Genomic DNA, 61,854 nt, shown 5'->3' with positions numbered 1-61,854 from the left:
TCTGCTCCCCGTGCCTGCTGGCAGCCAGGCGAGGCAAGAAAACAAAACAACAGCTGCCAAAAGGCCACCCTGAAGGAAGCGAGTGCAAGTCCTTGCGTGGCCTTTTGGGGTGAGGGACCCCAGCACATTATCCTGTGCATTATCCTGTTTGTGTGGTGGTCATGTCTCTTGCCTCAAGGACACTGCACACTATGTTGATGCTGAGGTTCAGGTTAGAACAGAAGCCATTACCCCAAACTCCAAGGCCGGGTTCTGTGTGCAGTGCAGGGTGAACACCATGTACAGCTGGGTCTGTTGTGCTGCCCATATGATGCTCAAATTATCAAGGCTTAAGCCAACTGCTCACAAGGAGCTTCTCCAGACTTCTCCAGACCTCACAGCCATGGCATCCTATGTCCCTGCCATTCCTGGCAGTGTGACCAAGTTCTGACCAAGCAATGAGCAGTGCCATAAACAGGGGTGAAGATCCCTAAAATACCTCTGCTTTTGCTGATGTCAGTGGAGAGCTGCATTTCCCTCCAGGGCAGTCTCAGCTGCTCCTGACCTCAATACAAAGAGCTGACATGTCTCAGCTGTCCTTTACCATGTCTGAGTGCCACAAATGACAAGCACCTACTTCTACATCATCATCTGAGATCAATGGGAACCCTCAGTGAACACTGCAGACACAGAAACCCAGGGGCAAAATGGCCCAGTCAAGGAAGTAGCTTCTGCTGCTGCAGCAGTGGGGCAAAACAGGCTGGTTTGGGGACCTGCCTTTTCCCCTGGGACAGTCAGAGGAGAAAACAGAACCCTATAAATGTTCCAAGATTTATGGCATTATTAATATGCATGTACATTTAATTATTCTCAGCACTGTGGCCAGGAAGGGCTGCAGTAACACCACAGCTGTCCCCAGTAAAAAGCTGTCAAAACCCCTGATTTTCTCTAAAGTGCAGTGTCAATCCCAAAACTGGCATTGCCTTCTGATGAGGTCTGTGCCTACGTCAAGGTATGGGCAATCCTTCTGGACCATCATCCAGGCACCAGGGATTCCAATACCCAGAGGTTTGTTTTGGGAAGGAGAGGAGCCAGAGAAAGTTCCTAGTCTCCTGCTCTAGTGAGCAGGGTGTGCTGGATGCATGACATTTTGGGAGTCCTGCAGGACTTCAGGACACACTGAATCCTGTTCACACCAACACCCCCAACCTGGGTGGCTGCAGGACACCAATCTTGCTCTCTGCAGCCATTGGTGGCACATGCAGCAGCTTGACAGAATACTTCAGACAGTGAGTGTATCCTGCATCCATGTTCAACAGGAAGGACATCTGGAGAAACCAGCCTCATTACTCACTCAGCAATTTGTACACCACACCTAGAGTTAATCTCTTTATTCTTTAAAATCCTAGAAGACCTGGTGGGATGGTCTAATTCTGGGCTCTCTTGTGCTCTGGCTGGTGCCATCTCTGAAACTGCTCAGCACAGTGGGCACATGAAGTGTACCCAGGTTGGCTCTGTGGTTTCTGCTTCATGGATCTGTCAGCTCTTGCTAACCTCAGGCTGCCCCTGAAGGAGCAGTCCCTGGGGTGGACAGCAGCTTCCTTCAGGAAAGCCTGGAAGCTGAAGGAATCAAGAGGATATAAAAGGGGCTTTTCTGCATTGCCCTGCTGTGGCTGCATTGCACAGGGGCTCAGCTGACTGTCCTTAAGCACAGCCTCCAGCTGCCTACTTGGAGCCCTCGCCCTCCACTTGGGCCAAAGTGTGCTGGAGATTTTTCTGGGGCCAAGGAAGGAAAGCAGGGCAATGACCTCTCAGTTTTGTGCTTGTGACAGTGAAATAGTCCCTTTCTCTAATTGTGTGCTGCAAGGCCTTTCAGTTTTGGCACAAAGAGCCATCCCTGACAGCAATCTGCCATCTCCCTGCTCCAGGACATCACTCAGCAGCTGGCACAAAGTTTTGCCCCATATTCTATCAGTAAGTCTCTGTCTCTCTGCCTTACACAAAGACTGAAGGAAAGAATCTGATTCTTCAAAAAATGCAAACTTGCCTGCCCCAAGAAGCATTCCTGGCATCCCTTCATCAGCCCTTCCACCAGCAGGAACTGCTTTGGTTTGAAATCCTCTCTCCTTTTCCTTTTGCACTCTGTGAAACTCCTCCAGAGCCACTCAGTCCCATGCTGCCACTTTTCCCAAGTGCACTTCACCCAGCCTTATCCTGGCTCCTCTCCATTTTTTGCATGACCGCTATCGAGTCAACAGATGGCACTCGGGAACTGCTGGGAGGATCTGGGAGGCAGCTGCCAGAAGCCCACTGAAGGAGCTGAAGTCTGGATACTGTGGGAGGCTGTTTCTATATTATGTGTCAGGACTGCAGATAAGGCACAGGGCTGAGTCTCAAGGCACGGCTGTGTGCAGCAATGTGCTGCCCGAGGCTCCTGAGCTGAACTAGCAATCCTTCTCCAGGCCTTGGATAGAGGGAGGGATGGGAACACAGTGTATCAAAGAAGAGTTCCCGGAGGCCTGGAGGCATACTTCCTACCAAACACACAATAAGGCAATTCCTCTTGCCTCCCTTGCCTCCCCCAGCTCTCATCCTTCAGGCAGCTGCACTGCAGGATTAAAAAGGGGTTGAGGTGTTTCCTCCAGCCAGAAGAAAGGTAGCATTCCTTAGACTGGGAAGAGGCACCAGGAAAAACTTGGTGGTTTTAAATGGTTTTTTAAAACCTTAAATGGGCTTTAGCTGGAGAGACTCATGGGGATCAAAGGGCTGCCGAGACATTTGTTTTGAAATGGATCAATATACAATTAAAATTAAAACTACCAAAGACAGTTAAAGGATGTAATGGCAGTTTGGTCCTGCTTAAAAGCAGTAAGGATCATAGCTGCCTGTTGGTACTTCCACAGGGATACCAATCATGGCACAGCACAGAAACATCTCGGGATGTGCAGAGCAGCCCTCTTCCCATTTGGAACAAGACATCCCCTCTTTTCCCCTTCCCTGTGCATCATCACAGCCTGCAGGGTCCTGCCTCAAGTCCTGTGGGTGAGTTCTGTGCATACCCGTGTTTAATGCCACCTTGAAAAACCATGATCTTGTCAGCTCTCCCAATATTTTCTGCTCCTGAAAACTTGTCATTTCAGTTTAAGACCTCTGAAGTGGTCATAGGCTGAGCAAATGAAAAATTAACCTGTCCACTTTTCCCACTTGCGGACACACTTAGCAGGGACAATACAGGTTTGCTGACCTTGTTCACTACCCAGCCTTCAGATGTAGGACACAGGACCCAGCCTTGGGAGGGTGTGAGGATGTGGAAAGTGGCCAGGACAGCCAGTCAGGCAGGTTTTTTCATCTTTTATGGAAATGTAGTCCTTGGGGAAAGCATGGAATGCTGCAGACAGCAACTTGTTTGCCCTGTCATCAGCAGGGGCCGAGGGAGGTTCCCCATTCCAGCCCATGGCTTCAGCCCGGATCTAGGAGGACATGGACAGTCCAGTGGCCCGGGCTCACAAGCTGCAAATGAGCAGCCAGGAGCCAGGTTGCTCTTGACGTGGTCACATGCGCTTTTTTAAACTCCAAAAAGTCACAATTATTCCACGTATGGCTGCTTTGGGGCTACACAAATGGTAGTGACCCACTTTGAATCTGATGCAAGAAGAAAAAAGTGGCAAATTCGGTGCCTCTCATCCCAGCCAAACTCTATTAAAGCCTAACAAACCAGCTCATTTCCCTTTGCCAGCAGAACTCAAAAGCAAGCTCCAGAGACCAACCTTGGCTCCAGGGTCTGAACTGGACTGAAGAATCTCCATGGGCTCCAGCGGCGCCGCTTCACACGGATGCTGCATGGATTCCAACTGGGCTCAGCAGGAAGACTGGCTTTTCTTGTGCACAGGGTCAAGGGGTGCAGCTGACTGGGAGCACAAACACAGGAAGGACCAGCCTGCACGAGGCTCTGAGGCGCCTGGGAAGGGAGGAGATGAAAAGGGGAGTCAAGGTGGCAATTAAATATTAAAGGACTAGTTCAACAATAATTAGTACTTGAGTGAAGGGAAGGGGTGGAGGTGCATGTGGTGCCTGGAAAATAGAAAAGATATTTCCAACAATGTTAGAGTGAATATAAAAGCAAATCTTTACTTGAAAGCTTGCAAGTACACTATATGACAAAAATCACACATGGTATAGTAATTCTACAATTTTTATAAGGTTAGCCAATTAGTATACTTATCATATACTGTCCACTTAAAAGGTTAGTTGGTTAGGTAAGAATTCCTGGGGTGCCCACTGGAAGCAGTCCAGAGCTTTCTTTTGCCTCACTTTTATTATATCTGGTCCAGATTTTGGTTGGAAAACAGAACATCCTTGTAGTTAGTTCTCTTCTTGAAATAAGACTACACAATATTTAGGTTTATAAAGTTATCCTACTGTTCCTAAATGTAGGGAAGAAAGAGAGGAAAACTACTAGAAGCTACAGCCATGTTTTAGCAATCTACAAAGCTACAAATATATTAAAAATATAAAAAGCAAAAAATCTTAGGCATCACATGAAGCACTTGCAGACTTGCTGGGCTGTGCCTGGCTGCTGAGCGCTTCACTCAAATGGCAGAAAACTTCTGAAAGTGCAAATAATCCCTGCTCCAACAGGACAGAAATCACAATTCAATAGGGTGATACCTTTCTCTGGGCAAACATTTTGGGTCCCTGAGTGAGATCCTGAACCAGGCAATTCTCCTTTGGGAATGTGGATATTTTGTTGGCCCTTCTGACCTGATCTCTGCAGCAAGGCTGAGGTGTTGCCCAGGCCTAGGGACACTGTGCAGTCCAAACACATGGGATTAGTGTGGGCTACAATGCAGGGTTTAGAATTGGGTTTGTAAAAAGGAAAAGTTCAATTTCTTTTCTCCCTGGAATATTTTGTTCCCTTCAGTACCTTCAGAAGGAATTGATTAAAAACACTTCCTTTGCCTGTTGTTGTTGAAACCTTTTGATGAGAAAGGTTTGGAACAAACATTTAAAGATGCCTTTTTCTGGAAGCACCAGATGAAATACTTGGAGCATTTCTGAAGCTCAGTCACTAACCAAAAAAAAAAAAGCAGAAACATTTCAACAAATATAAGTGTAAGCTTTCCACTCTGCTCATGTATCTGCTCTTGAGCCAAAAGAATTGGTTTTCATCCCCCCAAGGCTCTGATCCTCCTGAAATGAGCCATTTTGGCCAATTTCCTCGGCAAAATGTCAACTGGGCCATCTCTGGATGACACTGACACCCTGGCACTGGTGCCTTTGGGACCTTGTTTAGGCTGTGAAGGTATTGTAACAGGCACAGTTAGTCAAGGTGTGTCACATACGCCAGTGCCTTCTCTGGCCTTCTCCAGGCTGAAAATTTATGTCCCAAATGTCATAGGAAGAATATTTATGTACAAAGGATGAATTAGTCTGGGATATCTCAGGATGCTCGGAGGGAACTGGCTCGCTGTCAGTCACGCTTGGAAATGGTGTGAACATATGGGCGGCTTCAGAGTGAATGTGGCTACGCTCCCAGCACACAGCACTGGGGAAAATGGGACAATATTGCCACAGTGAGACTTCCCCTGCCAAGACAAAGTAGAATTGGGTCTCCATGGGCCTCCTGCCCCTTCATACACACTGCAAATTCAGCACATCTCTTATTTGCTTCAGTTTGCAATGTACCAGTGCCCAGAAACATAACTGCCATATGCCTGCAACCTTCTCAGCCCTGGTATTGGGTCAACAACTATTCAGAGGTTTCCAGCACTGCAGAAGGCTCGCAGAAGCCTGAGAAAGAGGGAAGGGCCCTGCATGGATCTCTCCTTTCTGTGCAGCATGTGGGCTGTGCTCCAGCACACACCCTGGGCAGAAATGATGACTGACAATCAAAAACAACCTGGAGCCTGATTCCTGAGCCTCTTTCAACCTCATGCCTTAAAATGGTGTGTACTGGAGAGGATGTTTCTTGCCAACACAGACAACTGCACAAATTTTGGAAGGTGATGGCTCTTCCAAGCCCATCCCAGTACAGAGTGGTCACAAACAGCACTGAACAAATAGGCACTAAATCTTATTCTTTAGTTATACTCCTAAGAACTCAAAATTTTGTTGCACCTATGAACAAGGAAAAGGTCATAATGGACCAGTAGCAAGGAGAAAAATGGTGTGCTCTGTGTGTGCAAACATCTGCAGAGACACACGTCCTTCTGTGCACAATGACATTGCTTGTGCTGTGCTGCTGGGACAGCAGCAAATCAAATTTGCTGTGTAGAGGAGACCCAGCATCTGTCTGGGCCTTTCTCTTCAGGCACCCAGCACCAATGGCTTTGGTGTAAAATGTAAACATTCAGACAAACAGCTCTGTCTCAGGTCCTGGCACCGAAACCATGACTAAAGCACTTTGTATCTCTAAATTAACCCCTCCTGAAGTTTCAGGAGGTGGGCAGCTACAGTCACCTGTAAAATAAGCTCTGCACAGTGAAGTGACTGGAGCTCAGTTGGCTAATGCAGTGCTGCCCCCACCAGAGAGCTGTTCTCTGGCTAAGGAAGCAATTTCAGTGGCTGAGACAATGGGAGGTTTATGCAGCAGGAGCAGCCAGGACTGCTGCTGTACCCATGGAAATCTTCCAGCATGGGAGGTGTCTGGCACACTGTCTCTGGCTTTGAGCAGCAGAAGTACCCTGGCTATTTCATTGCTCCAGTGAGCAGTGACAAACCAGGGTTCATAAGCTGGCTGCAGATCCACGAGCCCTTGCACATTGCCTGGAAACCAGCAGTCTGCTGCAATCCGAGGCAGCTGCGCAATGATCCCGATCCCCAGCCTTGCTTTGGCCACGATAAGGGCTTGGGTGTCCATGAAACTCATGACATGAGTGGTTTTGCACTGTGCAAAACATCATGCTGGTGTCACCACTGCAAGCTGTCAACTTTGAGGATGGTTTCCCTGAGATTCAGGGTAGCATTGCCTGCAGAAAGAGAGGCAGGCACACACCCCAATCCAAAGAGACTGCTCTGGACCACTTGGCCTCCATCCTGCTGACCTACTCATCGTGGTTTGCCAGTCACTGTGAAAGAAAGAGTTCCTCTGGATGAAGGATGTTCACATCTTGATGGAATTGTCTTGTGGGAAGCATTTATGCTCCTAGTTCCTAAAATAGTTTGGGAACCCCATTTACTTGTCCTTCCTGCTCGGCCTTAGGTTGTTTTTGTAAGGAGAGGAAATCTTGGGATCAGCACATGCCTCCCCTAGAATGACAGAGATCTGCCCCACCAGTCTCAAACTGGCCAAGCACAGGGAGGTCAAAGAGTGGCAATATTCCAAATGACAACATATTAAGGAGACCATCAGCTTCTGGCTGATGGGAGAGGCAGCTCCTCCTCTGCTGCAGTGCAGGGGCAAGAGCCAAGCAGGTTTGAAGTAAGGGACTCCTGGATTCCCAGATTTGGCCATCACAGCCAGTCCCCCCCAGGCCTGGCAGTGCAGCAGCAGCCCCAAGAGGGACATGGGCAACGCTGTTGCCTGCCTTGGGCAGTGCTTTGCAGACAGCTGGGAGCACAAGCCCTGCTGTAGCCCCTGGCTAAGGGCAATGAAAAATAATTAATCCATGTGTTGAATACCTTGCAGCAGTAAGAGGAAACCTGCCAAGCTGTGGGAGTGAGGAAGCGTGATCACCCCCACTTACCAGACAAGGAGTTCGCACCTCAGGCTGAGCCAAATTAAAGCTGTAAGATGTGCCTGTCTCTCAGAAGCAGTGGGATGTTTGTAATCCAGCTGATTCCCACCATCCTTGCAGCTCCCATGACTCTATTAATATCATTACTGTTGCAAGAATTATTATTTAGCATTGGGAAGAATGAAAAGGAAATATCACCTATGTCCTTGTCACCACATTAATGCCAGCCGATCTTTTCAACAGGTACCAGGTTTCAGTCTTTCCTGCTGGGCCACACCAACACAAGCTGCTCTGGAGCTGCTTCTTGCAGTGGATCTGATCCTACCAGGCAAGTGACATTTCTGTGGCTAAGGCTCAGAACAGCAGGTTTTTCCCCTGCGGTCCTGCCCAGAAGAGAGCACCACACAGGGCCAGCGGCGCTGCCCACAGCCTGTCCTCAAAACTCCCTCCTGCCGAGTTCAGAGAGGTGTCAGCCTTCGGTGGGAGAGTCACCCACCCTGGCATTAGGAAAAGCTTTTTGTTCTTTAAACTGCCTCAGGCATTTAAGTCATTAAGGCAGGAAGGGCTTACTCTAAGCAGCTAGAGGATTAGTGGAAGTTATAAGATACTCTCCGCTCTAATACTTTCCCTTTTTGCTTCAGCTGTTCTGTGTGTGAAGCAAAAAGGATGCCACCCTCACGAGAAAGAAGGTCACTGCCACTGTGAGGTCCACAGACATGGCTCTGAGGAAGGAGAAGGTCACAGACATCCCCACAGCCATACAAAGAATGATGACAAGGCAGAGAAGGTCGCTGTCATTCCCATGGCCATACACACAACCATGAGAAAGCCCCAAACTCTTCCTACACGAGTCATTGGCATAGTTATTGGTATGAGAGCAGCTACAGAAGAAACAGCCACGTTCCAGCAGCTCTGTGGGAAGCTGTCCCCATGTACAAAGAGACACATGTGGCTACTACCCAGCTCAGAGCAATGTCATGGTATGGATAGACAAGGACCGAAGAATCCTGCAAGGCGGTGGTCATGCCTCACTTCCTTGTGTTCTCCATGCTTCCAAACCAGTTGTTTCAAACCTACCATCTATTTAAAAAAATCATTTACCTATTTAATGCTTCCAAAAGCCAACAATTGAAAAGGCTGCTCTGCACCTGCCACACAGGCCCAGGAGCACTTCTGGGCGCATTCCCAGCCCGAGCTAAGCAGGAGCACAACTGCCGGCATGAGGGAATTTTTGCCCAAAGGATGCCCGGTGCCCCGTGCTCCTGTTCCGCACCTTCAGCTCAGCCCATCCCCGGCAGCCAGCCTGGTCCCGGGGCTCACAGTTGCCCCCGCAGCTCTCCTGGTGCCGGCGGCTGCGCCCCCGTGCCCCCCCCGCCCCCCTCCCACCTCCGCCCCGCGCCGGGCCCGCCTCCGCCTCCGCGGCCGCGCAAGCGCCGCGCCGAGCCGGGCAGAGCCCAGCCGGGCAAAGCCGAGCCGAGCCGAGCCGGGCCAGGTAGAGCGGTGCCGAATCGGGCAGAGCCGCGCCGCACCGAGTCGAGCCGAGCCGGGCAGAGCCGGGACGCGCCGGGGCGCTGCCGCCACCATCGCTCCGGAGTGTTCAGCACCGCGGGCACGGACAGCGCCCGCCGCCGCCGGCCATGGAGACCGCGCCCGTCCCGCCGCCCCGGGAGCCGCGGCCCGAGGGGACGCGCCGCGGTCGCGACCCCGCCTCGCCCAGGTAGGAGCTGCGGGATCGGGACAGGGGCGCGGAGCCGGTGCCCCGGCGGGTGGTAACTGCCGCCCTGCCGCCACCCCCCGTTCTGTGTGTGGAAGTGATCGGTGTCACCGGGTTTTCCTGGGACCAGGGCCCCCCCAGTCCCGCTGAGGTGTGTCCCGTCCTCCCAGCCGGGGTGCAGACAGAGCTGCCTGCCCAGCTGCCCACCGGCGATTCGGGCTCTGGCGATGTGCGCTGCCCAGCCGGGGTCCTGGTTGCTCCTGCCCTGGGGCCAAGAACACCATGCACAGCTAGTCGTGCCAGGGGGGCTTCCTGGTTTGGCCTCCCGGCAGATTTCGGTCCTGCAACATGGTGTGCTCTCCCTTCTGCAGCAACGGGAGAGCTATTGTTGGGAAGCTCAGCATGTTTCAGACAGAGCCTTATTGCACTCAGCAGTGGGCAAACATGGGTTTCAGTCCAAAGATCTCCTCCATAAACCCCCACATCCCTCATCCCCCTGAGCCATATGCTCCCTTACCTGGTGTCTTAAGCCAGGTTAGCAGCCACAATCATGAGCATTTTCTGGAAACATCATCAAGCCCGTAATCATGGGCAAGGAGCCATCCCATATTCACAAATACATTGGCATTTGTTAGACCAAGGCACCAGACCTCAGCTCTTCAGATTCTGCTTGACAGAGCACACCCCGAGGTCAGCAGCACACAAATCCTTTCTGAAAGCCCACGGGTTCCATTTCTGTCTGGTACAGGATATTCACACTGAGGGAGCCCCACCCGCCCGGGAGCACTGACAGGGCACTCACTGCTCATCAGACAGCTCTGATGTCCCCGGCCAGAGGCTGCTGTGCCTGTGGGTATCAGTCTTCAGCAACTCTCACACAGTTCAGCTCTGATTTAGACCTCATGCATTCAATAGGTGCCAAGCTGTTGCTGGAGCCATTTTCTCTGCTTGTCTGAGTACTCCTTGGCCATTCAGACAGGTCTTGAAATGAGCACTGCAGCCTGCAAGAGGTAAGTTAGAGAGAGTTAAGCCACCTGACACAGGTGTATTTAGAACTTCACCCTTGCTGCTCAACCAGTCTTAGCTCTGGGATCTCCACCTTCTGCCCTAGTCAAGGCTCTTCATCATCAATGCTCACCTCATCAGCAAAAAAACACAGATGTCAGAAAACACCACCTTCCTCCTGGCCTCTTTCTGCCTGGGACACCAAGGTGGGGATTTTCTTTTCCTTCCCCTTTCCATTTCACTCCTTTTTTTCCTTCAAGACAAGGCTTAGCAAACCTGATTTTCCCAGTGCAGACAGAGCTGTTCTGGCACTGAAGGCTGGGTGGGAACCTTGAGCCCTCCATGTCTGGCTCTATCCCAGCACAAACACCTGTACCCACAGCAGCAGCAGCAGCTGCCTGGCGTAAAGGTAAGGCTGTTTGCACGAGTCAGTGGAAAGGATTATAAAACTAAACTTTTCCTGGCAGACTATGTGGGAAGCAGAGTTTTGCAGTCTCATTAATTTTTCATGATGATTTAACATACTCAGGAGTCTCACTAACAAAAAAACTGTAGGTCTTCTCAAGGGTACGCAGGATCCTGCTGCTAGACTGAAAAAGCAAAACAAAAGAACTCCGCAGGAACTGTTCAGTGCACAAGGATTTGCCGCAGCCAGAGGAGGAGATGGATTGCTGAGGAGTGCCTGTCTCTCCCTGTCAGGGAGACAGGGAGCTAGATAACGAGGTGACAGTGAAACGCAACGAACCCTTCCCTAATCCCAGGGAAAGGGCATTCTTATCTCCTTAGAAAATACAAGGAAAAAAGCTCTTTTTCTCAAGAGCTCCATTGCAGTTTTGCTGGTGGTATGTTCAAAGAGAAATTTAAATTCCATTATAAAAGCACATTCTTAAAAAGTCATTTACAGCTCTCCAGGAAAAAGCTATTAGTCTAGATGGAAGCTGACCTGTAGCACATGGATTTACTCCAGAAAGAATTCATATTTCTTTTTCATTGGGGAACACTTCTACAGTTGATATGCAAACAAAACTCTGCTAGAGGAAGGAAAAAAGGGAAAAGAGAAACAAACTAGCTTATTTTTTAATGACTGAAAATTTGTGGCACTTAGTGTCTAATTGAGCAAAGGTTCTTGATGAAAAAGGGCTCTGGTTGTAGGCAAGGTACAAACTTCTGCCATTTTTTTCCTTGTTTTTGTTCCCCCTTGAGATTCCTCTGGCAACAGGAGAAGTTGTAGTTTGAGTCAGGCATCAGACAGCTCCATTCACTCGGTAGGTGTTTCCCATCTTTCATATGCAAAGTGCTTCTTTCTTGATCCTCTCTTTAGTATGCAAAGGGGGAAATGATCTATTAAAAAAAAAGCAAAAAAAAAAAAAGCAGTGCTTACAGAAATGGGTTTGGTGATGTGTGTGGAATTAGGCAAAAAGAGAAAGGAGCCATTCCTGCAAAAGGCTGAATATTTTGGCCCATTACCCTCTCAGAATCTCATGTGCTCTCCTGCTGCTGTGGCTTGGGGGAGACAGCAAGACCAGGGAGAGCCAAAAACTGGAGTCGCTTGGGAAAAGGAAGGCGACCGTATGCTATTGTTTCCCTGCCTGCAAAGCTTCCTCCACCCCGGCTTGGCTCTGCGTGCTGCAGGACGAAACCATGCTGAGGGGAATGTGCTGGGAGCAGGAAGCCAACATGGCATGTTCCCAGTAAACCACCCTGCTAGGGCCGGGTGAGCAGCTAAAGCCTAAAGCCAGGTCCTGCAGCCATTCTCTGTGGGGCAGAAGGATGCTGGTCTCTGAAAAAGGGAGATAATCCCTGCCAGGGGGTGGACTGACAGCATACAGCCCTTGGCTCCTGCCACAGACACTGTATCCCACCACTGCTCCACATCCCTGCAGACCTGGAATGGCAGAAAACTGTCTCCTTAGAAATCCTGACCCTCTCTTTCCCGTTTCCTTGTGGGAAGAAGCTCCAGTCCTTTTGCTGGGTCCCCCACATACTGTGGGGTGTTTGTGCCCTGGTACTCATCTCAGAGAAGCACTGCTGCACTCAGAATGGCTTGGGCAGGTCCACAAATTGGATTATTATTCTGTCTAGACATCTCAGGGCAAGAGAGAGACAGGGAAGCAAACAGTGAGAGCAACGCAGCTCACTGGTGTGGGTAACAGGAGCAGTTAACCCTAGTCCATCCCTTCCCTTACACCCCTTCTTTTCTCCTTTCCCAGCATCTCTCTGGTTGCATCCAGCTGAGCCTGGAAAAGAAAATAGAGTCTGTCAGCTGGCTCTGTAGGCTTTTCTGCAGCCGAGACACCCTTTCTGCCCATTAAATCCCAAAGATATCAAATATCTGACACAGTGAGAGTGCAAATGAATCTTTAAAATAGAGTCAGTGTCAGCGTGGCAAGCAGAGTCCAGTGTGGTGCTCTGCCCTCTTCTCCTCATGCCTGACAGCAAACAGACATCAAAAATCCCCAGAAATATTTTTCTAACATAGTTCAGGGTTCTGAGGGCCCAGAAAAGTAATAGTGACATGGTTTCAGTCAAAGAAGGAGCAGCCTACATGTCTGGTGCAGACCTCAGCAGACCAAAGGTTAAGCTCACCAGCACTGCAGCTAATTGGGAGAGCAGCAAGTGGAGACTCGAACTCTGCTGAGCTGCCAGCAGTGATTATCCAAACCCATCATTATTTGCAAGCTCCAGGTTTCCCTGGAGATTGTGGATAGCCAAGGTCACATCATCATGGAGTTGGAAAGGGATGAGCATAAGGGAACTCATATCCAGAGGGTGATTGACAGAGCTGTAATTGTTTAGTCTGAGAAAGAGATAATGGAGAGAAGTCACAAGTGAATGATCCAAACTTGCCAAAGTTATTCCAGAATCTGAAGTCACTGAGCAGGTCAGGGATTGAGTTAGGAAACGACATGCGGAGGAAGAGCAGAACTTGACAGCATTTCACAGCAAAGATGGTAAACAAGGAGAGTGTGATTTTGTGTGAAATATTAGACTCAACGTTACCAACGTATGTGCAGAAAACCCGGAGGCAATCTGCAATATCCAAGAGTTTGGCATCTGCTTTCCCCACCAGGAGGTTTTGTAGCCGAGGGGTTTGTGGAAGAAGAATTTGTCATTGCATGGTCTCCTGCCTCTCCCTGACCACGTTCAAAGTGTAGTTTGTAAAAGCTCTTTTGTTCTGTCCAGTGTCACATATTCACCCTCAGATGAGGCAGACAGGCTAATTATGTCATGAAAAGCCTCTGTTCCTAGATTAGTGTGCAGATACAGTAGTTTAAAGGGATAAGAATTTTGCTTTTTCTTTGAAAAAAAAAATTCTGAAATACAGTACAGGTGTAGGAACACCAAAACACAAGATGTCAGTGCAGCAATGTCTTGATGAATTATTATGCACTGTAGGAGAACATCACCTATTTAAAACGTGCAGCTAGGGAAAATAATGGGATCAAGGTCGAGGAAAAAGAGTAACTTAGAGGCAACAAAAAGGGAGTCAGAAAAGGTCTAGACCTTGTCAAAGCATAACACTACCATGACCTCAGCTCTCTGATGAATTTCCCCACAGTACAAAACTACAAAGCACAAACAAGTCACTGGACACGTGGGAAGTGCGGGATGATTTACACTTAAAGCTTGAGAGTGTGGCTTGAGGGACCCTCCAGGTCAGCTGTCCCAAACAACATCTGCCCCTGCAGCTCACCAGCACTGTAGGGGACATGGTGGTTTAGCATCCTCCCATCAGGTTGCCACTATAATTAGTAGAGAAGTGCAATGACTAATTGAAGGTGTAATTTTATGTGTTGGCTGCCACAGACCCTGATCTTTCTCTGGTCTGTCTGCAGTGCTCCTGCCCTGTGCTGCACCTGAATCCCTCCCAGTGCAGGGATGGCTCTGATGGGGCTGTAAGAACCCCAAACAAGATTTCAGATTGCATCTCCTGAGTAGCTTTGCTGGCTCTGCATTTGTAATCTCATATGTGACAAGTATGGAATCTCCTGTTGTGAACTACCTTTACACAGAGCCCTAACACAAATCACATGCTTGAAAGGCCGGGTAATCCTGTCACTAATCCACCTGGGACAGGACATCAAGGACTTCAAGCCTATTGTTGATGTCATTTGACAAGTTCTGTGGGTGACTAGGATATCACTGTCACAGTTCAGGAGCTTCTGCTTTGCCAGCAGCTCTCCCTCTTGCTGTATTGAACCAGCTCAAGTCTTACCAGTACCTTGATTGCAGCTTAGAGGCAAATGAGCACTGGAACTGCTGGGGACAACCTTATCTCAACCTTATGTCACTGAGGTGAGATAAGGTGTGTGCAGACACCTGTCTGCTGGTTTGCTGGCACCTGCTTCAGCACAGACACAACTTCTTTCCACCTACTTTGCATTTGCACATCAATTATGGTTTCTGAAGTCAGGACCCAGGAATGTGCTGTGTCTGTAACTGCTGCAGCTTTCTTTGGGCTTAGAAACTAAATGTGTCATTGGATGGTGGTAAATCAGGCAAGATTTCTCTGTTACTGGTCCTGGACTGCTACAGTGTGCAAGTGAAGCTACATGTGATGCCTGTGCCATGAGTGTCCACATGGGCACTGATTTAACTGCTACCACAAACATGACTCTGCTGAAATGATTTTAATGAAACAAGCCCATTTTGTACAATCATGAAATCTAGTTTATCAGTGTTGATAAACTCAGCTGGTGTTGGAAAGTACACAGCACAGACTGCCAAGGCCAATATGTCCTGCTTTCTGGAAAAAATAGCAATTTTCAAGCAATACTGAGCTAACAGTATTCTCCAGATTCTTTTGTCTTTAATAAACTCATGCCAGTTAACTTTGGGTGCAATTCCAGAGACATGTAATCACTAAAATTCTGCCTTTTTCCAAGGCTGTGAGAAAAATAAATGAGAGGGACTCTACAAAATATAAAAAACATCCTTTCCCCAACTTTTTACCTTCATTTTTTTCCCATATCACACCAGGTACCTTAGGCTAAATTTCATCTCACTGCAGTATTGCTCCAACATTCATAATTCTTTGATGACTTGAGACACTTTGTGATTCTGGCTGGCCTGAACTGTTTGTCCTTTTTAATCCTGGATGCCAGGCACTGCAGTAAGACACATAATTCAGCTGTAAGGGACCATGGCACGTGCTTTGAACAAGGACCAGAAACTGCTGGTGTTTGCATCTCTTGGGATAGTAATTCCTAAAGCATTTTTTGGGGTCAGAAAGACCTCAGTCTATTGTGTGTGAAGGGGTTTTTGGTGTCACACATACTAAGCAATCCTTCAAAGTATTATTCAAACTTTCTCCCAGCTAGCAAAACCTCTCAGGCTCCATAAATCAAGAACTATAGGAATGAAATAATGTTTTACATTCCTGGGAGAGAAGAAAGTGTATCCTGCAGACACTCAGTACATGGGAACTGGAGTCTGCAAATGTTTCGTCTAAGTAAATTCAGCAGCCAGAGGACAGTCAAGTTTCAAAGGATCTGTAGAGATCCCAGTCTATCCCCTTCCTACAAGATAAGACCAATAAAATTTATTGCTGTCATCCATGTATGTCTAAAAAAGTTCCTGAAGAGCCCAGTGGAGCATGCAGGACATCAGAGCCTTTAAGGAATGTGCCAGGCTGGAGGCTGAAGGCCCTGTTAGATGTCACAGCCCTCAGGTTCACTGCTCAGCTGTGTCAGTGCCAGGGATGACTCACTCTCCTGCTGACCCAACATGGAGCAGTGCCAGTCCTCCTGCAGAGCAATCACGCTAATTAATCCTCCCAAGGAGTGCAGATAATTGAGTGGCTTCTTCACATGCAGATTCCTTTGGTTTCTGTTTGTCCAGACCTCTGTAATTTCTCTGGGTCCTGAGTTAGGACATCCCTGCCACAGTGAAATATTCAGGAGAATTTTTGGGCAGGATATTACCCAATTTTTCAAACTTTTGGAGCAACACACACAAAGGATGGATTAGAGGATTTGGGATCCCTGAATGAGTCATAGATGTCTTTATAAAAAGCATAATCCAGTTCAGCCCTTAGGCAGACTCCTGCTACAGGATACAGTGGGCGAGGTTTGACATTTGTGTTATGTGGGAGGTCTGTGAGCATCTCCAGATCTTGGGATGCAACTCCCCAGTGCAGCCTTTCAACCTCTCCAGTTTTACCTTTCTCTTCATTTCTCTCATAGGGAAAAGCAAAATGCAGGACCTTGTCAGACCTGCCTTGCCATGCCAGAGATTGGGAATGCTGAGCTCAGCTACAGTGGCACTTCCTGGGAAAAAATCTGCCCAGTCCATCACTGCCCCATTCCTGCATCCCCTGGGCTGGGAGAAGACAACCTGCCCTCCTCCAGCCACACACTTGGGCCAGTCTCCACCCAGTCCAATGGCCAGGTGCCATCAAGCTCACAGGACTCACAGCAGCACCACCCGTATTACCCCTGCAACCAGGAGGAGTCCCGAGGCAGCTACGGCCTGCCCTCGCTCCCTGGGCATGGCGAGGGGCCCGTGCTGTGTTCCCACCTTTCCAGTGGTGATCTTGTGCCAGCTTCCCAGCACGAGGCCTCGGAAGCGCCCTGGAAGCAGTGGTCGCCCGGGCAGCGGCGGCCGGTGCAACATCATGTGGTCACAGTCAGGTAAGAGGCACAGGGAGGGAGGGCGGCTCCAAAGAGCATCTTCCAGACTCGGTGGGGGGAAGTGGGAGGGATGAGCAGGGTCTGAGCTGTGATGGATGAAACATGGGTTTGCTCTTCAGCTCGGGGCAGCAGCTGCTCCAAAACACAGCTCTCTACCTCTGTGTGGGTGTACAGAGAGCTGCCATTCCCATGCCAGGGAGAGGTGGGATTTCCTTCTCAAGGGAGTGGCTGGATAAAGCCAAGGTCACTCAGTCACTCCTAGCAGCTGTAAATAGACCCATCTTCCTTTACCTTTGTATTTTCTCTCTTTGCCCTCCAAGCCACCCAGCTGCCAGTCCTTTATCTTGGCAGAGTTCTCAGTGGTGGGAACAGAGTTCATTCTTTTCCTGCCCCCACAGAAGCTGCTGCCAGTGCTGTAAGGAGTGGCAGCAGAGGGTAATAAGCGCTGGCTACAGCTGAGCAGTGAGAGATACAAAAGGCGGGAACATTATTTGGCTTTCCAGGTTGGGCAGTAACCAGTGTATGAATTCTTTGTTGTCCATGACAGAATCCATTTGTGTGCAGTGGCTGGGTAACAACAGCCTGAGCTACAACCTCTGCTCCTTCCAGCCAGCACCATCCTTCCTCCTGAATGTGCCTTTTAGGGTCCACTCTTGGCACAAGAGATCATGATCCCTTCACTGCTGTAGCCATAGCCACTGAATCCATATAAAAGATGGCACAGGATTCCTTTCTTGGCTGTGTACAGCACTGCTGTGTTAGGCACAAAAGCCCTTTACAGTCTCATTTTTCCAGCCATTTACACAGGATTGAATTTGCTTGTGTTTGTGTAGAGGAACTGCAGTCAAAGAAGCCTGGGTCCTTTTTCTGAATTGTTTTCCTGGATCCTTTTTCTGGATCCTTTTTCACTCATATGCTATCAACAAAATTGCCAACCACGTCCTCTGTAACAGGTTATTTAAGTAGGAAGCACAGCTGGATTGTAAATCCCTGGCAGTGTGCAGCACCAGCAGTCAGAAAAGTGATAACATAATAATGCCAGAATGAGGTTTTTAATCCAAGCAAATCTGCTTGAAGAGCTATTGTGAGGGAATTAGCACAGGATGGGCAGTGTACTGCTGGAGAGAGACCTCGCTTTGATAATCTGGGGAGGCTTTTGCTGTGCTCCTCTCTGTCCCAAATCTACAGAGCATTAGTGTGACAAGCAAAACACAGAATCATTTCTTACATGAGCCACCCGGAGTGACTCTGCCATGGGGAGCTCTCCTCCACTGCTTTTCCATTTCTCCCACTCATAACAAGGCTAGGAAGGATGAGCTGCCTCAAGGTCCCCAGTTGGCTGCTGCAAGGAGGGGGGACCATCTGCCCAACACAGATATTGGAGTGCAGCAGGACCTTCTCCCAGTTCAAGCAGGAGTGTAGGAGGGTGAGAGGAGGAGGGAGCACTGGCTGAGCAGAGCCTGGCACAGCTGCAGAAGGAGGTGGGAGCAGTTATCTGGAAGCTGTGACCAAGCCAAGGCCGTGCCAGACTGGGCCATGTTTCAAGGGGATGTTTCAGTGCAGAAAGAGACAGCAGAACAAAAAGTCCTGGAGATATCTGACCCAACAAGATGTAGCTTTTCTGACAGGATGCTGATGGAAGGCTTGTCCTCAGGGATTCATTAACAAACTTTGGATCCCCTGGGGAAGGCTTCTTTATTTCCCCTCTTAGAGCCCTTCAAGTAGGAGTGACAAATGCTCCTCTGTGAAGAAAATCCAAATAAAATATTTTTAGCAGCTCCACTGGCTTTCTCCTCTTATAGCCCAAAAAGACAGTCTTTGGAGGGACCCAAGAAATAAATGAGTCACCTTTTTGGTGAGCTGAGCTAAACAGAAAATAAAAACTACCTATAGCTGTTGCTAGCCCAGCTAATGAGATTTGAAAAAGAGGTTTGCTTTTGTCAAGAAACACTTTAGGAAGTGCAGGAAAAGCACTTAAACCAGACAGATTTTAATGGATGAGATCTGCAATGGGATTTCTACAGGACTGCATTGCTAATGTCCAGTACTCTATGGAGGGCTTTCTGAGGGAGACAAAATGAGGAGTGACTACATGGCTTCCCATCCTGTTTGGTTAAAATGGGAGAGGAAAAGGCTCTATTATTCATTAAAATAATTCACACAGTGGCAAAACTGTGTCAGCACTGGTTCACCTTGGTGCTTACAACACTGCAAGGGTTAACCTGCTCAGGGATCAGCCCAGCACTGGAGGAAAATAATAAATGAACACATCTTTTTTCCTTTCTGTCTGCAGACATGACAAAGCTTTCAGGATGCCAAAAAGGTATGTTTAACAGCAAAAGCTTCCTGTCTTTGTACCCTGTGATCAGTGCTCTCCTGTCCTGCTATTAGGAGAAGCAGAGTGCTGCTGCTGGTGACATCCCAGCAGGCCCAGCTCCAGAGGCGAGGTCAGCGCTCCTGGGGCTTTTCACTCTTTGGAAAAATCTCCATTTGCTTGTGAGCTCTATTTAACCTGCATTAATGAATAGTAACACTGTCTCAGTAGCTGTTCTTGGGCAGGTGCGGATCAGCCCAGCACTGGAGGAAAATAATAAATGAACACATCTTTTTTCCTTTCTGTCTGCAGACATGACAAAGCTTTCAGGATGCCAAAAAGGTATGTTTAACAGCAAAAGCTTCCTGTCTTTGTACCCTGTGATCAGTGCTCTCCTGTCCTGCTATTAGGAGAAGCAGAGTGCTGCTGCTGGTGACATCCCAGCAGGCCCAGCTCCAGAGGCGAGGTCAGCGCTCCTGGGGCTTTTCACTCTTTGGAAAAATCTCCATTTGCTTGTGAGCTCTATTTAACCTGCATTAATGAATAGTAACACTGTGTGTCAGTAGCTGTTCTTGGGCAGGTGTCTGGCTCTGATCCATACAGCTTTATACATATATATAATAATTCTACATGTGTCTGTGTGTGTGTGTGTATGTGTATATATATATATGTGTGTGTGTGTGTGTGTAAGATTAATCCAGTTTGTCCTGTCAGAGGAGCAATGAGGAAAAGAGCCCATCCATTAAATAAACTCATCTTTTCAAAAGACAGAAAATTTTAAACACATTTATTAAAATTAAAATAATTTGATTGCTTTGTACTCTGTTTAAAATCAGACTTTTGTAAATTGCTTCTGGATGGTTTGGATAGGCACCTTCTGTCATCAGAGACTGCAGTGATTTTTTTTGTTCTTTTTTTTCCTGGTAATTTGACATGGAAATATCCAAAATAGCCTCCAGAAATTAGGTACTCTACTGAGTAAAGAGCAGTTTTGTTCATTTTCATAGTAAAGACTTTGTCTATGAAAACAAACTTGATAAGGCAATTGTAAATTGAAAAAAAAAAAGGCAATATTAAAAAAAGTCAAAAGTCATGTGAAAAGCAGTTTGAAGTGCTTGTGATGACTTCGAATTATGCAATAGCTGTGGTGGAGTCCCAGGCAAAAGGGGAGAAAGAACAGGCAAGGAGAAACATTCCATCTCAAATAAAGTTCATAACTATTTCACTTCCCTTCACAAAGACTTGTCAGCTATTTTTGAACAAAGAATTTCTTATATTTCAGAAGTACATCAGAACACAAAAGAACTAACCTGCCAAACCAGAGCAGGAACCTATTCTGCTATCTTACATCTCAACTGATATTTCTGAGGAAGACAAAAATCTTGACACAGTAAAACTTGCACTGGTAAAAAATGTGGGAGAGTAACTTTCATAGATCATGATATATGGGAGACAGTTTGTTCCAAAGGGAAAACAGAACTTGGATAGAAAATTTTACACAAGCTCCTTAAGAACAAAAGTAACTGGCAAATAGTACTTGGGCCAGAGTAAGCTGCTTCCGTGGAAGGGTTTTGATGTCATCAAAATGTTGTGATACATCATTAAAATTGAATGTATTCCAGTGAAGATGTATGGAATTAGAACAGTGTCTAAATACACTAATTTTGACCAGTGGCAGTGGGCTTGCTGGGCTCAGTTACTTTCAGGGACTCATCAAAATTATCCAAAGATTTCTCAGGGTCCTGTTTGGAAATCTGTAGCCTAAACTGTTGCAGCCACCAGCTGACATTGCACAATGTGGGGGAAATTAAGAGGCTCTTTCTAAATGCAATCTTTGAACTTAAATGTTTAAAGCTTCATTTTGCTCGAGGACACAAGAGTCTGGCTTTTATTATTTCTGATTGAAAAAGCTGGAAAATGCAGAGAGGCAAAATGTAATTACCCGAGTTAATTGGAGCTGCCTGCAAATATCCAGTTAGAGGTGTAATATCTTCATTAATAGCTGCACTAGAGCCTCCAAGCTTCACAGTAAATAACTGTGCAAACCAGAGACCCTGATTTTTTCCTTCCTGTTACTCACAGCTCATTGGCTCAGCAGCAGGTTTTGTGCTCAGAGCAGCAGCATCTCACCAGCTGCACTTTTTCTCCTCCTGTTGACTGCAGTTACTCGCAGCTGATCGCGGAGTGGCCGCTGGCCGTGCTGGCGCTGTGCTCCGTGGCGGCGGCAATCTGCACCGTGGCTGGGCTGCTGGCTGGGAATCTGCCTGACTTCTCAGAACCCCTCATGGTAAGTCCCTACAGCTGAGGGATCAATAGGAACGTAAGGAAAATCCACACTCTACCAGTGACATCATCTCTCCAAGATGAGCAGAATGTGCTGTCCTGCAAAGATGCCCCTCACACAGGGAGAACACAGCCCATGCTCATCCCTCAGCCGTGCTGTGCACTCCCACCAGTGCCCTCACTCCAGTGCCAACACAAACTGGGATTGCTCCCTTTGCTCCATTTCCAAGGCTGGAAGGCTGGGATTGCCCACAATGAATAGCTAGGCTCGGCAGATACTGGATAGAGGAGCTGGCTTTGGCTCCTACAGTCTGTGCATGAGGCTTTTGGAGAGCACACCCTGTTCTGAGCACTGTGCACATGGAATGCTTTCCATGAGGAATGCCACATTCCCTAAAATCATCCCTGCCTCTGGCTCATGAAGGAATCTTGAGGAAATAAGAATACACTAGAGTTTGTCCACAAAAAGGAAAATTAGTGCCATTTCTGTAAGGAACTACTACACTTAAAAAGGAGGATAAATTCTTAGGAGATCAGGGAGAGAGAATTGTAGCCATTGCTGATGGGAAGGGAAAGAGAAGGGGAAAGGGAAAGGGAAAGGGAAAGGGAAAGGGAAAGGGAAAAGGTTCATATTTTTTCTCTTATCTCTGGGATGCAGTATTTCAGGGAATGTTCAATTTGTGTATCTCTCCAAGATGCAGTAATAGTCTCATACAGTTTCTATGTGTTGGAGGAAGCCTAAGGACAGCTGAGCTGAAGTGGAGCTGTGACAAAGCCCTTTTCCTTGGTGCAGGGTTTCGAGCCACGGGACACTGACATTGGCAGGAAGCTCATTGTGTGGAGGAATATCGAGAGCCATACGGGCTACAAGAAGACCCTTTCCCTTTCTCCCTATGCCAAGAAGAAAAGGTATTTGAGCTTGGTTTGGGGGGTTTGAAGAACATGTTGGTTGTAAAGTCACATATTCAATAGTCCAAAATATCTATGCAAATTCCATACATCCTATGCTTAAAAGCAACCAAAGCACTGGAGGGTTTGAAGTCCTTGTGCCTGTAATGGATTTAGGCTCCCTATTGCTGTGTCTGGAACCAGAGCCGTGTCAGAGAATGTAACTCCCAGCCAGACATTCTCTTGTTAATAATCATAGTCATTAACAATAATCTGCCCTCTTGCTAGCTACGATGACCTTGGCATTGGCAGAGGACAGAAGGCTGCTCAGGGAGAACAAGCAGCGAGGACACGGAGAATGGTGGAAACCATCTATGGAGCAGATGGATTCTTCTGTGGTCCCCCAGGTGACTGAAATCTTGATGAGGCAGTAAATACTGCACACCCAGAACTCAACTGACAGAACTGTCAGAGCTCAGGTCACAGGGAATACTCTGAATTTGCTCTAAGCAAGCAGGGTGTGCAGTTCCACCTGTGAGAGCTCTGACAGTGCCCTCCCAGCACTCCACACCTCAGTGGTCAGAAAAGGCTGGTTCAGAAATTCTGAAGAGTTGTTTCTCCTTCTTAACTCTTTGCCATATTTCTTGTTTTCTCTTTAGAAATATATCTTGAAAGCACACATTAAAGGACCAACATTTTCAGCATTTACCCATATCAAAAATGAATACTCTGAAAAAACAGCCCACTTGCTGTCTGCTCCCTCTCCTTTGTCTGGTCCCTCTCCCTCCCTGTTCCTTCCTTCTTTTCTTCTTGAAAAATATACATGGCAGTAAAATCTGGAGAGAAAAACAGAAAACTCCAAAACCCCCCAAATTTGTCCCAAAATGAGCACTAGTAAGTAGAAAGAAGAGGAACAGCATTAAAATATTTTTGTTCTCTTCCCTGCCTTCTGTTCACCTCTGAAACAAGTCACACACCAAACCTGCAGGTCCTTGGGGGTTTTTGGCTGAGCTCAAGCTCCTCCCTTGCTCCAGGGATGCAGAAGCAGATGCCAGCAGTCACTAAAGGCAAGCTGACATTTGATTTTGAAAATGCCCTGAAGCTGCTGACCAATTTCAAGGGGCAGGGGTGAGGTCACACAAGGCACATGCTCACTACTGTCTTGTGACCTGCTTCCCTCCAGGCAGCCCACCAGAGCAGCCCTATGGACAGAGATATATATTTCTTTTTTCTGTGAAGACAGAGTCTACTCCAAACAGCCTGGCTGATTCACCTTCATTACCTAATCCTTTTATGATTTTTCTTCTTTATTTCAGAAAAGAGCTATTCCCAGCTAGTATTTATGTCCACAACTGCTGGGAGCTTATGGAACTTGCAAGCAATTCAGTCCATGTGTCAAATGGAACAAGACAAGGTCAGTGATGGCAGGAAAAACACATGTACAGGCTGTCTCTTTTCTGCCTGCTGCAATCTTTGATGTCTTGCTGACAGGGTGCCACACAAAAAACAGCTATGCAACAGGTTTCATCTGAAGGATTTCAAAACATTTCACCTACTTGGCAATATAGGGATGATCCCACCTGCCAGTTGCAAATTAAACAAGAATAAATGGAGACTGAACAGGAGCTGGTCCAGAAGCCAAAGGTGTCCATCAGAAGCTGCTGAGGATTTTGGGCAGCAGAATGTAATTACAGAAACTGAGCTACCAGCTTGGAGACTGGTGGCAAGTTTTAAAAGTGGGAAGTTTAACTGGATGACCTGTATTTGCTATAGGAGCCAAAATTTTAAATCTGCAATTACAAAATATAAATAATGGACAGGGTTTAACTTTTGCAAAAGGCTACCAACTTTCCAAAACTTTGGTGTTTGGGATTTGTCCCTGGGAGGATGGCCAGGCATGGGTGGTACACCTTGGATAAAGGTAGAAAAAATCCAAGAAAAAAAAAAGCGGGGCGGGGGTGGTACACTTGGGAAAAAGGGAAAAAAAAGAAAAAAAGGAGAGGAGAGGAGAGGAGAGGAGAGGAGAGGAGAGGAGAGGATTACTGCGGTGAGTAAGGAACACTGAGGCTGCAAGAGGGGGTCTGACCTGATGCCCCCTCATGTTTTTCAGATACGTTCCCATGTGCATTTTAGAGACCTCTGCCAGCGCACTGAAGCCAACGAATGCTGCCCGAGCTGGTCCCTGGGGAACTACATTGCTGTCCTGTACAACAGGTCTTCGTGTCTGGAGATAACTCAAGGAGACATCTCCCACACCCTGGCCCTGCTCCGTGCCTGTGCTCCAGACTACCACCGAGGTGTCCTCACTCCATCCTGCATAGGCCCTGAAGCTGCCAGACAGAAACACTCTCAGTGTGCCCAAGTCCCAGAAAAATGTACCCGCTTCAATGCCATCTACCAGCTGCTTCACTTCCTGGTTGACAGGGACTTTCTCAGTCCCCAGACAATGGAGTACCAAGTGCCCTCTCTCAAATACAGCCTGCTTTTCCTGCCTACAAGAAAAGGTGCATCTATGATGGGGATCTACTTAGACAACCTTGAAACCTGGGATCTGTTTGATAACTACACATCTATCACTGGAATGGACCTGGGCCTTAAACAGAAACTATTCCAGCACTACCTTTTACTTGATACTAAGTATCCAGTCCTGGCAATATTAGCTATTTTTCTATGTGTTTCTTTTTATTTACGCTCAGTGTTTATTACCTTGATGGTCCTGCTCGCTGTTGTCAGTTCTTTGATGATTTCCTATTTCTTGTACAAGGTGGCCTTCAGATTCACCTATTTCCCCTTTGTAAACCTGACATCAATCATCATTCTCAGCAGCATTTGTGCCAACCACACTTTTGTCTTCTTCGACCTGTGGAACATCAGCAAGAGCCAGAACCCTTCCGCTGGGCTTGCTCAGTGGGTGAGTCAAACCATGCACCATTTTGCCTATCTCATGCTGGCCTCGTGCTTCACAACTGGTGCTGCCTTCTACGCCAGCTACATCAGCAACATCACAGCCATCCGCTGCTTCGCTGTCTACATGGGCACCTCGGTGCTGGTGAACCTGGTTTTCATGATGACCTGGCTGCCCTCTTCAGCCGTGCTCTACGAGCGCTACATCGCGACAACCTGCATTTACAAGCCAGAAGCCTACTGGAACAACAGCGGCCACAAGAGAGTCGCTCTCTCTGTCCATTACATCCTCCGGGCTCTCCAGAACACGCTGTCTGAAACCTCCAAGTTGCTCTTTGAAAAGCTTCTGCCTTGTGGGGTCATCAAGTTTCGGTACATCTGGATCTGCTGGTTTGCTGCCTTAGCCATAGGAGGTGCCTACATTTCCTGTTCCAACCCCAAACTCAAACTCCCGACTCTGGAAACATCATCTGTCCAAGTGTTCAGGCTGAGCCATCCCTTTGAGAGGTACGATTCCGAGTACTGCCACCAGTTCATGTTTGAGAGGCTGGAGCACGGAGAAGGGCAGCGTATGCCTGTCACCATAGTCTGGGGCATTCTGCCCGTGGATAATGGGGACCATTTCAATCCAAAAAGCAACGGCACCCTAGTGACAGACACTACCTTCACTATCCAAAACCCTGATGCCCAGAAGTGGCTCCTTGAATTCTGCCAAAAAGTGAAGAACAAAACTTTCTATTACCCTGATGCAGAACAGAAATCTACTGTGTGCTTCATGGAGGAGTTCCTCAGGTGGATGAACAGTCGCCAGTGCTCCCAGCGAGACCACAGCTTCAACCTTTGCTGTAACCAGTTCTCCTTCCCTTACAGAAGCGAAGTCTTCCTGCACTGCATCAAAATGATGCTGCTGGAAGAGGGCAGGGAAGGGGCAGAAACATATGATCTGGGCCTCAGGTTTGATGGGGAGGGAAATGTCGCTGCCTTAGTGCTACAGTTTCAAACTGTCTATCACTACACCTTCAACTACAGCAGAGCCAAACAATTCTATGAGGAAATCAGCCTCTGGATAACAGAGGAAATGAAAACTGCCCCTGTGGGGCTTCAGAACGGATGGTTTACCAGTAAACTAGAGCTGTTCAACCTCCAGCACAGTCTCAGCACAGAAACCATGGTAGTCATGGGGCTCTCCATAGCCATTTCCTTTGTGGTGCTGCTGCTCACGACCTGGAATGTTCTCCTTAGTGTTTTCTCCGTTACTGCCATTGCAGGCACCGTCCTGGTAACCACTGGCCTTTTGGTCCTCTTGGAGTGGCAGCTCAACGCAGTGGAGTCTCTCTTCATTTCAGCTGCAGTAGGTCTCTCTGTTGACTTCACTGTCAACTACTGCATCTCCTATCACCTGTGTCCCCATTCCGACCGCCTGAGCCGAGTGGCCTTTTCCCTGAAGCAGATGAGCTGTGCCACAGCCATGGCAGCTTCTGCTCTCTTCTCTGCTGGGGTCATTATGTTGCCTGCCACGGTCCTGGCGTACAGGAAGCTGGGGATATTCATTATGATGATCAATTGTATCAGCTGTGGGTTTGCCAGCCTCTTCTTCCAGTCGCTCTGCTGCTTCTTCGGCCCGGAGAAGAATTGCGGGCAGATCCTTTGGCCTTGTGCCCACACCATGAAAGACTACTCTGATGACTCTGGGCCAAACGGAAACTTTGCCTGTGGGGGCAGCGAGAAGCAAAACCGGTTGCGGAAGGTCCAGGAGTCTAACACTGCAAATGAGCAATACGAGCTCCAACCCTTATCCAGGAAACTCAGTGACAGTTTTGACAACAGCACTTCCACAAGCAAGCTGTCCAACCGGCCCTCTGTGCTCTCTGAAGACATACAAGTTGAAGACAACAGATGCCCTCGAGTGGGAATGCACCCCTCCCTAGAAAGAGAGAGACAGAGTCTGCAGGACACTCTTGGAGACCAGCAGGTCAGCCTGTGCCAGTGTCCTGCCTTGCAAACTTCCTCTCCTTACAAGCACAGCACCTCAGAAACAGAAATTCACAGGGAGAGACTCTGTCGAGATTGTCGCTGTCGGAAGTATGGTCTGAAAGCATGGGATGGGTCTGGGCTGGATGACATCCAGCCAGCAGGTGTGAAAGAAGAAGGGCAGCTCAATAAATCCCAGTGCTCCAGTGACACTGCCCAGCAGCAGTCAGATTATACCTCAGACCACAGCCCTCTCCCTGCTGCTGACATCTACAAAATTCACAGATGCCTTTGTTCTCTTGGCAGCTCTTTTGATATGCTCAACATCTCCAGCGAGACGTCAATCAGCGATTTTGAGCAAGGCCTGAAGCTCGCTGAATCAGCCAGTTCCTGTCCTGATGCCTTAGAGCTGTCTGACTCCTTCGGTAACGCGGAGCGAGGTTACCTGAACGGGAAGAGAGATACCCTGCGGCTGGACCTGAGGGAGACTGTCTTTGATGTCTCTCCAGCTGCATCACAGCAGAACAGCTCCTCGTGGAAAAATCGCTTTGGATTGGGGAACGAAGGGCCGGTCGTGCTGCCCAACAGCCAGCCAGACATGCCTGATGTTTGGATCAAACGATCCAGTGCACAAAGTTCCGGTTACAACAGCTGAGACCTCACAAAGCTGCTGCTAGGGAAAGGGGAAGCCTGGATGTCCTCAGAGCTGTAAATATCAATTTTTTTCCTCCCACCTCTACTAGAGCTGAGACTGAGACTATTTCTTAGTATTTCAGCTGTGCAAAACGTGTGTTTTCACAGGAATCAGCAGATCTGATGCCAGTGAGAGGATGTGAAAGCCATCGTGAGGGACTACAAGCCCTTTGACTTCCAGTGTCTGGTGCCATGTTCACAGCTGTTCAAAGGACTTACCAAATCAACCTGGTTTGTCATTTCCTACAAGGTGATGAGGTTTTGTTTGCTTGAGATGAATGAGGCAAAGCTCCCCAGGTATTTAACAACAGAGAAAGAGAGCTCATGTTTAAAAAAAAAAAAAATTCCAAAACTGAATTACTTTAAATCTAAGTATCAAGTGAAGTGTATTGTGAATAAAAAAAATAAAGTATTTAATTTTCTATTTTATGCAAAGTCCAGATCTACAGACCCCAACAAAGTAGCTCAGATATTATAAAAAGTCCCGTCAAGACTTTTGAGTTGACATAGCCTCTTCTGACCATGGAAGAGGCTGCAGAATCCAGCCCAAATCTATTTTCAGTAACAAATTCTGTTTGTTTTATCTGAATGAATTCTAATACTGCCAAAGATTTTCAGTGTGAATTTCCCCCTTGAGGGATTGAGTCCTTGTCCCCCCACAGACTCAGGTGCTTCGTTGTGTCTTCTTTACAGAGTGTTTCCCACTCAAGGCATTCCCCTCAAACATGTAACTTTTTAAAATTCACTTATCTGGTGAACCTTGAATTTTAGGGGTTTCCCCCCCTCCACCAGAAACAAACAGGAAAACAAACATTTATTTACCCTTATTTGTTGAAAAATAAAACATTCTCTCTACAAGTTGACGTACAATAAATGCTTATAAAAACCTTTCCTAAAATCTGTGTGATGCTTCATTGTTACCAAGGGCACTATGGTTAGTCATCTTTTAAGTGCCCAACATCTTTTCCAAAGGGAAGTATACATCTTTAAAATGCTTATTCTTCTGACATCCATGAGTTATCCCTGTGCTGTGGGAGACAGACAGCAACTCCCTGATATCCATTAGGGACATGGATTTTTAAAGCTAATACCAGGGTTTGAAACATGTCAAACATGTCAGTTGTGTGGTTCTGTATTTTTCATGTTTCAGTTTTGGGGTTTTATCCTGAAATTGTTATCGTGAATGTTCAGGTGGGTATTTAGGCAGCCAAAGCCACCCTGAGGCCGGAACTGCAGCATCCTCCTCAAGAAGCTGCTCCCCTTTGGTATCAGGAGAGACTGTCCACGCATTAAGAAAATCATATTAGCAAACACTGCAAAAATCTTTAAGTCGGGAAAGACTTTATACATATGCCTCATTTCACCTTGCAGCACTAGAGGACAATTTTAGTACCTTACACACCAGCAGCACCGGCACCCTCACAGCTTTTGACTCCTACACTCCGGACAGACGGCCACAAACCACTTGATCTTCACGCCTCGAGTGCCCGACCCACAGCGTGAGGCAGTTAGGGGCAGTGGGGAGCAGTGAAGGAAGGAAAGAAGGAGGGAACGAAGGAAGGAAAGAAGGAAGGGCGCTCCGCCTTTCCCTGAGGGCTGGAGCCTCGCGCGCAGCCGTTGCCCCGTAATGGCGGCCAACGGCTCCCCCGAGGGACGGGGCGCGCGAGGCAGGAACGGCGCGAGCGAGGAACGGCGCAGGCGCCCTCGCCCTCAATCCCCGCCCGCGCGCGCCTCCCCGCCCCGGTCCCTCGCTGCCCACGCCGCGCCCCCGCGCATGCGCGGGCCCGCCCAACCGTCCCGGCGCGGCGCGGTTTGAAGCCGTGAGGGGAGCGCGGCCGCCATGGACGGGCGGCTCTCCCGCATCCCCGTGCACTCCCGGTTCCACCGCCCCGAGCCGTCCGCAGGTGAGTGCGGGGCATGGACGGGCACCCGGGGGGCACGGCTGGCGGGGTTAGGCCCAGGGGTGCCGGCGTTAGGGAGCTCCATCGCTGCCTGGCTACGTGGTGGCTGTTCCAAAATCTAATTAGAAGTTTTATTCCGCTGTTCGGTCCCTGTTTAGGATTTAGGTTAACGCTCAGCCTGCTGTGTGTACCCTCCACCGGCTGAAGGCAGCGGCCTTTTGATGCGAAAGATGCTTCATTCACAGTCTCTTACTTTTCTAAATCTTTTCATGCTTACAGCACTTTACAGCATTTTATAAAAGGGAGGCACCCAGGATTAGCGTTAAAAACACGGGAGCTGGGCTGTATCGGCGGAAACTGCGCGTTGCTCTTTTGTGAATGTGTTCATGGATGTGTCATTTGAAAAATACTTAACGTGAGGGAGAAAAAGCAACTTCCTAAACCCACTGAGTGAACAAAGCTTTATATACTTAAACAGTTGTCATTTAAGAGAAATAAACTCGACATAACAAGCTAGTCTTCTATGTTATTTTAGTAGCTATTCACTCGTAGCAAAATATGGAGGTCTCTTAACAGAGTTTCATGTGGGCTGTGTTTGTTTTGCTTTCAGTATTAAACAACAACCTTGTGGAATGATGTCTGCTTGCTGTTGAGACCTTCTTTATTGTGTATTGTCATTTCAAACTCTCATTAGTGCTAGCCTGGTGATTGTATTTTAACACTATCTACACCTGACCTATTTGTGGCTTGTTCTGGACCCTTGGTCCCGGGTAAAACTTGAGGACTGCTCTTAGTTACTTAGTTACTTCTACTTTGAAGTCTCCATTCCAGCTAGATATAACTGCTTTACCTCAAATTAAAGGCTTAAGAGGCCTTAAAGGAGGTTACTTCTAGTCTGTGGTGTTTTCACAGTTGTCTTTTCCTTGCAGAATTGCAAATGAATTTTCCTTCAAAGAGAAAATGTGTCAGCAAAACATCAGAGCCAGAGCTCAGCGTGGTTCCCAATCTTCACTTTGCCTCAAACGTTCCAGCAGACAGTGTCTTGAAGCCTGCAAACCAAGGGTAAATCAAAGCAGAATATTGATGGATTTATTTGGCAGATGTCCTAAAGATGGCTCATTTTGTACATTTTGTCAAACTAGCAGGCTTGGTGATCTGCAAGAACATAGTAGTCTTCTAGTAATTGTATTTTATCTCTCTTTTAAGGCTGCCTAAGTTTGACAAGAAAGTGGAGCCGGTTTCAAAGAAGACAGTGGCCAGACGGTATGTGCCTCCATCTCTGTTAGCTGTCCTTGTGCTGTGCTGCTCTCCTGTGATGAGCTCTCACCCAGGTGCAGCTTTCTTGCCAGGTTTGCTAATTAAATCTGTTGGTCAGAAACAAAAGCAAACGCTTAAAAAAGGGCAAAGGGAAATTAGGAGGTGAGCAACACTGGTATTTTTGCCCCTGAGTCTTTGCTCTTTAACTCCACAGCCCTCTCAGCAGATACCAACTAGAAGCAGAGCTGAAAACCAAGAATCAGTTGGTGGAAACACTCAAACAACAACTAGCAAGAAGAGAGGTAAGGATAGGAGAGAAAAATAAGTAATTGAGTCATATCTGTATTCTTATCCATACAGGGTCATGTTAAGGATTGTGGTTTTTTTCCTTGTCTTCATCAGAATGTCTTTGTATTCTTCTGCGAGTTGTTTTCCCATCTGCTCGTCTCTGGGGAGGCCAAACTGGGAATGTTTTGTCTGGTTCTGGGCTCCTGGTACAAAAGAGATATGGATGTACTGGATATAGGCCAAGAAAGAGCCACAGAGATAGTTAAGGGACTGGAAGAAAAGCTGAGAGAGCTTGGTACTGGTCAGGGACTTCTGTTTCAAACAGATCTGATTTTTTGGAATCGGGTTTAGAGTCAGAATTGGCACTTTTATTCCCTGGCTCTCAGAGATGTCTCTAGGACATGCTTAGTGCCACTTCTGTCATGTACAGGAGGCCCACCTGTAAAATCTCAGTTATTTTCCAGTTCTCAATCTGTGGGATGATCAATCCTCTCATTTCACAGCTTGATTTTCTTAAGAGCCTCTGAGACATTTCCTATGAAATGTTCCCAAAGCTTCTGACACTATCAGCCAGATCACCCTAATCCACATGCTTATTGATCCTCTTGGAGAATTGCATTCAGCTTGGGAGGTTGATCAGCTTATCCAATTGCCTGGTAATATCTGGACTGTGCAGGGAATAATGCTGTGGCTTAAAGACATAAGACACCCGTTTCTTCACAGTGTTTATTTGCTCCTCAGTGCGTGTATTGCTTACATAAATGAGAGGGAGCACCAGAAAATATAGAGTTGTCTAAAAGGAATTCGTCCATGATCAAATTTTTCTAGTAATTGCTCTGGTGTGTGGATGTAATAAATGTATTAATCCTGCCAAAAAGCAGGAGCAAGGACCTGCAACAGCCTCATTTGCTGTGGTGGTAGAGACAGGAGGGAGGGTCTGATTCTTGGTGCCAAGTGCAGTATTGTGAAGTTGTTACTGTCAGTATTACTAAGGGGAAGAAAATCTCCTTGCGAACTTGTCTCACTTACAACCTGTGTTAACCAGGGCACCCTTAAGTTAAGGGAGTTAAAGAAGGAGAACGAGAGCCTGGTCCATGAAGTTGAGAAGCTCAAGGAAATTCAGGAGACCTGCATGACGATTTTAGAAAGCAGAAACATCAATCCTGGTAAGGAGTTTGCACTTTGCTTACATCCTGGTACTCCTCCTCCACAATGTTTTTTGGGTTTTTTTTCTTGTGTTGTGACTGTTCATAAGAAATTTGGTCTGTGCTTCCTTTTTTAAGGAATACTGCTGGAATTCCAGGGTTTGGGGGAGTTTTTTGTGGCTTAAGAGAAAGAACTGCTTCCTGTAGTAGCTCCTGGCCTGGATAAACTAACTTAGTATTTCTTGCTGTAGAAAGTAACTTTGAAAAGCTGTTTGTTCTCAGAGTTATGTGTATATTAGAGGTTCTCTAATGCACCTCCTGAATTACTTGCAGGTAGCCACATGGAGGAGGAAAAAGAGATGCGTGCTTGCCGGGAAAAGACAACAGTAAGAAAAGCTTGAAATGGGCTCTGGGGGGTCTGTGTGCCCCCACCCTTCCCTCCTGATGCTGAAACAGCTGGGACTCACACTTATTTGCATCATATTAAAAGTCATTTTCCTTTTGACTCTTCAGATGCTAACTAAGAAGGCCACAGAAGAATTGATGCTATTTTGTCACAGAGCTGCAAAAGAGAAGGACATGCTTGAGGTAGGACTGGCTCAACCAGGCAGGGAGCACCAGCCCCTCAGGGAGGTTATTTTGCTCCTCCCAGTTCTCCTTTCCTCCACATGAGCCAGATGAAAACCTGCAGTACTCTTCTTTTAATAGAAACACATTTGTTGAGGAAACTTACTCCCCTTTTAAATAGAGGATCCACCAGCCTGGTTGTTATTCTGGAAGGCAGAGCTTTCAATTTAAATTGGAAACTGTTGCAGAGCAGTGACCCTGGGTAATCTCTGGGGAAACTAAGTGTGCAAGCACAAGTGGCTTCAGTAATTACCAAAATACAGACCAAAATAGTCATTAAATTTCAGTTGAACAGTTCTTGATAAAAAGCTCAAGAGCTAAAATATAATTGTTACAGGAGACTTCCTAAATTTTGGCCATAGATTTCCACAAGTAACCAAGGTAAAAGAAATCCCAAACTTAACTTAGTTTAGGAGGAAGAGCTCAGATGCTTTAGGACTTGGCTTTTCTGTTCCTTACTCTGGTGTTTGTAAAACGTGGTGTGCACTGACTTCTCCACAGACAGCCATGGCCAAGTGGAGATCAGCACAAGAGGAGAACCAGCATGCCCTGGAGAAGCACTCCGACTTCCAAGCTCAAATTAAGGAATGGAAAACCATGCTTGAAGGGCTGGAGAAGCTCCTGGCAATGTGAGGCACGAGGATGGACTGGGATTTTTGCTGTTTCACCCCTAGCTCAGTGGCCCCTGCTTGTCAAGCCCAGTTCCTGTGTTTGGCGATCCAAAGGCCGAGCTGGTGGCTGCTCCCCGGCGGGGCAGGGACGGGCGGGGGGCTGAGGCAGCAGCGATGCCCGGTCAGCCTCCGCGGCAGCGACCGGCCCGGCCCGGCCTGCGGCCTCGCCACGGAGCGCCGCAATGCCTGGGGGAACGGGCCGGCCTCCGCCTTGGGCCTGCTGGATAGGCGATACTCGTCAGAAACGTGATCGTCAAAAGAGCACCTGGCGGGGCCGCGGCACGTCCTCCCGAAAGAAGGGTTGCAGCTCTCCCAGCTTGTTCTCCTGCCCAGTAGGGCGCTTAAAGATTTAGGATAATTCCTGGGACTCATTGCAGGTTACGGCTTTCCTGCAATGGGACACGCAGGGGCAGCACATCTCTGTTCTGGTGACTAGTGACAGGAACCCAGGGAAGGGCAAGAGCTGGGTTGGGGGAGATTGAGGCTGGGTATTGGGAGAAGACTTTCTCCAGATAGTGGTCAGGCACTGAAACAGCTCCCCAGGGAATCATCACAGCCCTAAAGCTACCAGAGCTCAAGGAGGATTTGGACAGTGCCCTCAGGCACAGGGTGAGATTGTTGGGGTTTCTGTGCAGGACTGGGAGTTGGACTTTTTACCAAAAACCTCTGAAAATGCTGGGAAAAATAAGACTTTTACCCTGTCTTTAGTGTTAGTGAGTGTGGCATTAGTTTATTCTTGACCAAGAGGTGTTTGTGTGGCTGACAAAGTTCTGACCTCCATGCCAACCCAAGACACAAAACTTTTTCACTTACACATTTTTAGCAAACAAATTAAAGCTTGTTGGTTCTAAGTTGCATCATTCTCTTTATTAATTAGTGTTTTGTCCTCTATTGGTTATTGATTTCTCACTCTTCGTGCTAATCTGGCCCACTTTCTGTAGTCCTTTTATAATTTTTTTCTCAAATGGGGAGTTTCCAGCTTTCTAGGCTTCAATCTCGTCTGTGTCTTCTGGTTAATCCCACATGTCTTCAAAGGGTCATAAATTTAAGATTCCAATTAATTTTAAGATCCCATGTGTCCAATCTTCAACTCCCTCAGGCTTTGTTTATTGGAGCTTCTCAGGATTAGTTTTAGCAAACTTAAGGTTTCAGTGATTTAATGATCAAAGTATCAATAAGTGTCTGTGAAAAAGAAACTTAACTGGCTGCAGCTGGACATGCTTACAGTTAATTAACACAGCTAATGAAACATTAGTTAGGAAGGTTAAACCATTTGCAACAGACTGATGATCCTTGTGGGTCCCTTCCAGCTCGGAATGTTCTATGATCCTTAGTTTTGCTGTGTTCTTGTGTGTGCAGCAGCAGCCAAGCACTGACCATTCCAGATGTATTCCCTTCTGCCCCAGGGCTTGCAGTGAAGGGCAGTGTCTGCCCAGGGCTGTTCCACACAGGCTCCTGCCAGTGAGACACTGTAGCTACAGGCTCACTTTGAGACAATTCTGATAGTGCAAGCATAGGGGTGTGCAAAATAAACTTACTTGTTCTTCTTTGTTGCTGCAGAATTATTCCTTGCCGTGTTTATGTTCATGGCCTTATCAGCTCAAACTGACATTTCTTTGTACTTCTATATACAGAAGACATAAAAGGTGTAAAATGTTCCTCTTATTCCTATCTGTCTGATGGAAAAGGTAAAAAGAAAAAACCCATCAGAAATAATCTTTAGCAATATTACTGAAACTGAATTTAAAACAATATGTTATAAACAAGCTTAGGGTATCAGGGCTCCCTGTCTGAGTCCATCCTCAATCTCTAATTGATTAAGACTTTTTTTTTATTATGGTTTTAAGCTTGTCTTAATTCATTTTAAGCTCTTTTCTCAAGTGCAAGGCAGTCAGCTTTGTCACAGTGGAAAATATCTAATGTCTTTTGAGGTTCTTTTTAGGTTTATAAATCTAGGAATGGGGAGAAAGCTTATTTGCTAGTACTGGAATCCAGGGTCTGTGTGACTGGAAATTTAACATATCTGCTCAGTTGTAAAAAAGAGGATGCTTAGGTTTTGGGGGTCACAGACAAATAGAGGAGTGTGGGCATATTCTGGTTTGTTCTTCCTGCCCCTTATAAAGATTCTGGTTTAACAGCTCAGGGTTTCAGTCTCTAAAACTGTTGCTTCATCAGAATTAATGTGTGTGACTAAAAAAACAAAAAGAAAAAAAAAAAAATTGGTAAACTCTACCATAAGATCAGGACCAAGTTTTTAAATATTAAAAACATTTAAGATACTGTATATATTTTGTTAGTATGCTTATAGACTTCTGTAGCATATATGTAAGAGTATAAAATCTAGAAAAATATCTTGGGATTTTAACACTTGGATCAATGAACATTCCTGGCTCTATCAAATTTCCCCACTGTAGAAGGTAATAAGGTAGGTAATGTAGTTCTAGTTTGACACACAAACACATTTTAATTAGTATCCCTGCTTATTGCAGGCACCTGCACACAATCAAGTGATGCTGTAAGCAGCTATGAGATGGGGTTAGCACATTATAAACTCAGTTCATCAGCTTCCAAAGTTCTCTGCCCAAAAATGTGCCTGAAACCCCAGTGCAGGCAGGAGTTCAGGAGCATTCCCTCATGTCTGGGTACAATTAAGGTTAAATGCTGAGAGGGACTAAAGTACATGAGGTCCTTTTTAAAAGACTAAAGCAATGACCCTCTTATGTGGTATTTCAGCCAGTAACCTGAACCATGGATTTCCTTATGGTCTTGTGCTTCTGGGTCTGGGATGCTGGAGTGGCCTGGTGAGGGAATGTTGGCAGGACCAAGGGAAGATGACAATATATTGCTGAGATATAATGGATGTGTTTTTCCTCCCCTCTTTTCCCAGCTTAGACAGACCATGACAAAGTTCTGCCAAGAGCATTTGGCTCCAAAGGCCCAACAGATTGACCAGGAAAATGAATTCAAAGGCATGCGGGCAAGTATTTCATGTGTGGTTCTGAAAGCCCTCTGGGCTTTGATCTCTGCATTAGTCCAGACAATCCCAAGCCACACCACAGGAACATGTGCATTAACTTTTCAAACTTAAAAGCCACAGAGAAAACCTTTTTTTGATTTCCTGTTTTAGCATTTGTTACCAACTTTCAGCAACCTGGGGCAGAACCCAGTGATAATATTCATAATAAAGATGGATAATGGTCTCCTTTGGATTCTTATCATGGGATTCCTGCCTGCCTGTTCTGATTCCTTCCCCAATGTGTGCTTTGTATACTCCTGACTCAGTCCCTTTCTTGGACATTAATTTCCTCTTCAGATTTGCTGTGAAAACATTGTGTACAAATGCTGAAACTTGCCTTTCTAATAAACCAAACAAATCCTGTGCCACAGGGTGCTTTGATTGATGGAAATGAGAGATCTGACTATTGGTTTTTATAAGCTCCACAAGACTCAAAAAGCTCTAAACATCTGCCAGCATTTCCTAGAGCTCTGATGCTGACATTTCCAGGGATGTATGTGTAGCTTTGAAGGGAAGTGTATAAATTTAGCCTGGCATTCCAGATGTCATCCAGAGCTATTGTATGATACTTTTTGAAGTCTCTGATTATTATTGCCGGACACCAGGGCCACGTGAGGAGCACTCACCTCTGTGTCCATGACATAGCAGAGGAAAGGAGCAGTAGGGAGATGCCCCACCAGGACACGTGTGGGCCTCCTTGGTTACAACATCCTTTGCTACTGCATTTTGTCATGGCTGTAGCATTCCCATTGTTTTAATCTCCCCCTAGGATGCTTCATTTAGTTGCCAGCTCCTGTTTTACTGGAAGAGTTTTAAAGTGCCATCTCATAGCTTCATATTTCCAGGGTTTTGGTAATGCATAGTTTATACTATTACACAAAAAATTTTCATTGGAGTGGACAAAAAGTTAAATCTTAGGAGGTGTCTTTCCAGAATTAAATTTGGCATTTGAATTTTCACTGACTTCCACAAACTACTCCCATGTGTAGCATAACTAGTGTCCTTAAATCTGTGTGGTTTCTCAGTTCCAAGGATGGAGCTGCACTGTGGGAGGAACAGGAATTAGGGTTGTATTTGCTTCATTCTCATGATATCTTGCAGATAAATGGATGTGTCCAGTGATCTGCCTGGGGGAACTTGTTATGCTGATGCCCAGACTGCCACTGCCAATCAGTTTGGGCTGATTGCTTGTTCTGTATTCATAGGACTTTTGGAAGAAACTTGGAGAATTAGGAGTTCTGGGAATCACAGCCCCTGGTAAGTCTCTTCTGGTCTTTTGCCTTCTGATGGGTGATTCTTCAAACAAATGAGAGACTACTTAAACTCTCACTTTGCAGTTTACAACAGCCTTGTCTGTGATGTGGCATCCATTTTGTCCTGTCTTTGTGTTTTAAAAAACTCTTTCCCAACTGTTTTTCTTCTTCTCTGACTTTGGATCCTTTTTCATTGTTAGACACAATGCCTTTCACAATTTAAAAGCACTGCTCAGAAATGGTTTCTCCAGATGTAACATATGTAGCTCAAACGTATTTGTGCCTTTCTAATCTGAAGCAAGTTTTGAAGAATGAGAGCTAGAGATAAAAGTATCCCAGAACAAACATCCATCTATAATGGGAGAAGTTAAAGGGTATAAAATAATGCCCTGAAAAGCTGTGATAACTAATGGGGAGTGACCACAGCCAACCAGTCGGAAAAAAATCAGGGCAAATCTTATTCAGCCTTGTGCAGGTTAGTGAAAAGTGTTGTGATGAGTGGTACAGATGAGTGTGATGGTGCTGAATGCACCAAGGCAGGGTAATGAGGAGAAGCCCTTAGTGGAGAAAGGCGGCTGATGGGGCCTTTCTTTCCCCCTGGAAAAGTCTGTTTTCTAGATGTGGCTGTGCAAAGGCTCTGCAGAATCCAGCTGAATAGCAATGTGTCAGAATAATGCCTCTGCCTCGCTTTCAGTGCTGAAAGACTCTGCATTTCTGCTTTCTCTCTCTCCTCTTCCCCATTTACTGCTGCTCCTGTTTTTCCTCACTCTTACCTTCTTTCTTCTTTGATGTTGTGCCTGAGGCTTACAGCAGTTTCCCACACTCTAAATAAGCCATCCCCTCACAAGTCCTGTCCTTCTTGATTTCCTCAAAGGTTTACCTCTCAAACCCTCCTATGCCCAGGATTTTTCACTTTATTTTGGATTTGCGTGTTTCTTTATTGATGTTGGTTTTTTTGGAGGGATAGTGGGATTTAGGATCGTGTGGAATCTTAGGAGGGTGTACACAATTAAATGGCATGTTTGGGTGCCAGTGCATTAAGTCTATTAAGGGAACATTTTGAATAACAGTGCTGTTTGTTTTCTTCCTGAAACTAAGATAACTGTGGTGTTTGTAACTTTCTATTTGTTTTATAAAGTGCAAAGTGAAGAAATGTAAATATGTAGTTTCCATGGAATGATAATACAGGCATATCATATACAAAGAGTAGCTTTGAAAGCACAGCATCACTTGAAATCACACCATGGTTTGTGTTATATGAGGAGGTGTCTGGCAGGATCTTTTTGCTGTTCCTCTTGCAGTGCAAAGCAATCCTGGATTTGTGCTGCTCACTGTTACCTCACCTTTCTTGAGGCAAAAGCACCAAACCCAACCATTATATAGGAATTAATAAAAAACTTTCTTGCTTTGGCATACATAAGAAATTGTTAAGCCCATCTTTTATGATACTGACAGCAAACCCCTAAACTTGGGTTTGTGCTAGGGAGAGATTTTAGAGAATAAAGGGCCCTGCAGATAAAAGCAGGAGTAGAAATGAGGGACATGGGAGGAAAGGCTGTGTGTGATGCCAGTGGCTGTGGTGTTAATTTGAGGAATTTGGGACAGCAGCCCCTTGGAGCTGTGCCCTTTGGTCACTCTGAGCACAGAGATTTGCTCTTACTTTGTTGCTCTTGCTTGCAGCCTCCACACCGATGACGAGTAAGTGCTCCCAGTTTATCTCCCCAGCTGCTTCTTGGTGTTCATGTCCTGTTGTAGGGCTTCTCTTAGCAGTACAACCACTTGCTTCCTACCTGGAGAACAAAGCTTTTAGGTTGGGAGGTGGCTGTGTGTGTGTGTATATAAATGTGTTTAGAGGCACATGTGTGTATATTTATGTAGGCTGTTGGCTCCTCAAGGCCATTACGCATTTCTCAGCCTTCTCTTTTTACCTTCCACTCCCTGTTCTACTGTGTGATTTTAATCTTCACTATTAGTTTTAGGCTCAACTCCTTGTGCCTAGCTGGGCTCCCAGTGCTGCTCTGTCTTGCTTCATCCTCTCTTGAAATCTGTGTGCTTGTCACTGACAAATTACATTTATGGACCATTCTTGTCTCAGCTGGCCACTCATCAAAATTCTGCTGTCCTGCATATTTGTAGGCTTAGAAAAGTTCTTAGTGCCACATTTTTGAGCAGTTTGAGAATTCCTCACTTGTTTAGGGGCAAACGTACATGGATTTTTCAAACCTTGCCTGTGTCCTTTGTTCTCACCTTAAGGAGGTTGCAACTTGGTGATTTAATTGTTGTGATAATACTAAGGTTAATAAGAAGGGCTCATTATTACTCAATGTCAGTAGCATGTTCAAGAAGTGTCCTTGTGCATGTTCTACATATAAACTATGTTATACAGTTATGGATTATGCTGAAGACAAAATATTCCTGTGACTTTAAGATGAGAAAAATGAAATTCAGAGAGGATGGGGAAAGCCAGAAGTGCCCAGCTCAGGGATAGCAACAGTCAAACCCAGAAACATTCTCAGTGTCTTGGATTTCATTGGAGACTGAGCCCAGCCCTGGGATCTTGTCCACCTGGTGGGTAACATGAGCTTTTTCCTCTCTTCCCAGCGGAATATGGTGGATCTGCCCTGGGATACCTGGACCACGTGCTGGTGATGGAGGAGATCTCGCGTGCCTCAGCGTCCGTGGGGCTCAGCTACGGGGCCCACTCCAACCTGTGCATCAACCAGCTCGTGCGCAACGGCAACGAGGCCCAGAAGCACAAGTACCTGCCCAAGGTAGGTGGCTGGAGGAGGGGCAACACTGGAAAGCATTTGGGTCCTGGCTGCAAAGATGACATCCTAAGCACCAGCAGATTTCAGTGACCAAACCTTTGGAAATACTGAACATGCCAAACTTGCCCGTCTGGAGCTGTGTTACTAAGGGAGATTTTGAGGTGGTACTGGAGAATATTCTTTCCAATTCCCAAATCACTCTGAGATATCTGAATGAAAGTCACTGCTTTCCCATTTTATATTCTCCATTTCTCACTGCCCAACTGCTGGGTTTGGCTGTTAATTAACTACATGTGAAACTTCATCACTTGGGGCATTGATGTTGCAACTCAGAAGTGCATTAATTAGATTTCTGTTTTAAAATGCATATAAAAACAATGAGCACATTGAATCCCAGCTACTGAGATTATCAGTGAAATTATCAGCACAAGAAACTTGATTTAAACAACGTGCAAAGTACATCGTCACTTCCTCACAGCACTGTGCAGCTTGTAAACGTGTAACCCCGAATTGTCCTCCTTCCTCAGGTGTATTTTCATGCTTCATTCTCTGCCTTTCAATGAGATGTGAAGTCGCTTCAGCTCTGACTTGTTTTGGCTCCTGACAGAGCACTTAAATGTGCTTAACTAGATTTGAGCACTTCATTGGGACTTCTGTAGCAATGCACTGATGGATTGAATTGGTTAAACACATCTTAAGCATTAAGTCTTCTTTTTAAAAAAAGTAGAGATCAAAAGGAGGAGAAGATGGATGGAAGTACACAGGGAGGGAAAAAAAAGCAAGGAGAAAAGGGCAGGATGAAATAACAGTGAAGCAGAAGCAACAGCTCTGCCAGAGCCTGGTGTGAGCAGGCACAGGAGGAGGGTCCATCTGCTGTTGTGGGGTGAGTGTGGGGGGACTGGGCCAGGAGAACATTGCAGAGAACTTTCCCATCCCTCTTCACCCCCTCGTTGGCCTTTTGTGTTCACCAGCTCCTGTTTGTGTAAAAGGGCAGCAGAAAGCCCAGGCAGGAGCCGGGGACAGGCATATGGCTGCCTGCATGGTTCCTTGGCACCTTCCTCATGTGTTGTGCAAGCAGGGCTGTGCTTGTGTGGCTCAGACAGAGCTGAGTCACCCTTCTCATCCCTCTGGGACTTGGTTCTGTTCCTTCGCGCAGCGCAAGGGAGCTCCTTGCTCAGGCTGTGCCGGGAGCAGCAGCTCCCTGAGTTCTTGCAGAGAGCAGTGACTGTGGAGGTTTGGTGCAGGAAAACAGGTCAGGAGGCTAAAGAGGGAACACAAACAATGCTCCTGGTCTTCATCTTTTGCTAATATTTGTCCTTTCTTCCAGCTAATCAGCGGGGAGCACATTGGAGCCTTAGCCATGAGCGAGCCAAATGCTGGCTCTGATGTTGTGTCCATGAAGCTGAAAGCAGACAAGAAAGGTAAAGCCTGTCCTGTGCTGCCCAGGGAGGTGGTGAAGAAACACATGAACACATCCCTGGAGGTGTTCAAAGAATATTTGGCCATGGCACTCATGCTCTGGTCTGGTTCACAAGGTGGTGATGGACCAAAGGTTGAACTCAATGATCTTGGAGGTCTTTTCCAACCTAAGTGATTCTGGGAAGCCTGTTAGGGAATAAATAGAGTGGGAATACCAGTGTTGCCGTCATGAGCTAACAGATTTCATCTCCTGGCTTCCAGGAGACTTCTTTGTTTTGAATGGGAACAAATTCTGGATCACCAACGGGCCGGATGCGGATGTTCTCATCGTCTACGCTAAAACTGACATGAACGCTGTCCCGGCCTCCCAAGGCATAACCGCCTTCATCGTGGAGAGGGTAGGTTCAGTCATGCCCACAGGGGTTTAAAGCAGAATCCTTCATCTTCACTGCCTCATTTGGAAGTCAGCTGGTTTTCTTTCCATGTCTGCCAGCCTCTTCCTCAAAGACAAACTACTTTCAGCCTTTCAGGCAGGAAAGGAGCATTTAATAAAACAAAATCTGAGTAAACCTTCTGATGGACATAACTTCATTATTAGAACAGTTCAGTTACTGGCAGAGCTTCCAACCCTTGCTGTAGGAAAGCCTGTGTTGGCAGCTGTCCAAATAACTTATTTATTTGCTGTTTATGTGCATTAGAAAATGGGTGCACAGGGTTCATATGTGTGTGTTTCTCTGTCCATCTGCTTTCTCTGCATTTGCACTTAGACCTGGTCTTGTTCATAGGTCACTTTATCTCCCTCCTGCCACCCTACACATGTTCCTGTGGTCAGGGGAATTTCACAGATCGCTCATGATTTTTTTTTAAGTCTGTTGGAACTGAGACATGAAGTGTATTTTTCCTGCCTTGACTTTGCAGGGAATGCCAGGTTTCAGGACAGCCCAGAAGCTGGATAAGCTGGGAATGAGAGGGTCTAATACCTGTGAATTGATCTTTGAAGACTGCAAGGTCCCCGGTGAGCTGGGTTCAAATCATGGTGGTTTCCTGTGTTCTTGATCTGATAAATTGGATCACTAATTACATGCATGTTCAGCCTGTGACCTGGAGGGCTTTGCAGATGTTTATCTCCTCTCTGGCAGCCTCTGAGGGAGCTGATGGAACTGGAAAAGTGCAATCTGCTGGCTTGCAGGGAGGGAGCAGTCGTTTGTCAGGTCACTGCTCTTTCACCCTCATGGACCTAGTTCTTAACCACTGCTTCTCCAAAGCCTTGCTGAAGCTTCCCAAGAAACTTGTTTCCATTAGTGCTCCTGTCTTGTATGGAGGCGAGCTACTTTGCCCTAAAGTTTTTTCACTGGAGGCTTTCCAACAGGCTTTTGTAGCATTTCTGAGTTCTTTTGGGGCCAGGGCCTGAAAATGGACATCCTTTCCCCTGTTAATTAGTACAACGGAGGACTCTGTAATAGCAGCATTTGTTATTCCAGTGGCAATTTTCGTTGATAGAAAAATTCCAGCCTTTCTAGAGCAAATGGAGAAGATGTCTTATTGTAAAAAACCCTGATTGCACATTTGCAGAGCAAGGAGCTATCCTGCTCCCCTTTCAAAACCTAAAGTGAAAGAGTTTCAGCTGAAACCTAACATTTCTAACTGTGTTGGATCCCTCCACCCTGAAATCATAAAGGCCAGTGCCCCGGTGCTCTAATCATGTCCCAGGAGTCATCCACAGGGAACAGCATGTTCTTGTGGAAAGAGGATGATGACATAGAGAAGCACATCACTGCAGTGTTGGAAGTTAGTGCACTTGGCACTCTGGCTATTAATGCTCCTGCTAACTTTTGGCTTTGGAAGCTGAAACAGTTTTTTTCCAGGAATTTTTTTAGGCTATTCAGTATTTTTCATAGAATCCCAGGATGATTTGGGCTGGAAGGAACCTTAAGCTCATCCAGTCCCACCCCCTGCCACGGGCAGGGACACCTTCCACTGGCCCAGGTTGCTCCAAACCCCGGTGAACACAGGCCCTCAGTGAGCAGCTTGTCTGAGTTTTGCACATAAATAAATCACTTTTCCTTTGTTCTTTGCAGCTGAAAATGTCTTGGGGACACTGAGCAAAGGAGTCTATGTTCTAATGAGTGGATTGGACCTGGAGAGGCTCGTGCTGTCCGGGGGTCCCCTGGGGTAAGGGATTGTCATCTTTTGTAGGTTGTAAGGCCAGAAGGGTCCTCGGTGATCACCAAGGTGGGTGGGGATCCCTGGGGGCCTGCAGCTCTTGGTAGGATGGATCCTGGATGGAGAACTGGGGTACTGGGGCAGCAGAAGAGAAGAGGCTGGATCAGATGTGGGAAGGAAGAAAGGTGCAAGGAGATCCTGTGGCTGCTGGGTGTCCCAGTCAAAACCAGCACAGAACTCCAGCACCAGCACAGCTGCTTGACTGGATGCTCCTGAAGGTCCTCAGGGCCCTCTCAGCAGGCACTGCTCACTCAAATGTGTTCTGCCTCATCCTTGAGCTCTCAGCTCCTCATGCAGTGGTTTTCCAATTTGAAAGCATCTCTGTGGAGCCCCCTGTGACAGGCAAGGGATAGGAGAAGCAATGCCAGAAGGAATGTTTGCAAATCTGCCTGCCAGTGTCTACTGACCCTCCAGAGCAGGCTTTGGAAATTATCAGTCTTGATAAAAAAATTTCCAGAGATACAAATCTGCTTCAGTCCCCAGTTGCTGGCTTGTGTATCCCTGTGTTATTACTCAGGGAATAACCAGCTCATTTGTGTTACCAATTCCTTAGAATCTAACACACTATCCAGAGACTCACAAACTGGTTTGTTCTTCATTTATTCAATCCTTAAGCTCCCCAGTAATTATTGGCACCCCACAGTCCTTTTGTCCTCCCGAGTTGTCTCTCTGGGCTGATCCTCTTGTGGAAAGATCAACTTCCACAAAGCATGAGGAGGATTTTTCCCCTCCTTGTTCTTACCTGTGGGGTTTTTTATGGTATTGGCTGATACTCCTTGAGTTGAGGGCCTCTGGAGCTAAGAGGAGCACAAACTGTTCTAGCTGTGGTTGTGAGAAAGCTCCTCAAGTCTCAGTCTCCTGAATTAAAAGGTCAGACCTTCCCACAGGATGTCCCAAATGAGCACTGGGGAGAAATATGGCACCTTTGGATTTTATTCTTGGCCTTGCTTGAGTGGAGCTGTAGGAGGACAGCAAGATATCACTTCAGCTATGAGAACCTTTTTGCCTTGGGTAACATTTCCGAAGTTAAATCATTATTAATTAATATTTCTGCTGTTTCCCTTTTCCTTCTGCTCTTCTTAGGCTCATGCAAGCTGTTCTTGACCACGCAATTCCATACCTGCATGTCAGAGAAGCATTTGGACAGAAAATTGGTCACTTCCAGGTGAGGCAGAAAAGGAATTGGGACTTTTTATCCTCTTTTCTCTTTAAAACTGAGAAGACTGAGAGCTTTGTTGTGGAGGCATTGCATGGAGAAGGTCACCTGCTGTTTATGCTGGGGCTGCATGATGTGATAATGAGCAGCTTGGGCTAGTGGAAGCTTCCTGCTCATGGCAAGGAGATGGAATTGGATGAACTTTAAGGTCTCTTCCAACTCAAGGAATCCTGGGATTCTGTGATGTGGTGAGAAGGTGGAAAGACCTCTGAGCCTGCTCCCCTGAGATCGCTGTTGGTGGGTGAGGGACTGTGGTCGGTATCTATGGGTCTGTGGCTTAACAGAACCTCCAAGTCCCTCATGTCTCCTGGGTCCATATTTCCTCCCTTGTCTAGTTTCTCTCAGGTATTTTGGGGCATGGCTGGTTCCCCTCACTCGTGTTAATTAACGTCCCTTTTCTTTGGGCCGTGCAGCTCATGCAGGGCAAGATGGCAGATATGTACACACGGCTCATGGCCTGCCGGCAGTACGTCTACAATGTGGCCAAAGCCTGTGACCAGGGCCACTTCAACGCCAAGGTGAGCTCAACTCCTACTTGAGCTGTGTGTCCTGGGGCAATTCCTCCAGTCCCAGAGCCTCAGCTGGGGGGAGCCTCTGTATGAGTCCCCACAGCCCAAAGGGTCTTTTTTTCACACCCAAAGTCCCTTTTTTTCACTCACAAATTAAAAGCAAGCCTCCTTTTACAAGGCAAAAAATTTAGCAGCATCAGTAGCTGTTTATTGGAAGCCCAGACAGATGTCCTGATGGTTGTAAGGGCTGTAGCAGTTGCTAGAGGAGTTGTCACCTCCACATGTCACCACGCCTCTGTTAGAGGAGGATGTTGAGTGTTTAACAGTGGGAGCACAGATCTCTGCATCCCAAAGCAAATCATGTTGGCTTCCTGGGGGATTGATGGGCTTTTGTGAGAGAGCCATCTTCTTTGGTGCACTTTTTATTTTTTTCCTTCTTTTATTTTCACGTGGCCTTTACAGACCTGCCGTGAGTGTTCTGTAGTAACAGAGACACTACTGGAGCTCCCTGTCCCTGTGCTTTGTGCTCAAGTAGTTCAGGCTTCTTAGCAGGTGTCTGTAGAGTGATAGCAGCGTGAGGGCAGCACAGGGACTGGAGACAGGCAGGCGACACCTTTCCTGACTGTCCCTTTGTGACTGTCCCATAGGACTGTGCCGGAGTGATCCTGTACTCAGCAGAGTGTGCGACGCAGGTGGCCCTGGATGGAATCCAGTGCCTGGGTGAGTCACTGATGGCTGGACAGAGCCAAGCACAGTGCAGGAACATTTCCCTCTGCTGTCCCACCCTGAAATCAGGGACAAGGAGTGACTTGTGGCTGTTTTTGTGTGGCAGGTGGGAACGGTTACATCAATGACTACCCCATGGGGCGCTTCCTGCGCGACGCCAAGCTCTACGAGATCGGGGCGGGCACCAGCGAGGTGCGCAGGCTCGTCATCGGCAGGGCCTTCAACGCCACCTTCAAGTAGCACTGCCAGTCCAGAGGCAGCACCATGACCACCACGAGGCCTTGACCGTGAGGCTGGAGCGCACAACTCGGCTTCTTCCTGCCTGCCATTCCAGCTTTGTCACTCTGCCTGCTCTGGGAACAGCTGCTGCTGGACTGGGCTTGGACAAAATGAATCAGAGGGTACATGGAAGAAGAAGAAGTGTTTTTTCTCTTTTGTGATCATCCTGATTCATGGTGTTCATGAGCTGTTGATTCCCAATTTTGCAAGGCAGATGTTCATCCCCCCCACCAGGCAGGCTGGCAAGGGGTGTGCAGCCACTCCTGCACCCAGGAAGTCAACCCAAACCCACCAAAATGGACAATGAGGGAACAACTTTGTTCTTACCAAAAAGAAGCGTGCCATTAAACAGTTAGAAATTACCATATTGCCATTGGAAGGTGAAACTTCCTGCTGTGACCTTCCAGTGGGATAAATACCTTCCATCCTGGGAACTCGACACCAACCACATTGTGGGGTTGCTGTCATGAACGCTTAAAGTCATCTGTGCACAAACAGTGTTTTAGGTGCTGATTCCTAAAACCTCCTTAAATCCCATGTGTGTTGCTTTGCAGAATTCCTTTCCTATTTGCAGCATTCTGGCTGTTTCTGGAATTATTTGGGTGCAGGCCCAAGTCCTCGCTGTGCTGACTGCTCCCACCAGGTCATTCTCTCAGAGTTGTCTCCACCCATCACTCTGGGGACAAGTTAACACATCAGAGCTGTATTGTGACTTCTGTGAATGAAGCAGGCAGAAAGAGCTGACTTCTTTGGGGTTTGGTTCCCTCTGAGGGTTGTTGTTTTGGCCAAGCCTGTCCGCACACTCCAACTCTGGGCAGCTGAGCAATGTGTTTGTGAGTGATCTCAGTGCATCTTGTATCCAGCAAATGGGGGCTTTATCCAGCTTTTTAAAGGAAATTGCTCAGCATCCTGCCAGCCTTTAAGTGTGAATCACTAATTCAAATGAGCTGCTGGAAATGTGATTGAACAGTTAATTAAACAGTTGCCATGTAGGCAGCTCCCAGCAGTTTTAACAAAACTCACCTTCAACTGTGTGTATTTTTTTGGTTTTAGTTGACTCCTGTCTATACCAGGTGACAGTAGACTAACACAGAATTGTTAAATGTCACAGACTGAAGACAGTTCACTTTTCTGAATTGCCAGGTAGGTCACCAAGAGTTTATATAAGTCACAAAGAGCCAAAAAGAGCTCCTGAAGTCCTGGTGGTAGCAGCACCTTCCTCCAAAGCTTCGTATTTATTCAGCCTCAGTGGGTGGCTGTCCCTCAGGAAGTGTCCCAGGGCTTAATTTTCAGCCTAAATCTCTGGATAGAAGGTGGACAGAGGTGCTTTGTCAGGAATATTTTGTTGAGCTGCATCTGAAAATGCTGTGGAAGTGAATCTTGAGGTGCACTTCATGCAGGAAATACTCAGTGCATTGCTGCTCATGGAGGTAAGAATTTAGTTATGTGAGCAGACATTTATGTTTTGTCACAAAATTATTCCTGGATCGCTGTTAAGATCCATTCCTGCCAGAGGAACTTTTCTAGGGAGTGTCAGAGCCTTGACAGGATGGTGTGAGATTCAGATTGTTAAAAAGAGGTTTTCTAAGGTAGAAGGAACCAGAGATTTTTAAACTTGTCCTTCAGCACTGGAGAGGTCTGGTTTTAATACACATAATAAATAATGCCTTCACTTTCCAGGCTGATCAGCACCTTGGAGTTGAAGGTAAAATGAATCAATATCTAACAAAACTTTGGACAGGGGCAGGGACAGATTCATAAATCCTCAGCAGGATTGTGTTATTCAAATCTCGCTGCCTTGGGAAGGGATGGGAGAGCTTTTTTGGGAAAAAGAGGGTTAATCTTTATACTGTACAAATAAAATAAGCTTTTGCTGTGGCCTGTGCTCTTGGGAGGGCCCAGCAGAGGGGAGATGCAGGCTCTGCTACCCACCAAAGCACATCCAGGCTGGCAGCAGCAGCAGATACGGTGTTGCTTTCCCTGCCTGTCCTCCTGTCTTCCCAACCACAGCTTTTCCCCATAATTCTAATTTAAAAGAAATACATTTACAGAGATCATGCAGGCTGTGCTTTAGCTCCTCTGGAGAGCAGCAGAGCTAACAGGGAAAACACAGGGGGCTGTGCTGCTGGATATCATTCGAATGGTTTCTGCTGTGGATATGTGATGGAAATTGTCCTGGCCTGACAGCCTTTGCCTGGTGGCAGGGCTGGATGTGCTGCATCTTCCCTGTTTTTCAAGATCCTTGCCGTGTTTGCAGCTGGCTGGCCACTGAGCAGAGAAGGCATGGAGAGCAGTGGGGGGAATTATTCATGAAAATATGCAGTGGGTTGACCCTGGCTGGATGCCAGGCACCCACCAAAGCTTATCACTGCCCTCCACAGCTGGACAGGGAGAGAGAATATAACAAAGGTTCATGGCTTGAGATAAGGATTGGAGAGATCCGTCGCCCAAAACTGTCAGGCAAAACTGACTTGAATTAGAGATGTTAATTGAATTTATTACTAACAAAATCAGAGCACGATAATGAGAGGTAAAAAAACCTCAAAAACATCTTCCCCCCCACCCTTCCCTCCTTCCCTACTCTAACTCCTCCCCCCACAGCAGCGCAGGGAGACGGAAATGGTGGTTACAGTCAGTTCATCACAAGTTGTTTCTGCTGCCGCTCAGGGAGAGGAGTCCTTCCCGTGCTCCAGCATGGGGTCCCTCCCACGGGAGACAGCTCTCCATGAACTTCTAGAATGTGAGTCCATCCCATGGGCAGCAGCTCTCCATGTACTGCTGCATTGTGGGGCATTCTTCCCCAGGGTCAGTCCTTCAGACTCGGCCTGCTCCAAGGTGGATCCCCCACAGGTTCACAAGTCCTACCAGGAAACCTGCTCCAGCATGGGCTTCTCTCTCCTTGGGTCTGCAGGTCCCTGGACAGGCATGGCTTTCCTACAGGTTCACAGCCTTCTTTCAGGCATCCCCCTGCTCCACAGGCTGCAGGTGGATCTCTACACACCCATGGCCCTCCATGGGCTGCAGGGGACCACCTGCTGCACCACGCTCTGTACCACAGGCTGTAGGGGAATCTCAGCTTGCCCCTGGAGCAGCTCCTGCCCCTCCTTCTGCACCACACCTTGCTGTCTGCAGGGCTGTTCCTCTCACATATTCTCACCCTACTCCTCTCTAGACCCAGTTCTATCTGCCTAATAAGTTTCTTTTTCTTCTTCTTAAATCTGTCATCCCAGAGGTGTCACCACCATTCCTGACTAGCTCAGCCTTGGCCAGCAGCATGTCCATCTTGGAGCAGCCTGGAATGGGCTCTGCTGGACATGGGGAAACCTCCTGGCAGCTTCTCACAGAAGCTACCCCTGTAGCCCTCTGGCTACCAAAACCCAGCCATGCAAACCCAGTACAAGGTAGCAGAGAGTTTATTTCAGCAGTGTGGGATTTGGAATGAGGTTCAGTTAGTGACAGGAAGAGAAGGGCGTAGCCTCAAGCTGCACCGGGGAAGTTCAGGTGGAATATAAAGAAGAATTTCTTCACAGAGGGAGTGGTCAGGCAGTGAAAGGGGCTGTCCAGGTAGGTGGTGGAGTCCCCATCCCTGGAGGTGTCCAAGGAATGACTGGATGTGGCACTCAGTGCTCTGGGTTGGGTGACAAGGTGGGGGTTGGACACAGGTTGGACTCAGTGATCAGCTGTGGTAGATCAAAACACTGTTTGATCCAGTGTTTCTGGATCAAACACTGGCAGTGTCCCAGCTCAGTGCGAGTGTGGGCTTGCACTGAGCTGGGACACTGCCAGTGTTTGATCCAGAAACTCAAGGGAAAAGTGGAAATGCAGTGGGGAAGATGGGCTTGGACATCTCTCGTGTTCTGCCTCATGCTTCTCAGGGCAGCAGGGACCACATCTCCCTCCCGTTTTGGACAGAGCTTGAGTTTAAACAGAGGCTGTGTTTGGGAGGCTGCCCATGGCATGAGGGACCAGTTTGCTTTATGCACACACAAGGGACATGGTGTTAAAATCTGTTTGTGAGGTAAAACTGCTGCAGAGGGTCTGTGGGGCCAGCTGGGCTCACAGCCCGTTTGCCCTGGGAGCCATGGCCCCGTCATGGGGCTGAGCTGTGGTTAAAGCAAATCTTGCCTTGTCAAGCGAGGTCAAACCACACCAAGAGGTACAGGATGTGGGAGAGGAACTCGTGTTTGCACAGCACCTCAGGCAAGGCAGTGGCTCTCCCAGTCCTCCACAGGGACCTGGCTGCAGTGGTTTACCTCCCAAAAAAGATGTCCTGAGTCCTGCTGGGGCTGCCAGGCGGGATTCCCAGCCTACTGCTTTGCCGTGGGAGCACTGTCTCCCTCTCAGCAGCTCCTTGGAGAGCTCCTCTGTCCTCTGCTCTGTCCCACCTGCTTTCAGGGCAGCGGGCAGTGTGTGTGCTTGTGCATATGTGTGACAGAGGATGTGGTTTTTTGCCTGTGGAGCTGGTCCATGAGTGGAAGGGAGGCTTTGGTAACCTGTGGGAAGGATGATGTTTCCCTCCCGTGCTGGGCTTTGAGCAATTTCAGTACAAGGTGACACATAACAAAAGTGTCATCGCGTCCTGATTTCACTGTACAGAGATGTGCTGAAGCCAAGCCCTACGGTGGTGCTCCATCCCTGTTCACAAGCCTTCCTCCTGCTCCGGGCTCCCTCCTGCAGGCCAGCACGATGTGTTATTCAAAATCCCTGTGTGTTTAGATTGCCGCTCGCCTCAGCCTCCCCGGGGCTCCGGGCAGCACTCGCTGCGGTTCACCGCCGCTGCCGGAGCCGGGACCTGCTGCTGTGTCACCTCCGTGCTGCTCATGTGCGTGATGAGTCGGTTTCTTTGCCAGGCTGGAGTGAGAGCCCGCGGAGCCACACGTATCCGCTGTCACGGATGCAGGCGGAGAGGACGCGATCCCCGCTCTGTCCCTGCGCCCTGGCCGGCAGCTGCCCGCTCCTCCCGCACAGCTGTGCCGGCCACGCTCCCTTCGCAGCGAGGCACCCGCTCCTCCCAGCCACGGCACCGCAGGAAGATTAGAAAGAGATTTCTTTTCAATCTATACAAGAATTCACAACTGTGGAGGGGAGACAAAAACATTCTTGAGCCGAGGGCACAATATTGTGCGAGGGAGGCCCGGGGGGGCTGCGGGATTACTGTAGCGCAGCCCGGGGTCGCCCCGCTTGCACCTGCTGTTTGCTGAAAGGCTGATGCTGAGCAACAAGCAGCTGATGCTGAGGCCCAGTTGTCAGCCTGAATGGGGGAAAAAAGGCTGGAGCAGCGTGCTCGCCAAAGGGAAATGGCAGGCGGCCCAGTGGCAGCGGGAGGAGGGAGCCGGCCGCGGGGGCACGGCAGCCGGCTCCCCCTTGGCACGTGGAGCTCCGGGCAGACCCGGGCGTGTGGGTCTGCCTGAGGATCTGTCATTCCAAAGGATTCCAGGAGAAGGGGGATGATCATGAACCTCTGAAGAGGACGAGGAGGTTGAGAGCACGAGCTCTCCCCAAACCGCCCTGCTGGCTCCAGCGCTAATCTGCCACAATGGGCAGGAGACGGATGTCCCCACCAAACCCTGCCCTTGGCCACTGCTGTTCCCCAGGCAGGAGGAAAGGTACTTTTCAGGAAGAATTTCTCCATGGAAAGGGTTGTCCAGCATTGTAATGGGCCCCCCCCATGGAAGTGGTGGAGCCGCCCTGTAGGTGTTCAAGGAACAACTGGACCTGGACTCAGTGCTCTGGTCTGGTTGACAAGGTGGAGATTGGTCAGCGGTTGAACTGGATGATCTCTGACATCTTTTCCAATCTAAATAATTCTGGGATTTTCTGATCCTGCTGTTTCTGCTCACAGTCCCTGGTCTGGTAGGGACAATGACAGTCAGATAGATGTGCCCTGCAGCATGAGGGTCAGAGTGGCACTTGGATCATTCAGCACTGTCACCCAGAGGTGCTGAGGCACCTTGACCTCTCTGCGCTCCACAGTGAGCGCTGAATCACCCTGCTCAGCTCATCCATGGAGCATCACTTCTGTCCCCAGCACTGCCCACATGGGGCAGGGCAGAGAGAGAACAGGGAGGTTCTGAAGGGTGTCTCGGTGGGCTGAGGGGCTCAGCACAAGCACAGCCCCCTCCTGTGTGGGGCTGTCTGCTGGCAGAGCTGGGACTGGCCAGAGGAGGATTTTCCAGCCCTCTGCTGCAGCTGCCTCCTAGAAGAGAGGGCAGGAGTGAGTGTATTTTCCTGCAGCTGTTGGCAAGATGAAAATAATCCACGTGCCCTGGGTGTCTGCAGGGTGAAGGGGGCTGTATTGGATCGATGTTCCTCCCGTGAGCCAGCCTGTGCCAGGGGCATTAGGAAACAGCCTGTGTCCTCTCTGTGCCTTGTTGCAGAGCTTGGAGCTTCTCCGGAGGGACAGCAAGCCCAGTGTTGGTCTGAAGGAACAGAAAGAGTGGTAGCTGCCTGGTCAGTGCAAAGGAGAAAAGCAAATGGTTCTTTTTGCAGCCCAGCAGGGTCCCTACTGTGATTTAGCACCTGGGTACTCCTGCTGGCATGAGGACAAGGAGCTGCAGAGAGGGGATGGCACGGCCCCATCCCTGCCAAGCAGACATACTCAGGAAATCCCCAGGGATGAATTTTTTTTTGCTTGGGCATAGCTGAAGCTTCCAGCATGGGGAGCCTCCATGCAGCTCCCCTAGGTCCCACTTCCCAAAGGAGCTGGCGTCGCGTCAGCGCTGAACACGCTCACCCGGGGCTGGTGTTCCCAAGAGCCAGCGTTCCCAACACGGCTCTGCAGAGCTCCCTCCTGGGACCGTGATGGTGTGTGGAACTGCAGGCTGGTAAGGTCTTTCCCGGATCTTTATGGGGACCATCTCCTGCTCTGGGGACAGCCGTGGCTCTCACATGCCTGTGGAGATGGGACATCACTCCTTTTGCAGGGATCACTGTGTCCATGGGAGCAGCCACTGTCAGCCTGGACTTGGTGCTGGTTTCTGCATCGCAGCATGCAGGAGCACCCACCCCCCTGTGTACCTACTCAGCTTGTCTTGGAAAACTGGAAGTCTTCCTGCAGCTTCCACAGGCTGCTTTTGTTCTTGGAAAACCTCCTTCATCTCTATTTTCTCCATGGCAGCATCTCCTGGGAGCCATAGGCAGGATCGAGCCCTTTTTGCCTGGTGTCCTTTCCACACAGGTCAGAACCTCAGCACCCCTGCGTGCCCCAAAACTGCTGCTGGCAGCATATTGGATCCCCCTTCCTCTGCCACCAGTCCCGGGTCTGGCTGGAGGTGAACATCCTCAGAGGCAGGAATCCTTCACTTCTTGCTTTTTGCTGGATTTGCCTTTGCTCCCAAGCCAGGGTGCACCTGGAGAGAGGCCGTGCTCTGGCATGGAGCTCATGCCAGGAAGCCACCAGGAGCCACAGACAGGCAGATGATTGAAAAGCCAACACGTTCCAGCAGGGCTGGTCTGAGTTGGAAAAAATCTCGTTTTGGTAAAATGCAAAAAATGCTGCAAGTACAAGCAGGTCTCACATGTGAGCTGTGGTTTGTGAGGGCGTGGGTGGCACTGAGCCCCCAAAACTTAGGTCCTTGGAAGGGCACAGAGCAGAACCAACTACAGCATCCCTGGGATGAAAGGGCTCATGGATTAACAAGATCTCGGGATTCCAGGGAATACTTACTTCCATGGCAGCTATAGATTTGCCAGGGGAATTTATTTATCCCTGCCAGGTGAGCACCTTCCCCACCAGAAGGACTGGGCTATGATAAGGGGTTAAGTAACTTGCCCAAGGTGTCCAGGGTTGTCTGTAGCAGAGAAGAGCAAAAATCCTGTGGGCTCCTGAGTCACCATCACTTTTGATCCATTTGTGATTTAAAAAATACAGTTTGGTCTGGATTTCATGTCCAGCCATCAATGATTATTACACCTTTCTCTGTGGAATTAAGATGCATTTTAAAGGCTCAACATATTTCCTTCTCTCCCAGAGCCCCACCATAACCCAAACAGGCTCATTTCAACTGCAGGTGGACCAAGACCAAAATCAGCTTCATTTTCCTCTCCCTGCCTGATATTGAGGTGGGATAAAGAGGTAGAAAAGGCACAGAACAGCCATAAAGGAAAGGCTGAGCACAGGCTGCACAGAGGCAAGTCACTGCTGCTCAGACCAGTGTCTTTAATTGCTGCATCTCTTCTGCCTGTGCCCAAGGAGCTGATCCCAGGTGACTCCAACAGACAATGTCATTTAAATCAATTATCTCCCTATTTGGAGCCATCCACCCTCTCCCTCCTTCACCATACAGCCACAAGCCCCATAATTTATTCATCCTCGGCTGCACTTAAACATCTGCTCCACTGCCATTTGAGTTTGGCAGAGCATTAGCTTTAAAATTTCATGAAACATAGTGCAGGTGGCAAAATCAGAAATTAAGGATTATAATCACGGCAAAGCTGGGTTCGTGAGCCGGCTCCAGCTCAGGACAAGAGACACCAGGAGAACTCCTGGGGATTTAATGCCCCTCAGGTGTTCAAATCACATTTTTATTCCCTTTCCTCAAAGCTTGGGGGGATTTTTACATCACCACTGCTCTTAGGTGGATGTTAAAGTAAGGGAAGCATCTTGTGCTCATTGCTCCTTGGGTTTTGTTGCTCCACTGCTGCTGACAGAATTTTTTTCTGGCCAGGGGGTTGTTTTTGTAGGCTGATGTGTCCCCTGAAAGGGTTCTGAAGACATCTTTGCCCACCAAATTTGGATTATCAAGATTTAATTATGTTCTCCACCTCGGCTGTGCTTGTGGGAAGAAAGAATCATGCTGGAACTGTGCCACAGTTCCTTCTCCAGCCCTAGGGACAGGCCACAAAGTAGGGATGAGGTGCTGGAGCAATGCTGGTTTTAAGAAAAAATCAGAAATCCATGTGTCCCCAATCCCTGCTTTCACCACAGAGCCACAGCCCTCCAAAACACACTGGTTATCCGCAGTGGTTCCCTGTGTTTATAGCTAATGAAGAGAGCTTTGGAAAGAAAATATTTGCTTTAGCAATTCCTCTTTCATCTATTAACCCAGTTTTCATCGCTGCACAGAGCTGGGTTGGAGGGATAAGGGACCAGGAGGGAGGGCAGGGGGCTGGCTGGGGAGGTTAGAGGGAATTGAGAGACCTCTGTGCCTCTGGATATAGCCCTGATGATGCTGAGCAGCTTCAGGATCCAGCAATTTCTGAGCCATCAGACATCCTCTCCCACAGAGGAGATCAACTCCTACTCCTCTTCCCAAGTGTTAAGAGGAAGGCCAAGGGGATTATTTAGTGCTCAGCTGTACTTTGATGCCTGGGAAGCTTCTGGAGTACAGGAGGTTTTAGATCTATTGAAGCACCTGGCAGATAACCAGGTGATAAAAGAGCCAGCATGCATTTATCACACAGAGATCACATCAAACCCTTGAATTCCCCTCTTTGCTGAGGAAACTGGATGTGTGGATGAAGAAGCTGAAATGAGACATATCCTGACTTTAGGAAGGCTTTAAACCTCAGGTGACATTTTGGGAAGGAAACAAGGCTGCTTGGGCTGGACACAGACCCACGGTGCTGGAAAATTCTCTCCCAAAGGCACGGCTAAGCTCCAGCCTTGGCAGGGCTCTGAGGGGCTTCCCTCCACACCAGCCTCCTGTTGGGTCCCCTGTGCTCAATCTCCCTGGATCAAGGCTGTTGTTTTAAAGAGAGCAACCAGTGAGCTCTTCAAATCCAGCCCCTGTGCAGCAGGAAGGACTTGCCTGGACACCACCAACTCTCAGTGCTGGGTGAGGAGGCACCAGTCTGGGCAGTCCAGGGCTGCACAGGTTCTAATGTGACAGAAAACAGCACAAGGACGTTTGGTACAGAGATGATCCACTCAGACCCAAATTTAGGGCAAGGCATAGGACTAAACACACACTGATGAAATTTTCAGGTTATGCTTTGAAGTCTCAAGGATAGGAGGAAAGGAGGAGTCAGTTCCAAGGGTTAGGGGTTCAGTTTTATTGGGTTTATGGAAGGAAAACATATGGGGGGGAAAGGGTGACTTTTATCCAGTTTTATCTCCTCAGGTTTGGACTAGGCTCCCATCAGGACCTGCCCTGTTCCCCGTTTTAGCTTTGAAACTTCATACAGATCTGGATTCTTACAGGGCAAACTGAACTTTACACTAATATTTTTTAGCAACTTTTCCTTCCATAAACTTGGAAAGGTGCTTTTATGGACTGGGGCCTGGCTGGAACCTATACCAGCATTCTGAGCAGACCAGTGCCCCAGTTCCTGCTGGTTTTGGGGATAAGGCAGGGCTGGGGCAATGTCTGATCACAGTGATGGAATAAAGAGGATTTATCAGGGTTTCTGCTCTCAGGTGAAGTTTGGGACGTTCTTACCATACCAGCCCCTCACACCCAAATGCATCCTCAGCACCCCCTGGGGATTTTTGTACTTCAAAAGCCTCCACTAGATCCTGCCTTAGCCCAGGCACAGACTCGAGACTGCGAGGAGCCCTGGGTGTGGGTTCTTGGGGAGGAGCCTGTTTTGGGGTGTCACTGTGGGTAAGGAGCACTGTGGGCACAGCGGGATGGGGCCTGGAAATGGATGGGGAGGAGCCCTGGGTGTGGGTTCTTGGGGAGGAGCCTCTTTTGGGGTGTCACTGTGGGTAAGGAGCTGGGCACAGCGGGATGGGACCTGGAAATGGATGGCCAATACTGGGGAAGGCTCTAAACAGGACAAACACAGTGGGACTGTTAGTACCTGAGGACCCCAAGGTACAGACCCAGCACTTTCATGTACCCCCAGTGAGCCAGGCTAGCCCAGGGCTTCATTTCCAATTCAGCAACCAGGTCCCTGTGAGTGCAGAGCTGTCACTTTGATGGAGTGATCCGTAACTTCTCTGGCTAATTGTCAAAGCACAGCTCTCAATCCAGGGCACTCTTCCCTCGGGAAAGTGGCTTCTCCTACCTGAACTGGCAGGAGAGCAGCCCCAGGAATTGGGAACATTGCATCATTCCCATGGCAACAGCCTGGGAGGCTGCGAATGGAGAATTATGACTCTGTTCCCCATTCTGGCACGAGGAGAAGCTGGGCTTTACAGGATTAAGCAGATCCCAGCTCAAACATCCAGGGTACCACTGGAGGGAATAATGAATAGTAATAGCAGAATAAATGGGTTTTGATCCAAGGCTCTGTCCAAACAGTATGAACAACCCACTTTGTTTAAGTTTGGTCGGTTTCCAGGCCGAGTGTGAATCCGCTGGGGGTTTCTGAGCTGGGACAGGAGCAAGGCTGTGCCACCATTCACTTCATGAACACTTCTGAGGAATAAACTGGTCATTAAATGTGAGGCCAAGAATGATCACTATCATCCAGGGTCTCCTGAATTAAAGTTCCCTTTACTCCCTGCTCCTTTGTATCTCAAAAGAGCAGAAATCTTCACACTGCAGGAATACTTTGATGGACTACAAGTCATCATGTGAAGAACTAATGAGGATATTTGGGTTAATGACTATTTTTGCAAGGGCTGCAGCAGCCAGGACTTTAGGATAAGCCTGTAGCTGAGCCCAGAGCTGTGGCCACATGCAGCCATGGGGCCCACATCCTCCTCTGCAGCAGCTCCCCCATTGTCCAGCACCCTTGTCACCCCTCAGTCCATCCCATGGGAAGATCCTGCCATTGGACACATGGACAGGACCTCAACATCAATGGCGGTGGTAGCTCTGCCTGTTTTCCAGCTTTTTGAGCACGGCTGTTCCTCTCCTGCTATGGTGTCTCTGCACTAGGATTTTTCTCTGCTCTCCTCACAGCACCAGCACTCGCTTGATGATCTGTCCCCTGACACACCTCTCCCTCAAAACCCATCCTGTGTTTCAAAGTCTGGAGGAAATGGTGCACTGACCCTTCCTTTTTTCCTTTCCTTTTTCTCAGTCACTGCTATCAAACAAGAGTGAGGAAAGGTGTAGGAAAAGATATTAAGGAGGTGCTGCCCACCCAGGGCACAGCATTTCCCCCAGCCAATTGCACATCCTCCAGGTCCCTCCCCAGTCCAGATGACTCTCCACAGCAGCTCCAAATCCCTGAGCAGTGCCTTACTTCCCATAGGAGACCCCATCACCGGGCAAACCCTCCTTTGCTCCCGTCTCTCTCTTTCTGAGTATTTGTTATTTTAAGCCAACCCCTCAGGGATTCAATTTCTGTGCAGAATGTGGGGATTTAGCCACACAGCCCATGTTAATGCTAATAGGATTATCATAGAATCATGGAATCGTTTAGTTCGGAAAAGACCTTTAAGACCATCGAGTCCAACCGTTCCCCCGGCACTTGCAAGGCCACCACTAAAACATGTCCCTAAGAGGGAGATTTGCACAGGGGAGCTCCAAACCTTCCCAGTGAGTGCCTGATGTATGGCCAACAAGGAATGGAGATGCAAAAAGCTTCACACTGTGAGTGCTGAGCCCAAATTCAACCCCAACCCCTGGGATGAGGCAGAGGATTAACAGATACATGTGTGTGTTGTGTGCATTTCCCCCAAACACTGAGATGTTCTTATTGTCTTAATGAAGGTTTTGGAGCTTTTCCTGATGTCCCACAAAAAGCCCACGGAGATATCAGGTCCTCCTTGTGCTATCTCGCCTCCAGCTGCCAAAAGTAAGGAATGAAAAACAATGCTAAGGGCTGAAAACATCTCTGAATGGGACTCTGGGTGGGCCTCAGGCTGCTGGACATCTTTGGGAGCCTGGGGACGAGGAAACAGTAAAGCATCCAGGAGTGATGTTTCCTTTTCACATAGGAAATTAGGAATGCCCCTGTGTCCCTGTGCTGGCAGGAGTGTGAAGGAGCAGACACATCTCCCCCCACTGAGGAATGTCCCTGTCCGCATGTCCGTGTGCTGGCACGAGCTCCCACCCACCTGAGGGACACAAAAGAGAGATGAAGATTTCCTGCTGATCCAGCTGTTTCTCTGGAAATGCAGATTGGCTGAGCGGTGCCTTTGGGATTTCTTATTAGGTTTTTCCTGTATTAATGCTGTGCAAGGAGTTGTATAAGCAGCCATGGGTTTGTCCCCACTGATTTTTCCAAGCAGACCGCAGCTGAAGTGTTTGCCCCAGCCCAACAACCCGCAGAGGGGTGAAGGACCGGTGCTGGTTCTGCCACAGCCCATCCCACAGCACAGATGGTCCCATAATTGCTACTTGCTTTCCCATCCTGACTTTCTGGGACATGTGTTTTGCATTGCGATCCCCTCAGCCTCCCTGCTTTTGTGGATCACACTTCATAAAAGAATGGCTACCTTGGGAACTCAAGGCAGGACATTTATTCTTCCTGTGCATGCGAGTTTGTCACTCCCTGCCATGGCCCAGCTCATAAAGCAGAGTCTTTGCTTTTAATCCTGATTTTGCAATGTACTGAAGTACACACATTCACCTCTATCCACTGGAACACTCAGGGATGTTCTCAACTCTTAGTCCTGTGATTTTCTGCTTTAATTCAATCCAGTCTCATTTCCTGACTGTGCTGGTCCCCACCGAGCTATTCTCATTGTCCCTCTGTTTTTGCCCTCCATCAATAAATTATATATATATTATATCTATTATATATTCCTTACTAAAGCACTTTAAAGTGTTAAGATGAGAGGTGAAATAAGAAATAGAACACAGCAATCCCCTTTCATTTGCTGAACTTCCTTGCCACTGCTGCTTCATAGACAATATCGGATACAAACAGCATGAAATTTTGAAAACTAAAATAAATTAAAATAAATTATAAATTAAACCTTTGTAGCAGCAACGGCACCAAAAAGCTGCAGATGATTCCCTGAGACACCCATACAGTAATTTGGATTTTTCCAGGTAGGTAATGAGATCCTGTGTGACAGCTCTGTGTTGGCAGAGCCCTCTCCTCCAGCCTGAATCCCTTCTGGCTTCTTCCGGTGGAAAAAGGGGAATATTTCACCCAGCTAAAAATGAGCAAATGCTGATGTTTAAACAGAACTCTCAGAGGAAGCTGCCTCTGTAACCACAGCTGGTTTGCTGCAGACCTGAACACTCACAGCCAATTTGCTTTTTTGGTGTAATAGAATTCCAACTCAGTCCATGGAGCTCCACCGGGGATTCATTTGGCCTTTTGCAGTTACTGGGTTAACCCTGGAAGGGGGAAGGAAAGGAGGGGACCACCAAAACCCATCTCTTTGCAGCACCAGCACCTTTTCTGTGGGGACATCAGGAGGGATGGGATCGCACAGCTGGATCTGGGGATGTTTCTTGGTCTGGAAAGGGCAGGATCCCTATGGGATACAGCTGAGATGTGCTGAATTAAAGACTTTTTAACCCAGCCCTGTCACTGCAGCCAGACAGGGGCCACATAAAGACCCAAGGATGGATTTATCCCCATCTGTGGCCACCAGGCTGTTTGGGAAGGTGGGGCTGGCCATCCTCTCCCTTGCAGATGTGCCAGGCTCTTCCCTGCAGCCAAGTCCTTCCCTGAGGCCCAGCCAAGGAACCAGTTGGTGCAG

The 61,854-nt window shown here is 47.9% G+C and overlaps 3 protein-coding genes across 5 annotated transcripts; all 3 read left to right on the top strand.

Moving 5' to 3' along the window:
* Nucleotides 1–9,051: 9,051 nt before the first annotated feature.
* On the top strand, nucleotides 9,052–28,947 carry DISP2 (dispatched RND transporter family member 2). 3 transcript variants are annotated; one of them, XR_005627210.1, is made up of 9 exons: nucleotides 9,052–9,372; nucleotides 16,560–17,006; nucleotides 19,300–19,329; nucleotides 21,484–21,607; nucleotides 22,397–22,512; nucleotides 22,780–22,898; nucleotides 23,808–23,905; nucleotides 24,602–28,074; nucleotides 28,168–28,947. XR_005627210.1 is itself a non-coding variant. In XM_039706578.1 (8 exons), exons 1-8 carry the CDS (start codon nucleotides 9,293–9,295, stop codon nucleotides 28,019–28,021), a joined length of 4,434 nt encoding a protein of 1,477 aa, XP_039562512.1. In that variant the 5' UTR covers nucleotides 9,052–9,292; the 3' UTR covers nucleotides 28,022–28,947. The 3 variants fall into 3 exon arrangements, 2 of the variants coding, with proteins under 2 accessions (XP_039562512.1, XP_039562513.1); XM_039706578.1 differs by having other exon boundaries at nucleotides 24,602–28,947; XM_039706579.1 differs by lacking the exons at nucleotides 9,052–9,372; nucleotides 19,300–19,329 and adding an exon at nucleotides 19,633–19,662 and having other exon boundaries at nucleotides 17,001–17,006; nucleotides 24,602–28,947.
* An 864-nt stretch (nucleotides 28,948–29,811) lies between these two features.
* On the top strand, nucleotides 29,812–34,072 carry KNSTRN (kinetochore localized astrin (SPAG5) binding protein). The gene is made up of 8 exons (XM_039706536.1): nucleotides 29,812–29,963; nucleotides 30,890–31,022; nucleotides 31,167–31,223; nucleotides 31,432–31,519; nucleotides 32,551–32,671; nucleotides 32,984–33,036; nucleotides 33,164–33,238; nucleotides 33,779–34,072. Exons 1-8 carry the CDS (start codon nucleotides 29,900–29,902, stop codon nucleotides 33,908–33,910), a joined length of 723 nt encoding a protein of 240 aa, XP_039562470.1. The 5' UTR covers nucleotides 29,812–29,899; the 3' UTR covers nucleotides 33,911–34,072.
* A 2,717-nt stretch (nucleotides 34,073–36,789) lies between these two features.
* On the top strand, nucleotides 36,790–48,379 carry IVD (isovaleryl-CoA dehydrogenase). Its single transcript, XM_039706535.1, has 11 exons — nucleotides 36,790–36,925; nucleotides 38,170–38,221; nucleotides 40,819–40,988; nucleotides 42,313–42,406; nucleotides 42,666–42,802; nucleotides 43,323–43,419; nucleotides 44,483–44,576; nucleotides 45,711–45,792; nucleotides 46,257–46,361; nucleotides 47,000–47,072; nucleotides 47,185–48,379. Exons 1-11 carry the CDS (start codon nucleotides 36,848–36,850, stop codon nucleotides 47,316–47,318), a joined length of 1,116 nt encoding a protein of 371 aa, XP_039562469.1. The 5' UTR covers nucleotides 36,790–36,847; the 3' UTR covers nucleotides 47,319–48,379.
* Nucleotides 48,380–61,854: the final 13,475 nt, after the last annotated feature.

This window comes from Passer montanus, unplaced genomic scaffold, assembly GCF_014805655.1.
Source record: "Passer montanus isolate IOZ18808 unplaced genomic scaffold, ASM1480565v1 scaffold194, whole genome shotgun sequence".
In the NCBI taxonomy this organism is placed as follows: Eukaryota; Metazoa; Chordata; class Aves; order Passeriformes; family Passeridae; genus Passer; species Passer montanus.
This window is presented reverse-complemented; position numbering and strand designations above follow the sequence as displayed.

What these genes read in the sequence shown, in the direction of transcription:
- IVD (XM_039706535.1), top strand. Translation starts at nt 36,848, where the DNA reads ATGACAAAGTTCTGCCAAGAGCATTTGGCTCCAAAGGCCCAACAGATT. An exon ending in CCGCCTTCATCGTGGAGAGG is followed by an intron (nt 42,803 to 43,322) that starts GTAGGTTCAGTC and finishes TTGACTTTGCAG; the next exon opens with GGAATGCCAGGTTTCAGGAC. An exon ending in AGGGCCACTTCAACGCCAAG is followed by an intron (nt 46,362 to 46,999) that starts GTGAGCTCAACT and finishes ACTGTCCCATAG; the next exon opens with GACTGTGCCGGAGTGATCCT.
- DISP2 (XM_039706578.1), top strand. Translation starts at nt 9,293, where the DNA reads ATGGAGACCGCGCCCGTCCCGCCGCCCCGGGAGCCGCGGCCCGAGGGG. An exon ending in ACTTCTCAGAACCCCTCATG is followed by an intron (nt 21,608 to 22,396) that starts GTAAGTCCCTAC and finishes TCCTTGGTGCAG; the next exon opens with GGTTTCGAGCCACGGGACAC. An exon ending in CCCTATGCCAAGAAGAAAAG is followed by an intron (nt 22,513 to 22,779) that starts GTATTTGAGCTT and finishes CCCTCTTGCTAG; the next exon opens with CTACGATGACCTTGGCATTG.
- KNSTRN (XM_039706536.1), top strand. Translation starts at nt 29,900, where the DNA reads ATGGACGGGCGGCTCTCCCGCATCCCCGTGCACTCCCGGTTCCACCGC. An exon ending in AACAACTAGCAAGAAGAGAG is followed by an intron (nt 31,520 to 32,550) that starts GTAAGGATAGGA and finishes TGTGTTAACCAG; the next exon opens with GGCACCCTTAAGTTAAGGGA. An exon ending in CTTGCCGGGAAAAGACAACA is followed by an intron (nt 33,037 to 33,163) that starts GTAAGAAAAGCT and finishes TTGACTCTTCAG; the next exon opens with ATGCTAACTAAGAAGGCCAC.